Genomic DNA, 58660 nt, shown 5'->3' on the forward strand with positions numbered 1-58660 from the left:
TAGCCTGCCCAGCTGTGCTCTGCAGTGGGGCAAGCGTGTGCCTGGTGGGGGAAACGGGCATCAAATGCTCACCCAGCTCCTGGCTCCTGGGCTGCAAGCAGTGGGGGCCAGGCTTGCTTCTGCCCGTGGGGGCTGCCACTGAGGCCCACCGGGCTCCTGCTGAGCCCAGGCCCAGATCCAGACCGAGTCGGGCAGCTGTGAGGATGCTCCTCGTGGGCCCCGCCTGCAGCCATGGAGAGGAGGGGCCCCCAGGCCTGGGAGCTGGAGCCTTCTTGATGGGTGACAGGCTGAAGAACCCCGAGGACATTCCCACCAACCTCCCTTCCTTCCCTCCTCCTCTCTTTCACGGGGGTCTGACAGCCTCCTGGCTTCTCCAGCGTGTACCCCGGTATATTTCTTGTAGTTTAATCCAGTTTTGGCATCTGCTTTGGAGAAGCCCAACCAATACCCCAAACCATACCCCTGGCTTCACACAGACTAGTGCCCTCGGCCTGAGCCTCCCCTGCCCTGGGAAGGACCTACGAGGAGACCCCAATCCCTTCCTGCTGAGCCCCGACCCCATTGGTTCGGCATGCGTAGGCCCAAAGCACAGCTTCTCAGCTCAGGGTGAAACCTGCCTGATCTCCCGCCCACCCCGGAGCTGACCCAAACTCCTGGCTACATGCTGTCTTCCTTGTAATCTTAGCCCGAGTCCGATCTCGGAGCAGGCCCAGCGCATCAGAACCCAGCCTTGGCCCAGACCCAGGCCCCAGACCCAGACGCTGAACCCCTAGGATCTGTGTGTTTATTTTAAACGCTTTCCACAGGGACGGGCAGGACTCCAGCCTCCAAGAGTCTGTGTGAGTTGAGGCCTCCTCTGAGGAGGCAGCTTTGGGGGGCCCTGAAAGGGCAAGAGAACACCTCAAGGCGGGCACTCCAGGTGGAGGAAGCCGCCCGTCCAGGGTCTGGATGGATTGGGTCACGGCGTCGGCGCCATCCTGAGGGGCCTCTTCCCCACACGTCCAGTCACGCCTCCATTCAGCCCTGAGCAGGATGCTGGGGTACCAGCACGACAGCTCAGCCTGGTGGGGTGCGAATGCTGGCAGCCCACACCTGAGCCCGCAGGTGTCATCTCAGGCCTGTGGTGTCCAGTGGGGAGGTCGGGGACAGCTTCCGGAGAAGGCCCAGGTGGGGTCTGACACGGTAAGTGGGGGGGGAGGGGCAGGAATGGGGCCAGGCTGTGGGGCAGCGGCTGTGGACAGGAGGACAGATCAGTGCTTCTTGGCCAGAAACCTCAGAACCTCAGGCCAGGACATGGCCAGCGAGGAGTGGAGCATGTGACGAGGGGTGATGGGCTGCTGGGGTGGCCGGGAGGGCCCAGGCAGAGGGCAGCCTATCACGGCACCGGCTCCCAGGGCTGTGCCAGCTTCACAGTGTCCCCCACCAGGCCTTGGCCCGGGAGGTCAGGTGTCATCCAGGCAGGGGGCTGAGGGGGGACAGATGGACCCAGGGGTGTACAAGGCGAGAGGCTGAGGGTGAAATGATGCTCCGTCAGAAGGTGCGTGCCCCCTCTAGGTCGCAGGGCTGTCTGGGGGGTGAGCTCCCGGAGAGGGGTCTTTGTGTGCAACAGGCCTTGCGTGGCTCCGGGGGGCAGGCATTGGTGCCAGCACCGAGCCCAGGGCGCCCCTCAAGGGGGGGCCTCTTCTGCAGATCTGCCGCTGCCAAGACTGGCCACAGAGCGGGGGGGTGCCAGACTCAGCACCCTGGTTCCCACCCGGAGGGTGGGCCATTCGGGCTCAGCCTGGTCCCGAGCAGCCCCAGGGGCCAGCGGGGCTCCGGTGGTGCTGGAACGGGCTGTCTCTGTAGACTGGTGGGGGCCGGGCAGGGTGGGCGTGGCGCCGGCCCAGGCAGGGAAGGCACAGGAGGCGCCCACGGCAGGGAGGGTGCTGCGCCTGAGCCAGGAGCACCACCTGCTGGGTGGACACTTGTGCCGCTGCCACCACAGTGGGCTCAGGGTCACCCTGCAGCTGCCCCAGGTCTGTGGGGACAGGGCAGGTCATGGGGCGGGAGGGCCCCAGGGTCCCAGCCCTCCATCCATCCATTCCCATCCACTCCGCCCTAGCGCCCACCACCTTTCCGGAACTCCATGCCCCAGTGAGTCGGGTCCTCACCCTGGAACAGATTGTTTAGCAGGTCCTGGTTGATGCGGCTGGGGCTTGAGTGATGGACCAGGAAGCCTGGACCAAAGCAAACCCTGAGTGCTGGCCCCATGCCCACAGCAGGGAGGGGCTGGCCTGGCTCCCAGAGCCCTAGGTGCAAGGGACAGTGTGACACCAGGACTGCCTTACCCATGAGCACAACAGCTGCCCAGCGCAGGGAGTCCTGTGGGCTCCGCAGGTAGCCCTGGGTCTGGCTCAGGAAGCGGGGCACGTGACTTGGGTACCACTGAACCTGGGGACAGAAGGGCTCGTGGCAGGACAGGAGGGCCAATTCTGCATGGAAGGGAGGCCGCAGAGGTGAGTCCAGGGGCTGAGGGCCCTGGGGACCCCCCCAGGACACGGCATCAGGACCTGAGGCTTTAGACCTGCCACCAGCTTGACTGGAAGGGTGGGAAGACTCAGTCTGGGGGGAGTGGCCGTGGTGTATATTAGACCAAGTGGGCAGCTGACCATACCCCATCATTGTCACTGTCCTCCCCCAACTGACCAGGCGGTGGCAGATGCGGCTTAGGGCCTCAGGGCTGTCGCAGTGGGCCACGGTGACCATCTCCTCCAGTAGGCCCCAGCGCAGGGCCTGGTCACAGAGTGCCAGGGTCCACTCTGAGCTCTGGAACAGGGGAAGGGAGCAAGGTTAGGAGTCCAGAAAGTGGCAAGAAATGGCCTGGGAGGGGGGAGGTGGCCAGGATGAGGGGTGGAGGAGCAGGCGGTCCAGGAAAGACCAGGAACCTGGCTGCGCATGTCACCTGCACCTGAGGTCCCGGGGGAAGTCCCCGACCTGTCATCTTTGGAGAGGCAGCTGTCGTGGGGATGGGTGGGCCGGATGGAGACAGCCATGGCACGGTCTTGGGGGGGCTGACCTCATTGGTGTCCCGGCTGGGGTCGTACAGTCGCAACAGCAGCGGCACGAGACTCTGCAGCACCAGCTTCCGCAGGGGGCCGCGGAGCCCCACCCGGAGCCCGCCCCGGCCGCGCCGCACCAGCGTCCCGAGGAGCCCGACCGCCGATGCACGGACCGAGTCCCGGGCCTGCACAGGAGGGCGCGGTCAGGGCGGAGCCAGCAGGGAGAGGGTGTCCGGAGGGCTGCCGTCTGGGGGCGTGATCTGGGGGCCAGGAGCGGGGCCTGGTTGGGGAACCCTGGGAGAGCCTGGGGAGGGGGTGGGGACGGCGGGCGGGGCGGGGCCGGAGGGGCGGGCTGGGCCGGGCTCACGTCGTCCAGAAGCGGTGGGAGGAGCGGTCCCAGCTCCGTGCCCAGGAGCCGCACCGGCGCCCGCTGCCGCATCAGGACCCTCCGCAGCGCCCCCAGTGCAGCGCCCACGAGCCGCGCGTCACCCTCGCCCAGCGCGCCCAGGAGCGCGGGCAGCAGCGTGCTCACGTGACGCACCTGCAGGGACGGGGACTCGTGGGCGACCCCGCCCAGACCCCGCCCAGACCCCGCCCAGTCCTGCCCCTCACCTTCCCGCGGTTCAGCGCCAGGTGGTCGAGGCCCAGCAGGCCCAGCCAGCGCACGGTGGGCTCGGGGTCGCCCTGCCAAGCGCAGAGCCGCTCCAGGATGACCTCCTCCCGCAGAAGCCGTCTGGTGGGCCGGCTCTGCAACAACTGGGCGGGGGGACACAGGGTCAGCACGCCCGCGTTCCCGTGCCGGCTCGGCCGCTTAGGGTCCAAGTCCATGGTCACCCCTCACCACCCATCCTGGAAGCGGGCTCACTCCGGTGAAGAAGGCCATAGCCGTGAGGCGCTGTGCGTCTTCCGCGCTGCGCAGCTGGGGCAGCAAGTCCGCGAACAGGCCTCGCAGGTGGTGGTCGGCGTGTGCCACCATGGCACTGTGATGGGGCGGAAATGGGAGCTCTCCCTCTGCTTCCGGCCTCGGCCCTCACAAAGCCTCTACCCGACAACCCCCATGCCCCTGCCTCTTATCCCACACCCCTGCCCTGCACCTGGCCAGCAGCAGGACACCCTCCAGGTGGGTGTGGGCTCCCACCAGTGTTCTCCAGCCTCCAGCCTGCTCCATGCACGTGACCACCATGCGGCAGCCATCCCCAGTGAGCAGGGCCTTCAAGGCCTCCACCGTGCAGCTGGAGGAGGGGGGGGGGCAGCAGACGAATGGGCAGTGAGGGCCAGGAGGGCACTGGCCCAGCCCTCACTCCCCCCGGTGTGCACCCCTCACCTGGCGTGGCTGTACGCTAGCCCTTGGTGGGATGGGGCCCAAACCTTGGGGATGTCAGGGGGGCATGGGTCCCGGGCCAGCTCATGTAGCTGTGTGACCAGCACAAGGAGAAGGTGCGGGTAGAAGCCCCGTGTGGCACCCACGCAGCCGGACACAGCTAGCATCTCCCCAAGGGCGCGAGTGGCCTGTGGAACAAGGGGCTCATTCAGGCTCAGACACCGCAGACAGGGCGAGGACAAAGCCTCTATGCTTGAGAGACGTTATGGATGGGTGTGACCCGGGTGACAGCCTGCTGCCCCCAACCCCCTGAGGCCAGACTCTCCTGTCCCCTTGGGCCAGGGCCAGGGGAGTCTCCTGGCAATGCCACCTACCGCCAGTGCCTCCAGCTTGGATCTGGCCGAGCCCTTTAGCACCCACAGCAGCTGCACCAGCACCTGCCCATTCACGCGCTGGTTCTGGCTCAGGCTGCGCCAAAGCTCGGCTGCCGCCCTGGGGGCACAGGGCATGTGAGCCAGGGCCTGGCGCTGGGATGAGGGGAGTCTCCAGGTCGGGGAGGCGACCGCTAGGACTCCAGCAGGAGGAGGGGCAGGTAATCAACCCCGCAATCCCAAAGAAACAAAATAAGTGGCATCTGTGCAGACCGCAACAGAGCCAAGTCTGCAGGATCAGCTGCCCGGCAGGGACCACTCAGAACCCTGTTCGGCCAGTAACGGTGAAACAATCCTGGCATTATGAACAATCACCATAGAGAATAAAGCCACAGATAACTTCTCCTGGGGCAGACTAACCAAAGAGCCAGGGGCGTTGGGATGCAGCAGCCACCTGGCTTGCTCAGAAGCACACCCCGCCAGGCTGGGCTCCAGGAGAGACCTGGAGAGAGAAGGCAGGCCCCAAGCCGGGAACCCAGCACTGAGGACCCTCAGTGGATGAGAGGCAGGAGCGGAAGACAGGGAAGGCCCTGCCCCGCCGTGACCCACCCCACCCTGGGCCAGTCTCCACCACAAGCCGGAAAGGGGAAGGAAGCTGCGTTGGGGCCACGGGGGATGCGGCGTCTGGCGGGGTGGGGCGGGGCGGGGCGGGTTACCGGTCCGGGGGCAGTGAGCACGGCAGCAGTGCACACACCACGTCCCGAGAGTGCTCCAGGGCCAGTGTGCTCAGCACCCGCAGGGCCGCCCGCTGGGGCCTCCACTCCGCCAGGCTGGGCACCTGTGCCAGCAACCCTCGCACAAGGCCATGCACCTGGCATGGAGGGGCAGACGTCAGTGGTCCAGTCTCCGTGACCCCTGCACGTTACCCTCGGTGCCCCGACGAAGCAGCTGCGGCCTGAAGGGGGCTGATCCCTCCAGCCCCCCACCCTGAAGGGGACCAGGCGGGAGACTCCGAGGGCAGGACGGCGACGGGGGCTAACCTGGTCCTCCAGCCGCTCCCCCCGGGCCTCCAGGGCTGAGAACAGGGTGAGTGCTGTTGCCTGCGTTCCCGCAAAGCCAGCCTCGTCCAGACAGGCAGCCGTGGACGACACCAGGTCTGCGAGGGCCCCTTCTTCCAAGGAACTCTGGGGCGTCTGGGAGTGGGGGCGAGGGAAGCCTATGAGACCCCCTTGCCTCTCCCACTCTCTTCCTCCCCACCCCGTCCCAGCTCTCGACAAAGCCCCCGTGCCTTTCTGTTGTTTCCCAGCTCTGTCCCCCTTTACCCCCCAGGCATCCCTCCTGCTCACCAGACGATGACCGGGTCCCTCAGGGGTTGGCTCCTGGGCAGGAGGCTGGGAGAAGGGCTCACTGCCAGCTGGGGGAATGGCGGCTGCCCACCCAGGCTCTACCCCGCGTTCAAGCTCGGGTTCGGGCTGAGGGCCGGTGGAGGGGGGTCCCGGGGGCTGCCCCTGGCTGGCCCGGATCCCTTCAGCCAGAGCCGTCAGGGTTAGGGCTCCCATGGGGGCCCCCCGGGCCCAGCCCCACGCGCCCCCAGCCATGGCCGCCGCACACACTGAGCTGCTCAGCCGGGCCCAGCCTACAGTGCCTGGCACTGGTCCTCCCAGAAGCCGTGCCCAGGCCTGACCTAGAAGCAGGCCCCAGGCAGGCAGGCCCAGGGACAGGCGTGGCAGCGTGTGGGTACGTGTGCGTGTGCATGCTCTGTGGGGGGGGGAGGTCGGGGAGCCATACAGGGGTGTCCCCAGGTGTGGTGCCCGCGGGGGCTTTTGAAGGGTCTTCCCGCCTACTGTTGTTGGTGAGTGGCCAGCCTAGGCTGTGCCCACCGGGCCCTGGGAAAGGGGCAAGCAAGGCCCCTGGGAGACAGTGGATCTGCAAGGGGAGGCGGGGAAGGGTCCCTGACCCTGACTTCCGACCCGTCTGGGCAGAGAACCCTGGGCAGGTGTAGACAGCTCTGAGGAGGCCCCAGCAGGTTTTAGAAGTCTGGGCCCAGCCCTGAGCTGAGGCCTCGCCTGATTCAGCCCTAAAGAAGCAGTCGGGTCCAGGCTGCGCTTGCGGCCCGGGGCTGGGCTCTCCTCTCTGCATCCTGACTCGGCCGGACATCCCGGGCATGGGGATGATTCCGAGCAGCCCTGGGGTGGAGCCGGAAGCAAGAGGAGCTGCCCTGTGCCTCCCAGGTGCCCTTGCAGGTGACTGACATCACTGTGGATCACGGTGGGGGCAGGGGGAGTGTCTGGGTCCTGGCACTGAGGAAGTGCCAAGCTCAGAAGTGGTGACCTGTGGGTACCTGGGGCCTGGTGCGTGTTCTGTCGTGTGTGTGTGTGGCGGCAGGCGGCGTCTGTATCTCTCTCCAAGCCTCCTGCTCCCCAAGGCTGGCCTGACCGGGCCTCTGCCCCAAATCCCCACTGTCACCCTCACCCAGCAGCGCAGCGGCCACTGCCCAGCCTGGGTCAGGGGAGCCAGAAGAGCTGGTCTGGCCAAATACCTGGGCAGGCAGAAGTGTTCCGGGAAGCACCCTGGACAGTCAGCATTCCCCCACGCCCTCGCCTGCTTGTGTCCCCCACTCAGGCGGGAGAGGCCCAGGCCCCACCCTCTGTCCTGCAGAGCCTCAAACCTCTCTCCTGTGTGGCTCCTCCGGAGCCAAAGCCGGTGGAGACCTGACGAGCCTGCCCACACAGAGGCAGGGCCAGCCCAGGACCCTGGCCAGGTGCCCAGAGCTGAGCCAGTCCCTGCTCCCTCACCTTCACCAGCTCTAGTGCAGGCAGGCCCCCAGCCCTCCTCTCCTTTCCCAGGACTGCAGGGGCAGTAGCTGGGTCCCCAAGGCCCAGGCCTAGTCCATGCCGTGACAGATGCCAGGGCCGACAGGGAGCCAGATGGGTGGAGCCCAGGGGTACAGGGTCCCGCAGAGCTGGCGGCAACAGTGGCAGGGGACACCCAGGCCTCGCCTTGGCGGGGGAAGTTTGAGGTGTCCCACCGAGCCTGCCCCGCCCGGGGGGAATCCCGGAGCCCCTCCATCTGGCACTTTATCCCCAGCCCGCCTCGAGCCCCTAGCATGGAGAGGTCTTCCAGTAACCCCCCCAGCTCCTAGTTGGGCACCAAAGCCCCCTCCCTTTCCCCACAGCCCTGCCCTGTCCTGCCCCGGATCTGCTCCTACAGTCCAGCTCTCCAGGCCTCAGATACCGACCCCCACCCCCGGCCTTAGCCGACCTCAGGCCTCAGCACGGGGCTGCCTACCTGCCCTGGCCGGGCCGGGGTCTTCCCTGGGAGGATGAACCCTCATGCTGATTCCTGACTCCAGCTCACCCTGGGAAGCCCTGGGGGTCCAGTGAGTGGCAGGCTCGGCGAAGAAATGACACATGACAAGCTGTGGGGATAGTGAGTGACTCGTGTTAATTTCAGGCAGCTCCCAGCAGGGGATTCTCAGAGGGCACCTCTGGCACTCAGTCTATCCACCAGGGCCCGGAGCTTCTCAGACAGCGCCACCTGCAGGGAGGAGAGGGGGGGACGATGGGTGGCCGTGCGGGGAGAGAGGGCACAGGGCGGGTTGATGATGTGGGCCCTATACCCACCTGGTACACTGCCGGCTGCTCAAGCCGCCTGTGGGCAGGACTCAGACGGCTCAGGGACTGCTGGGCAAAGGCTCTAGATTCGGCCAGAGATGGGAGGGGCTCACACAGCTGGGGGGAAGAGGGGGGAAGGGGCTGGCTCGAGGTCAGGTGTCCGAGCTCGATTTGAGTTGAAGGTGCAGGCTAAGGGGGTGGGTGGCTAGGGGCGGTCACCTGTCCCCGCTGGACCCAGGGTCGCAGCAGCGGCTCCACGTGCGCCGGCCTCACGGTACAGGACTCCTGGGTCCCTCGAGGCCAGACTCTGAGCTCCTGGCCAGCCTGGGGAGGTGGCTCCTCTGCTAACTGCAGCACGTCTAACAGCAGAGCCCCTGTGTGTGTGCGCATGTGAGGGCGCCAGGCATGCACGGGGCCTGGGGCCTTGAGCTGAACTGCGGAGGGTGGGAGGGGCCTCACCATCGGAGCCCAGGAGCCGGAAGGCAGCCTTGCTTCCAGGCAATGTCTGCTTCTCGGGGTCCTCGGTCAGCTTCATTCGCGGCTGGCCTCCCACGGACACCAGCTACAGGGACAGGGTGCTGAGCTAGCTGGACCCTTCTCCCCGGACCCATGGTCCATCCCCAGCCCACCCCCACTGGGCCCCGGCCCCTGTCTCTACCTTGTAGACACAGCCCAGGGAAGGCTGGCGAGGGCAGGTGACCACGCTAGTACCGATGCCGATGACATTCACCTCACTGCCCTGGAGGTGGGGGGCGGGGCACTGAGCTCGGCCAGCACCTGCAGGCCCAGGGCCCCCAGCCGCCCCCGCCCCGCCCACCGAGCCGCCCCCTGGGCCGCCCCTGCCCCGCCCACCTCCTGGGCCAGCCTGGCCAGCTCCTCCTCATCGACGTTGTTGCTGACAGCAATGGGGATGGACTCCAGCCAGGGCACCCGGAACCTGTGACGGGGGGCGGCCCTCAGACGTTCCTGACTCACCCGGCCCCCTCCCCACCCAGTCATGCCGTCTCCCCGCCACCTGATAATCTGCCCTCAGCCACACTGGCTCTGGCCTTTGTGCCTATGGGCCCCTGAGCGAGCCCACCCCAGCTTCCTCGCCAAGGCTGCAGTACCTCTACTGCGGTAGCAGCACGTCAGAGACCCTCATGGTGGGAGAGGCACGGTCCCTCCCTCCCGCTGTCCCATCCCAATATCCCTGAACCGGAGGGGGTCTCTCAGAAGGCAAAGCCCCTCCCTGGGGGACTCACTGGGCCGCCGCCGTTCGGAAGACGCCCCGGGTCTCCTGAGCCTGCTGGAGCAGGTCGCCACTGTCCAGTCTCACTCCCACTGCCTGGTAGCCCAGCTCCTCCAGTGCCAGGGCTACAGCCAGGAAGTTGGGGAGACCACTCCTGCAGGTGGGGACATGGGGGTAGGGGGTCTGCTGCTGCTCTGCCGAGCCCACCCTGGGGGATGCCCGGGCCTCACCTCCGCACACTGTAGGTGTCCAGCAGGCCCTGGAAGGCCCGGGGAAAGGCCAGGGCATAGGCCACAAAGGCCGCCCGCTCACCCCGGTGTGGCTCCTGCACCCCCAGCCCCAGGTGGCCACACACACGCTCCAGCCACGTCTCCACGCAGGCGGCCAGGTCCACCCTGGGGCCCTGACCAGCCGCTGGAGCCAACATCTATGGAGAAGGGTTGGTGAAGGGTGGAGGAACCAGCGCTCAGGGTGGGCACTGGTTCAACCCCAGCAGAGAGTCTGAGCCACCTGCCTGCCAGCTTCGCAGTGCCGCACTGAGACCACCTGCCCGGGGTGGCTTGGGTGGGCCAGGCGTGGTATCTGCCTGTGCGCAGAGCAGGGACTGGCCTCTCCTGCTCCCCGGGAAGGGCTCGGCTTGGGGGTCTGCCCTCTGGAGTCCAGCTGGGGGGACAGGGGTACTGACCGGGTCAGGGGGCACCTCGGTGCCTGAAAAGGAAGTGATGAAGGAGTGCGCCAGGGTCCCGGCCACCGGCACGCCCCGCAGCTGTCCTGCGAGCATGTTGCTGCTGCCATCGAAGCCTGGGTCGGGGCATCAGGCAACATTGGGGGACTCAGGCACTGAAGGGGGTCTCAGGGCTGGCCTCCTCCTCCCCCAAACCAGGCCTCCGTCTCCTGGCCCTCACCGCCCAGGTAGCTGTAGGTAGAGGCGGTAAGACCCCCGTCGGGGCCCTGAGCCCGCCGAAGCCCCAGCTCCAGCAACCGCTTCTCCGGCCCTGCGATCAGGCGAAGCCGCGCGGCGTTCGTGGCAATGAGGCTGCGGGAGCAAGGGGTCAGGGGACCCGCAGTGAGGGCCGGGAAGCCACGCAGAGCGCGGCCTCTCCCGAGAACCCGAGCAGCGGGACCCGAAGGCCCCTGCCATAACCCCGTCCCAGCGCTCCGCCCCCAGGGGCCACGCCCCACGGGTCCGGGCCCGGAAGTCAGTGCTCCTTCCCGGAGAGCCCAGGCTTCCGGCCTCCGGTGGGAGGCGGGTGTCCCGCCCCAGGCCCCACCTGGCGCCCCGGGCCCCACCTGGCGTAGCTGACCAGGCAGAGGAGCGGCGTCTCCAGCAGCTGCACCACCAGGAGCGGCCCGGACACCTGCAGCAGCGGCACCTGCGGGGCGGGCTGTCGGCTCGGCGCCACCCGGCCCTGCTCTGGCCCACACCCCGTGCCCCGCGGCCCCCGCGCCCCGCTGCCCCCGCGCCCCGCTTCCCCCGCACTCACGCCGGGGAAGGCGAGGGAGCCCTCGGGCAGGGCCCGCACCGTCACCCCAGAGCAGTCGAGGGCACGAAGATGCTGGAAGAACGCGGGGTCTGTGTCTGGGGGCAGCACCGAGGCCAGGAACTGCACGTCTGGGGGCGACAGAGGCCGTGGTGGGCGAGGGCTCGCGGGGCGGCCGGGCCCGGGGGCTGCCCGGGGCGGGGGGGAGCTACCTGCGTCCCTCAGGCGGAAGGCGCGCACGAAACGCACGCAGTCGCGCAGCCCCGCGGCCAAGGCGAAGGCTCCGCCGAACGGGCAGCGGCGGAAGAAGAGCTCGAACTCGGCCGCCTCCTGCGCCCGGCCGGCGCGCCAGTAGCCCAGCGCCATGGTGGCCTGGTACAGGTCGGTGAGCAGCGGCCGCGCCGCCGCGCGCCCCTCGGGGTCCTGCTCCGCCGCCATCGTACTCTGGCCGCGGCCCTGGCGCCCCGGACTTTGGCCGCCCCGCCCGCGTGACGCCGCTCTGGCCAGGGCCCGCCCCGCTAGCGGGTTGGGACACCGTGGAGCCACTCACTGCCTTTCCTGGCAACCAGAACCGTCAGGGCAGGCCGCTGGCCTCCGGACGCGCTCTGAGCGGTCCCAGCAGCCGGACCGTGGCTCGAGGTGGGGACTTGCGCTCTCGCTGGTCAGCCCAGCTCCCCCTGGCCCCTTGGAGCGTGGTCTGTCCTGCCCCCGGCCGCGCAGCCAAGTCCGGGCAGCGTGGGGAGAGGGTGGAAGAGGGCAATTCGAACTCCACGTCCAGCTGGACTCCATCCTCGCCCGCCCAGAAGGCACCCAAGGCCTGGGCAGGGCAGCTCGCAGCCGGCACCGCACCAAGGCAAGGCCCACGCCACGCTGTTCGGGTAGCAGGGTGGTGCCGACACGAGGGGGCCGCTCATCCACCACCAGCTGGCACCGAAGGCTCTCGGGTCCTGCACAGTAAGCCCCACATGACTCCTGAGGGCCCTTGGAGGCCACCAGCTCTGACCAGAGTAACCACAACCCACTCTCTCACCAGCCACGCTGGGTCCAGCGTGACACAAGTCCTGCCCAGACTGGGGAGGGGGGTGGGGGCCCAGGCAGGACAGTGGGCACAATTCCACAGGGCAGTGTGTCATGGGACCTGTCAAGGGCCCAGGTCTCCAGCAGGCAGCAGGGGCCTCAGGGCTAAGGGAAGAAGCCCAGACTCCTTCCTAGAAACGGTCGGATACCCGGCAGGGTTTTAAACAGGTCAGACCGATGGGGCACGTGACTGTAGTCACAACAGCAGGGCCAGGATGGCCGCTGGGACCTCTTCCCTGGATAGTTCCGGGCTGGCACTTTTGTACCCATGGGGACAGCTCAGCTAAAGGAAGCAGAATGGAGATGGTGGAAGACTGGGACGCCTCCCACAGTGAAGGAAACAATGTACACTGTTAGAGGTAGACCTGGACGTCCCACTTGCAACTGAGAGGTCAGTGAGTCAGGGGAACAGGAGGGGCAGGCACAGGGGTGGGTCACACAGCCGTAGGAGGGCTGTGGAGAGGCCCAGAATGGGGAGAAGGGCACTGGCCACTGGTGCAGGAGCAGCACCATGAGATGCCGGCCAAGTCTGAGGCTGGGGGCCTGGCAGAGTGCTGCTCACTGAATGCGCCCACCCGCAGGGCCCAAAGCAGGACAGGAGCCAGAGGGCTGGAATCTCAGTCTTTATTGGCTGCAAAGCTTGACACGCTCAGGCCAGTGCCAGGGCTCAGATCTTGTTGAAAGCAGCAATGTCAACGCTCTGCACCTGTGGAGAGGGAGGCTGGTAGTCACACGGGGCCCTGCGTCCCAAGGGCCCAAGCGCCAGAGGCTCACTTGGGACACCCACGCCCCGCCCTGTGTGGGCCCCTCACTCACGTGCTCCTCAAACTTGGTGATCTCCTCTTCCAGCAGGTCCGTGCCCACCTTGTCGTCCTCCACTACACACTGGATCTGCAGCTTGTGGATGCCGTAGCCCACGGGCACCAGCTTGGAGCACCCCCAGGTCAGCCCATCCAGCTGGATGGAGCGCACGCAGGCCTCCAGCTGGGCCATGTCCGTCTCGTCATCCCACTGGGGAGGAGAGGGGAGGAGGGCTGGGTCAGAGCCCGCTCCCACCGAGAACACAGTGTGAGTTTCCTCCTGCCCTGCCCGGCGCCGATCCCTCCAGGACCCCAGGGCACCGGGAGGGGAGGGTCAGAGGCGAGCCACTCACAGGCTTGACGTCCAGGAGGATGGAGGACTTGGCCACCAGGGCGGGCTTGGCGGCCTTCTTCTCGGCGTACTGCCGCAGCCGCTCCTCCCGCAGCCGGGCCGCCTCCTCGTCCGCCTCCTCGTCGCTGCCGAAGAGGTCAATGTCGTCGTCCTCGTCGTCCTCTGTGGCGGTGGCCACCTTCCTGGTGGGGGGCTCCACTTGGCGCATGGGAGACACGTGCTGCCACACGAGAGGGGAGACTGGGGCCCATGCTGCCAGGACCCCAGGCCTCTAGCCCTCCACTGCTGCCTGGGCCACGGCCCACGTGGGGGCCATGAGGGCCTCCTGCTCCTCAGTGCCAGGTGTGGGTCCCAGGAGGGGGAAGGGCCCTCACCTGGGTCTGCGGAGCTGTGGCCCGGTGGGCGGGCGAGCTCTTCTCTAGCGTGCTCAGCCGGGCCTCCAGCTGGGAGACTGCCTGCTGCAGATCCTGCACCACTGCAGGGGGCAAAGGGGATGCTGGTCAGGCAGCAAGGGCTGGGGTGGGGCCCCCCGCCCATCAGGCCCAGGGCCTCACCCCCTCGCAGGCTCTGGTTCTCCACTTCCAGGCTGGCAATCCGGATGACCAGCTCACTGTGGTCTCCACTGGGCCCGCTGGACGCCCCAGGGCCTGAGCTCTGCAAGGCAGGGGGAGAGGAAGGGCTCATACGCTAGCCCGCTCCTTGGGGTCCTCCCCGTTCACAGCCATTCTGAAGCAGAGCCCTAAGCTGGATGAGAAGCCCACCAAGCCCCACGGGGTCCGCCGGCCATGCTCCACCCAGGCAAGGGGAGAGGAAGCGCTGCAAGCCTGAGGCCACAGTGGCATCCTCAGCCAAGCACCTGACAGGAGCCCAGGGCGGCCCTAACGTGGAGGCGGCGCAGAGCTGAGCCATGGCTGCCACTGCCTGGTGGGCGGGAGGCAGCAAAGGACTCACAGCTCCAGAGGCAGCCAGACCCAGGGCCTCAGGAAGACCGGGCAACACAGCCTTGAGCTGGAAACAGGAGGGGACAGCAGTGGAGGAGCCCACTGGGGGCAGGAGGAAGGAGCACGCCAGTGCAGGGGGCAGCCACCCCACAGCAGCCAGGGCCACACACCTGCCTGCCTTTGAAAGTTCTGGGTGACCCAGGGACCCTGGCCTGGCCACCAGCCTCCTCTGGTTCCTCCCTGACCGGGAGCCCCCATCATCTGACCCAGGCAGCACTGCCCAGGGAGCTCACCCACAGGACGCCACAGCTCAGGCCCAAGTTACACCCCAGGGGCCCCCATGCAGGCCATTCAGTACCCCCTACACCCCAATGCAGTGGCTCCAAGGAGGGTACACAGTGCACCTGGCCCTTTCCAGATGGCTGCTGCCCTCCTCCAATGTCCAGTCAAGATAAAGACCTGGGGCCTGGGGCCCACCCACCAAGCAGCCATAGGGAAGCCATAGGGGTGGCCTCCTCCCCTGGTCTGCACACCCCCAGGGCACTACCAAGGGGAAGGTCTCCAGAGAGGACAGGCTGACACACATGCCTGGCTCCCTGCCCGGGGACCAATGGGCAGTGCTAAGCTGACACCGTCCTTCTAGACCCACCAACTCCCACTACACAGAACTCCCAGCCGAGCTGGCCAAGTGGCACTGCATGGCTGGGGAAGGAGTACTGACCAGCCCACAGGACCAGAGTGGGCTCTGCTCATGCCACCGCCCTCCTCAGATCAACCCAAGCGTCCACCCCCAACCTCCTACCCTGGTTAGTAAATGGCAGCCCTGTCCACCCACAGCTGACCACCCCTGCCGAGTCTCAGCCACCACCACCTGGCACGTGACCTCCTCTCCAACCTACTTCCCACGGCTCAGCTCCCAGGACCATTCCCACTACAAAGGTCCATCGGCTTCCGTGGCACAGGGATGAAATCCAGGACCAGCTGTTCCCCACGAAGCCCTGCCAGCCCCCGCCAAACTGCACTCTCAGGCCCCACCCCCTCTCAGCAGGCTTCCCCAAGGTCTCTCCCGGTGGATCTGTGCCCGCTAAGCAAATGAACCAGGTCCCGGTGCCTCAAGGCAGGCTGGAGCCTCAAGCCTTTGCCCTGCTGTGCCTGCTGCCTGGCCCCGGGGACCTCCCGACACAGCCCCGGCAACACCACCAAGTGAGGACCAACTGTGGATGGGTCCCGAGGATGCAGCCTCTGGGCGGATGAGGCCCCACCTGCTGCAAGGCCAAGAGGAAGTGGCAGGGGAGAGACCAGGCTGTTGGGGGCCATGGGGTCACCACCGCTCAGCCCAGAAAGCACCAGGCCACTCCATGGTGTCTAGGCCCTGGGCCCACCCTGCCCATCCGGACTGAGAAGGAAGCCAGGGCGCTCAGCGAGGCAGGCCCAGGCCACCCAGTCCAGTCCGAGCTCACAACAGCAGGCCGCAGGCAGCCACCTGGTGGCCTCGGGGGCAGTGCCATACCAAGGTTCCGAATCCAGAACCCTCCATCCCGGCCCCCAGCCCCGTGCCTGGCACCACGTGCAGTCCCCAGGAACCTCTGGAATCCCAGCGTCTGCTGAGCCCCACTCTACCCAAATCCAAGCATGGGGCTGGGCCACAGCACCCTCCCCGGGTCCGCTGGCAGCTGAATGATGTTCCTCTGAAGTTCACATGTAAGACCCTGCCGCCAGGGCCTCAAAGTGGGAGATTATTTGAAGATGGGGTCTTCACAGTGGTAATCAGTCACAGTGACGTCATTAGGGTGGTCCTAATCCAATGACCGGTGTCCTCATGTGAAAACATTTGGACACAGTAAACACAGGAAGAAAATGGCCATCTACCAAAGAGGAACCGACGCCACCCACACCCTGATCCTGGACTTTGAACCTCCTGATCATCAAAAGATAAATTTCTGTTGTTTCCGTCACCTGGTCTGTGCTGCTTCATTATTACAGCAGCCTAAGCAGACCAGTCCCCGAGCCCTAACAGCTGCCCAGGTGAATGCCCTGAAGACCAGGACCCTGAAGCTGACCCCAACAGCCACGGCCCTGAGGCCCAGTGGGGTAAGAGTTCTAACAGCCTAAGAATCTCCAGGGCCACAGCCCCAGAGCTGCTGAGCCCCTGGCTGCAGCCTTCTGAGCACTGGAGCCCGACATGCCTGGCCTGAGTACAAAGACCTTGCACCACCTCGATCCTGTGGCTGCCTGGCCTGAACTTGCTCAGGCAAGCAGAGGGTGGCGGGTGGGATTGGGGGCTAATGGGCAGAAGGCAAGGCAGGAGCATGTGGGGGCCAAGTATAAAGCAGGGCCTGCTGGGCAGACAGTGGTGGCACCGCTTCCTGAGGGACATCCACCCAGGGCTGCCCAGCTGATGGCCAGGAGCCAGTATATCCGAGCCAGCTGTGGCAGGCAGAAAGTTCCCAAATACGTCCCCAAACCCTGTAAAGAGATGACCTCACGTGGCAAAAGGGACTTTGCAGATGTGATGAGATTGAGGATCTGGATGTGGGGAGGTTACCCTGGATTATCCAGGTGGGCCCAGTGTCATCGCAAAGGTCCACATAAGAGAGAAGCAGGAGAGAAAGAAATGTGACAGGAAGAGATGTCAAAGCTCATGACGCTGCTGGCTAGAAGCCATAGGCCGAGGAATGGGGGCAGCTTTCTGAAAGGTGGAAAAGGCAAGAACATGGATTCTCTCCTGGAGTCACACAGCTCTGCTGACACGTGGCCCTCAAGGCTGCGACACCACTCTGTAGCCCAGACAATCTGAGAAGGAAGGTGGAGCAGCAGGGCTGCCGCCCCGAGGGACACACTCCCCGGCCAGGCCGGGGACACACTGGACATGACCATTTCCATCTCCTGATCTCATGTGGGACCTGGAGCCCGAGCTGGGCTGCAGGGCCCCTCTCTGGGCCTCAAATTCAAGATGGTGGTGACTCTATGACTTGGACTCAGCACACCCTGTGAACCCATCTTTCCGAGGAGGGCCACGCCTAAGAGGGAAGGCAGGAAGCACGGCACGCGCCAGCCCCTCGCACACCCGGAGCAGGGAGCGAGCAAGAGCGAAGAGGCCTCAGGCCTGGTACCACAGGAGCAGCCGTGCCAAGGCGGGGAGTCCCGGGTGACCGCCAGCAAGCTCAGCAAGGACGCGAGAGGAAGGATGTCTCCTCTGGCTGTGTGGGAACACAGCGCTGCACGCCGCACCCTGACTTTGCTCCAAAGGGGCAACGTCATCAGCAGTACCGGGGGAAATGCCAGGCATGCCGTTTGGCATGAGGGCGGTACTCACTCCGGCCAGGGACTTCTGGATGTTTTCTCTGGCTCTCGCGATGTCACGGAGGATCACGCTGGCGCCATTCTCCTGTAGATGGTGCAGAAAGAACAACTCTTTAATCAAAAAAATAAATAAATAAATAAAAAGGCAGCCTCGTGTGGAGAGAGCAGGAAAGCCCTGCACAAAACAAAAGCTCACGGGGCTGAGGACGGAAGAGGATGGAGTCCTGAGGCCCTGACGACAGGGCCTGAGGTGCACGCGGCCTGCAAGCCCAGCCGGGCCACATGTCACAGGTCCTGATGGGCACTTAGAGATGCTGGGAGTGCCCTGCCCACATGAGACACAAGAGCAGCTCCAGCTCCTCGGGAGCCAGCCAGCCGCCCTCTGGAGAACCAACCCCAGCACCTGCAGCAGGGCCACCCGGGCCCAATGTGCCGTGTCCCACTGTGCTGGCACAGACACCCCGAGACCCCAAGCGCAGCAGCCCCTACCTGGCGTGAGCCACCGGCCACAGGCCCGTTCATCTGCTCGTAGAATTTCCTTTCTGCGTCGTCATACTTGAACTTGTCAAACCAGATCTTCTCGTGCACTAGAAAGTTTGTGGCCATTTTTCTGTTGAGGCGGGAGAAGAGACTAAGACAGCCTGGCCAGGAGGAGGGGCACCTCTTCGCAGACCCCAGAGCTGGCTTGCACAGGCGCCCCTTCCGACAGCCCGGACCCAAGGGTGCAGGGCAGGCCGTCCCGGTCCTTGGGTCACAGGGCTCCAGGCCCCCGGGCGGAGCACCAGAGGCGCTCAGCACGGACCACGAGCCTGCGAGCCCCTCCCCCGCCCCACGCGGGCTTCCTTCAGCGCTAAGGCGGGTGGTCCCCAGGCCGGTCCCCAAGACCAGCGGCTCTCAAAGCATGGCCAGGAACCTCTGGGGGTCCCCAAGGTCCTCCCTTTTCCAATCACACAACTGTTCAAGGCTGGATGTGTCGGACAATATACACCAACAGGTAACGCACAAGGAGGCTTAAGAATCCGCTGCCTCCTGTTAAGCCAGACACAAGATTTGCAAAAATGTAAAACAAGGCCACTTAGTTCACTGAACTTTTTTGTTACAGGAAAGTTATTTCTTGCATAAATGTCATTAACGTGTAACCACCTTGTTATTATTTTTCAACAAATAAGTGCTTCTGCAGTTAATTACTAATATAGGAAAAACTAACGGACTAGACAAAAGCTCTTTTAGCATCACAAGACCAGCAAGTTTGAGAACTGCTGCTCTAGACCGGGGCGTCTAGGCCAACTCCGGCCTGTGAACCACATCCTGCCACTGTGTGTTTTTTGCAAATTGCTGAATTGGCACATCTGCAGTCTGCTGCTTTCCCACCGCTCGGCAAGGCGGGGGAGCTGCCACGGACCTGGGCCCAGAGCCCGAACTCTCACAGATGACAAAGTCTGCTGACTCAGGACCGCCCTGTCCCTCACCAAGTGCAACAGAAAAGGACTCACAACCTCACCACCTCTCTTTGCTGAGGATCCCAGGCCATCACTGGACCTTGCCAAGTGTCCCCCCGTGACAAGGGAGATTGAGCCCCGTGACCCTCCTCCACCCCACCTCGAAGAGGCATCACTGAACAGTTTCAGTTCCACACCACCCCGCACGCACACGTACTGCCTGACGGGGAACACCCCCACCCCCGGCGGTGGGCCCCACGCCCCGCCCCTCGCACCAAGGCCAGGATCCCGTCAGAGGAGCACATCCAACCCCACCGAGGAGCCAAGGGGCTCCTGCCGGGAGTCTGGGGTCCAGGGAGGCCCCTCCACGTCCCCTCTGGCCCCGCGCCTCTCCCCACTGGGGGGCCCCCAGTCTGCCCTGAGTCCAACCGTCTCTGCCCGCCTGCCTGAGCCCAGTGGGCTAAGGGATCCCTTCAATGGCCAGGCTCTGGCCTCCAGCGACCAGTTGGCACCGCATAAAACCGCTCTGGGGGCCGAACCCCTGGGTCCACAGGCTGAAGGCAAGTTGGCCTCATCCAGTGGGTGTCTTCCAGACTCAGGCCGCTGGACCGGCCGCGTGCTAGAGCACCTGAGACGCTCACCTCACCTCAGGTGGTTCTGGACAAGGAGATGGGGGAGACAGCGGGACGGGTAGGCAAGCGGCCCAGCGGGGCAGCGGGGCTTGGGGGCCGGGAGCCTTCATCGCTCCCGTCCCATGAGGGTCAGGGGAGAAGCTAGAAGTTGCCTGGCCAAAGGGGAAACCCTGCGCAAGACAGATTCAGGCCCACGTGGACCCATTCCCTCCCCCACCTTGGTGGGGGTGACCCCCGAGGCTGCGATGCCCCCGGGGCAGATAGCTATCCCTGCCCGACCGGCTCCAGCATCCAACTCAGCCGGTCCAGGAGTCTTGGGGGGGGGGGGCAGGGAGGGGAGCGCGCCGGCCACCCAGCCCGGCCCCGGGAAGCCCAGGCACCCGCCCGGCACGTTTTCCCTACTTGGGTCTCAGGCTGGACATGGAAGGGCCAGACCGGGCGCTGGGTCGGTGAACCAGGGACGGAGCTTCGAGGCGCCAGGCCATGCGCAGGGCCTCGGCGGCGTGGTGGCGGCACTCTGCGCTGTCGTAGGCCGGCTTGCTGAGCCAGGGGGCCTCGGCGTCCTTGTGCAGGAAGTACCGGTAGGGCAGGGCAGAGGGGGCCTCCCCGTCCACCCGCCGCGGCCCGAGCCGCCGGCTTCCCATGGTGCTGCGGCCCCGCCGGTCTCTGCGGCCGCGCCGGGCGCCCTCAGCCTGACCGGCTCGCTCCTGAAGGCGCCCTTTCCCAGCGGGGTGGCCGTCAAACAGGGCCTCATAGAAGACCCTCTCGGCCGCGTCGTAGCGGGGCTTCTCCAGCCACACCTCCCGCACCAGCGCCTGCAGGCTGCCCAGTGGGGGCTGGCCGTTGGCTGTTGGGCTGGGCTGGCGGATGAGGCGCAAGTCGGGGGCGGCCGCCCACTGGCCCGTGTCAGGAGCCCCCTGCCCGCCGCTCCCCTCCGCGGCCAGCAGCAAGGCCTGAGACCACTCCACGAACACCCGCTCAGCCTGGTCAAAGGAAGACTTGTTGACCCAGACGCCCCAGGTCACGTGGTGGCAGGCCACCTGGCTTCCGTGGGCGCAGAGGGCCCCAGGGGCCAGGGCGGGGGGCCGGGCTGCCTGGGCGGCTACATCTGCCAGCCTCTGGCGGTATGAGCTCTCCGCCTGGTCGAAAAGCGGCTTGTCCAGCCAAACGTGGTCGGCTGAGAGGCCCACGAGGGCCAGGTCCGCCTGGCTGAGCCAGCCCTTCGGGGAGCGCTTCCTCGGCTTCTGCAACGGCTTCTTCCCGTTGTGGCTCTTCCCCGGCTCGCTGCTGCCGTTGCCGTTGGGGGCGTCCGCCTCCTCGGCCTCATCCTCCCGGCCCGGCCCGTTTACTGCCAGTGCCTCGGCCGGAGGCTGCTGGGCGGCGGCTCTCATGGCCTCGTGCTCGTAGAAGCGCCGCTCGGCTTCCCCATACTTCTGCTTGTCCTCCCAGACCGTCTCCAGGGCACAGGAGGCCTTCCCGCTCCTCATCTTCCACGCAGCGTTAAAAAGCAAGCACAAAGGGCAGTTGCAACACCGCGGGCGGTGGGCAGACGGCACCCCCGCCCCTCCCTGCTCGGCCGCCGGATGGGGTGCCCCGGGGCAGCATGCACGGGGAGCTGGGGAAGCAATAAACACACACGAGCACATAACGCATGGTGTGCCTGCGCGTGTGTATCCTCCTAACTGCAAAACTTGTCTTTTCTCATGCAACATGCACCCAGGCTCTCCAAGGGGGCCCAGAGAACACTTTCCAAACCTCTTTGGCTACAGAAACCTCTTCGGTGAACCCCAAGAACAGCTGCCAAATAAACACAGGACGCACTCAACTAATTCAACTTTTACGTCAACAGCAAATGAGTTTTAGGACAAGTATGTCCCGTCAAACATTAGAGACTCACTTACTCTGAAAAGTTAGTCGCTGTTCATCTGAAACTTTAACTGGATGTCCGGTGTTTTTGCTAAGCCTGGCCGCCTCCCTGAGGCACTCGGGCTTCTGTTTTATAGAAATGCACTTGGTGGTCTCAGAGGATGGCCCTGCTCCTGGCACACTCTGCCTGATCTGAGTCCCCCACCTGCACGGCCACACCGCCATCCTGAGCAGTGCACGTTCCAAGGGAAGCTGGAAGATCTTAGCCAAGGGGCACCTGGGAGCAGAGGGTGGAGCACCCATGCCTGCGAGGCCACATCAGGGGAGATGCCAGGGAGTGTCTAAAAGGGAACGAACCCAGTGGCTCTGGCAGTTAAGAATCAGGTTCCTTGGTCAGCGGCCGATGCCTCCTGACCAGGAGACAATCAACTCACACCCGTGGATGCACCTAAAGGGACCACGTGGGCACCTCCGAGTCCTGTCCTAGGACGCGGGATCCTCCCCGGATTCCAGCGCCTTTTGGTTGTAAAGGGCTCCGCACACCTGCCACCGTGGCTACTGGATAAGCCTCTGTCCAGAAGCCTGAGCTCAGAGTAGCCCTCGTCACCTGCTGCCCCCGTGCAAGACTGAGGGCTGCTGGGCCACAAGGCGTGCGCAAACAGCCACGAGGCGATGGCCTCGGCCCTGCCGCTGGCACAGGGCCCCCCATTCTGCTCCCGGGCATGGTGCTCTGTAAAGGCTAGCCCCCTTGCTGGGCAGCCCAGAATTCTACAGCGGACCCTATTCAGCAGAGCCAAGGGGCCAGGGCCACCGCAGCCTCCGGCTAGAAGCAGCTCAAGCCCAGAAAGCCCTGGAGGCCAGCCTGCTCTTAGGTGCACCTAGGGGTCCCCGAGCTCAACCTGGCTGGCCTGTTCTAGAGGACAGCCTTAACTGGCACTGGGACTCCTCCCCTCAGACCCTACTCTGGACCCTGTGCCCGCCCAGAAGCAGAAGCACCAGGCCGACTGGCCTGGGGCTGAACAGCTTGCCCTCAGGATGGCCCCAGTGTCTCCTGCTGCTGCGAGGTCACCTGCTGGGCCCTCACCCCAGGACAGGAGGCCCCCAGAGGGGACAGACTTTCACCCCGGGACAGCAAACCCTTCCTGTCACTCACCGCAGGGTCTACAGCCCCCCGACCAAAACCAAAACCCAATTCTAATCGCCCCGGGACGTGTGGGCCAAGTCCCGACCGACCTGGGACTTCAGGGAGACTCTCCTTGGTGCTCTGAGGGGCTCGCCGGGGTCTCTCACGGCACCCGATGCAGGGGCGGAGGCCCAGGCTCAGAGAGGTCCCTGGCCGCCCCCTCGAGCCTCCCTCCCCGGGCCAGTAGCACTTATCAAGACCAGACTGACTGCAGAGGCACTGCTCGGGGGCGGGAGCCCATGCCCAGGAGGCGGGACATTGTAACATCACCCACCGTAATAACCGAGGGCTGCAGGCCTACCAGGCTGGGCTTGTCTGCCCTCTGACCTCTCCGGCGGACCCTCACCAAAGCAGCGCAGCGCGGGTTAGGGCTGCTCTGGCCCCTTCAGCCCTGCCCACCAGGCTGACCCCCCCCCCCCACCCCGGTGCAGAAGCCCTACATGAACCTAGTGGCCTAAACGCTGTCCTCGGCTCCTGACATCAGACCAGGCTCTGCTCAGAGCTCTAAGGGTCACAGTTCGGGGGAAGGGAGGCCCCTTCTCAAGATGCCCGTGAGCAAGGGACAGGGCCTGAGACCAGGGGCTGGCCGGGGCGGCGGCACCCTGCCCTGCCCACAGGTGTGGAAGGTGCACGCCAGTCCTGACCTGCTCACGGGGTGCCCACCCTACTGCCGAGGCCGGCAGCCTGGCCCCAGAGGTGTCAGGACTCGCCGGGCGTGGTGAGGGCTGGGCGGGGCGTCCCCTGGCTCGGGTGAAGGGGACACAGGAGCCTGGGACGGGCAGGTACTTACTTGCGCTTTGATCTCCTAGGACAGCGTGAAGAAAAAGCAGCAAAGTTAGAGGCAGGCAGACAGGGTGGCCCGAGCAGGCTGGGGGGCCTTCTCAGAGGCTGCTCGGTGAGGCGGCGTGGAGGCGAGTTTGGTGGGGAACAAAGGCGAGCACCGGAGCAAAGACCCACCACCAAAACCCCAGGGGGCGGCCGAGTCCGCGCTCAGGGCGGCGCTGCTCCTTCATCACTCGAAATGGGCAGACCCTGGGGTCCCTGTTAGCTGGAGCCAGGCAGCCCTGGGAGGCCCCACCTGAGCTCCTCGCTGAGCTGAGCCAACTCGGGGAGGTGAGCCAGCACCTCGAGTGCCGGGCTGCCCACGGGGATCAGGGCTGGGTGGGCTCCCCCTAGCCCTGCACTGCCACTGGGTCCAGACCGCTGGACCAGGTGTAAGACGACAAGGACCTGGCTGAAGGTCTTGGCGGCCACCCAGCCCCAGTGCCCACGCCGGACAGGGCCTCTCCCTCAGCAGGGCCACTATGGGGGCGAGAGGCCAGGTGGGCAGGATGCGCCGTCCCCGCAACCGGCACCAAAGGGTGCACAAGAGGACAGACGGGGTGCCTGGCCCTGAATCCACAAGAGGTGGCAACCAGGAGCTGAGGGCCCAGTGAGCCCTGCCACCTGCGCCCCTGGCCTCCCCCGTCTACCCCACACCGCAGCCAGCGTGCCAGCATCAAGCCCCCCCGGACGGGGCGCACGAGGTGTCCTGCGGGGCAGACGGAGAGGCCAGCAGGCAGGAGGCAGGCGTGCACGGAGGCCCCAGGCAGGCTCTCCGCAGACACCCACCGTAGGGGCTTCTTAGCAGGTGAGGTTCCCAGAGGGGACGTGTGGCAAGGCTCTGGCGGGAAGAGGGCTCCCCAGAGACACCGCACAGGAGCGCTGTCACCTGGGGAGGCGACCACAGACAGCTGAGGGCTGCCTGGTAAAGCCAGTGCCAGGATGGGGCCAAGAGCACCCACAGGGCTGCTGGAGGCTGAGGCCCCAGGACAGCCGGCACAGCCCCCAACGTCACAGGCGGGGGCCCACCTCTGTTTCTGTGCGTTCCGCCAGCCCTGAACGCGGCGCCGAATGCTCCCGGGCTCCTCGGGGCCCATCTCTCCCAGTAGAAGAACCACTCTGAGTCTGAACACTTGCCTGCGAGGACGCCACCAGGGCAGCTCAGAGCTCTCGGCTAGGGCCGGGCGTCCTCTCCCGCGCCTCCTCCCGCCGGCAACAGTGGGGCACGGGGAGCAAGCCAGGACGCAGAGGACGCGGTCCCACCCTGGACTCCTCACCTGCAGGGCCAGCCGCCTGCCACTAAGGACCAGCCCTGGGGCATAAAGCATGTCAAGACCGCTCCCATAAGAGGGGGCACTGAGGCGTGGGAGGCCCTGGAGGGATCAGGGCCCACCCAGCCACCAGGATCTGGGGCGAAGGCAGCGAGCGGCTCTTCCTCTGCAACTCCCCCAGCCCAGCGCCCTGCGAATCAGCACTCCTGGCCATGCTGAGGGACTCTGGGGGCTGCGGAGTCCTTCTCAGCCTCTGCCCAGCTGGGAGGGCAGTTCCTGCAGTGCCAGTACAGGGAACCCGGCAGCAGTCCTTGACCAGGATACTCCTGGCTGGAGGGTCCTGAAGGTGAGGACATGGCCTGGCAGAGCCGTGCCCACCCATCTGCCAAGAGGTCCCCTTGAGGCTGGGTGAATGGGGAAGGTTTCTGGGAGGGGTGAGGGTTGCCCCCTCCCCCGGCTCCGTCCTCCACACCTCGTTCTCATCCTCCCAACAGTCTCAGGTAACCAGGTGCCCACATGACCCCATCGCAGTCACACACACGCAGGGGCTCCCAGGTCATCCACCCAGAGGTCAAAGCTCTCTGCCTTCCTTCCACAGGAAGTGGGAATCGGTGTGCGGTGTGGGGACACAGGGCCCCTGGCTGGCGTGGCCTGGACTGGTGCTGCACAACAGAGCGTCCATGCGTGCAGCGTCCCAGAGAACGGGGCAAGCACTCACCCTGCTTCAGCCGACGCGAACGAGCCGGGAGTGGGGCAACTGCACGGCAGTGCTGCCCTCTGCTCTCCTTTAGAGGCGAACTCCACAGCCCCGAATGCCGACTCAGAAGCTTTCCCACCTGACTCCTGGACAGTCCGGCCCCACTCAAAAATGCCAACCTGTCCTGCTGGCATGGAGGGGGGCCCCTGCACCCCAAGACTCAGGACTCACACTGCGGCTGCCCAAGTCACCCCACCTGAGGCCCAGCCAGCTGCATGACATTTGTGCTACAATGCCATGGCCGTTGGTTCTATTTCTATCCCAGTCTGTGGTGCCCTGGTCTATCTACCCTGACCGCCAGATGCCTGTGCCCCCTTCCCGAGGGCGGCTCCAGCACTGCATGTGCCTCAACCATTCTGAGTACACTTGACACCTCACACAGCTGGGAGACAGGAGTGCGGTAAACTGAGGCTCCGGGTCGGTGAGGTGAGAATCTGGGACTCCCTGTCTTATTCTGATGCCTGTACTTCACACAAATGTCACACTGCCCCCCACTTCGAATTCACACATGCCATCGTAAAACAGGGACACGGGGCCAGGGCTCATGCCAGCATTTCCTGCCTGCAGCTCTTGAAAAGCTGACACCAGAGCACGATGCACTAGAGACGTTCTTTGGGTCCGCCTATTTAGGATCACCTTCAAGAAACCTTCATTCACAAAAACACTGGTCAAGCATGTTTGCCCCCCAGGCTCCTCTAGGGGAAGGCACAGCAGCCGCGCTCCAAGGTGAGGAGATGAAGAGCTGCAGGGCACCCCGGCACTGGCACAGGGCCCAGGCCTGACTGCCCCGCAGAGATGGCACAGGGCACCTGCTCCTCGGAGTCTGTGTGCCAAGCTTTCTCAGGGAACACCTTCGTCTGGAGCTGAGCATGGGGGGTGAGGCTCAACCCACTTATGGTTGAGGGTTCCCTAGGAGCTAGGGGTGTCAGAGCTGCTTCTGAGGCAAGACCGGGTGCTTCCCCGACCCCGGCCAGGCCTACTCCCTCACCAGTTACTTGCCAGGGTCAATCCGCTCTCATGACAAGCAGGGACACCCCAAAGTTCAGCCACACAAACAGCTCTCTTGCTCCAGGGTGGCCCTTCACTCTGCAAACCCTGCCGTGCTGGTCCCCGCCCCATTCCACCCCCTTGGCTCCAGGACAAGCCTTTCCCTTCTTCGTTCCACTGAAAGTGCCCACTTTTCAGGAAAGTATCCTGCTCCCCTTCAGAGACTGGCTTCGACATCACCTCCTGCCCGGATCACCTTATCCAAATCCAGACCCTCCATCCCTCTCAGAGAACGCTGTATTTCAGTCACCCATCAATCACATCCTTATTCTTCCCCGAGTTCATGAGCTCTCTAGGTTCCACGAAGACTGGGTCCGTGCCTGTCCCCCAAGCCCAGAGCCGACGTAAAGTAGGTGCTCCAAAAATGTCGACAACGAAAGGGGGGGACTACAGGCCCGGGTCACAGGTGGGCAGACATCCTTGTCACCCACCGGGGCGGGGGCCAGCGCGGCCCCGAAATTCCCGCAGCCGCCCTCCCGCCGGGGCAGCCGCAGGGGTCCGGCCGGCACGTGGCCCGCGGGCTCCGCCCCTCTGCGCGGCCGCGAGCCTGCACCCAGCCCTGCGCCCCGGAGCCGGCCTGCCGGCGGCTCTCCGACCAAATCCCCGCCGGCGCAGCGCGGGCCGTCCCTTCCCCGGGCCCCGGGGCCTGGCGGCGCAACTCTCGGTACTCACACGCCAGCCAAGGACGCGGCGACCAACGAGGAGGGGTCGGCGGCGCGCGACGGCAAAGAAAAGGGAGGGCTGCGCTGGCCGCGCACGGGAAATGAAGCAGCGGGCTCTACCACGCGCCGGGACGCGGGGGACGCGGTCCGCACTCACGGCCCGCTGCGCTGCCTGGGCCCTCCGCGCGACGCTCCCCGCGGGTGCGAAGACAGAAGACAGTGGGAGACCCCCGCGGGGCTCGCCCTTTCCCGGAAGAGCTGGAGCAACCCGCCGGGCACAGCGCCGCCGGCTCCCGCCCCCCTCCGCTGCAGCTCAGGTGGACTCGGCGGGCCCGGGCGGGGCAGACCGGCCGGCACGTGCCGGGTGACGTGAGGCGCGGGGTGGGGCCGCGCGGGGCCAAGGCGCCTGCGCGCGCCGAGCGGGCGAGACAAAGGGGAGGGCCCGGCCGGTCCCGCCCCCAGCGCCCGCCCAGCGCGGCCGGCCGGGCGGGCGTATGGCCCCGGTTCCCGCGCCCCCCGCTGCCGCCGCAGCCGCAGCAGCAACCATGTACCCCGCGGGACTCCCGGCCGGCTCGGCCCCGCGCCGTGGCCGCCGCCCGCCGCCCGGGCGCCTCGCGCAGTCGCCGCGGCCCCCTGCGCCCGCCCCGGTCCCCGCTGCGCGGCCGCCGCCCCCCGCGCCCGGGCCGGGGCCCCGCGTGGCTGTGAAGATGGCCTTCCGCAAGGCCTACTCCATCAAGGACAAACTGCAGGCCATCGAGCGCGTCAAGGGCGGCGAGCGGCAGGCCAGCGTGTGCCGCGACTTCGGCGTGCCCGGCGGCACGCTGCGCGGCTGGCTCAAGGACGAGCCCAAGCTGCGCTGGTTCCTGGAGCAGCTGGGCGGCGAGGTGGGTACGCAGCGCAAGAAGATGCGGCTAGCCAACGAGGAGGAGATCGACCGCGCCGTCTACTCGTGGTTCCTGGCGTTGCGCCAGCACGGCGTGCCGCTGTCGGGGCCGCTCATCCAAGCGCAGGCCGAGGCCTTCGCGCGCCAGATCTACGGGCCCGAGTGCACCTTCAAGGCCAGCCACGGCTGGTTCTGGCGCTGGCAGAAGCGCCACGGCATCTCCAGCCAGCGCATCTACGGCGAGGCCGAGCCCCCGGCCGCCGGCCCAGCGCCTGGCCTGCCGGTCAAGCAGGAGCCCGCGCAGCTCACCCGCACCGGCCCCCTGCCCGACCGCGCCCTGAATTCCCCTGTCCCCGCCGAGGGCGGCTACGGCGACGAGCAGATCTACAACGCCAACGTCACCGGCCTCTACTGGAAGCTGCTTCCGGAGCAGGCCGCGCCCCTGGGCGCGGGGGGCTGCGGCCGTCGCTGGCGGGGCGACCGGGTGACGGTGCTGCTGGCCGCCAACCTGACCGGCAGCCACAAGCTGAAACCGCTGGTCATCGGGCAGTTACCGGACCCACCCAGCCTGCGCCACCACAACCAGGACAAGTTCCCCGCCTCCTACCGCTACAGCCCCGACGCCTGGCTCAGCCGCCCGCTGCTGCGCGGCTGGTTCTTCGAGGAGTTCGTCCCGGGCGTCAGGCGCTACCTGCGCCGCAGTTGCCTGCAGCAGAAGGCTGTGCTGCTGGTGGCCCACCCGCCCTGCCCCAGCCCTGCGGCCAGGATGCCCACCCTGGAGGAGAGCGAGGAGACCCCCAGGAGGTGCCGGCCTGAGCCCCTGGGCCCTCCGGAGGAGCTGCAGACCCCCGACGGGGCGGTGCGGGTGCTGTTCCTGTCCAAGGGCAGCAGCCGGGCGCACATCCCGGCCCCACTGGAGCAGGGAGTGGTGGCCGCCTTCAAGCAGCTGTACAAGCGGGAGCTGCTGCGGCTGGCCGTGTCCTGCGCCGGGGGGTCCCCGCTGGACTTCATGCGCAGCTTCATGCTCAAGGACATGCTCTACCTGGCCGGCCTCTCCTGGGACCTGGTGCAGGCAGGCAGCATCGAGCGCTGCTGGCTGCTGGGCTTGCGGGCTGCCTTTGAGCCCCGGCCGGCGGAGGAGTGCGCTGGGCAGCCAGCTGGCCAGGCCGAGGAGGCCGCGGAGCGCAGCAGGGTGCTTAGCGACCTCACGCACCTGGCAGCCCTGGCCTACAAGCGGCTGGCGCCCGAGGAGGTGGCCGAGTGGCTGCACCTGGACGATGATGGGGGGCTGCCCGACGGCTGCAGAGAGGACCCAGGCCCCAGCCGGCCTCCCGTGCTGGTCCCTGGGGCCCCTCCACCCCCAGCCTGCCTGCCCTCTGTCGCGGCGGGAGGAGAGGAGGAGGAGGAGGCCGCCGTGCCCTCCGCTGGGGAGGCCGTGCGGGGCCTGGAGACAGCTCTGCGATGGCTGGAGAGCCGGGACCCCCGGGAGGTAGGGCCGCTGAAGCTGGTGCAGCTTCGCTCACTGATCAGCATGGCCCGGAGGCTGGGGGGCATCGGGCCCTCTCCTGCAGTCCCTGATGATGGGGTGTGACCAGGCCAGCCCGAGCAGCCCCCAGTGGCCTTTCTCCTGCAGCACTGGAGGGCATACACACAGCCTCCCCATCTCTCCTCCCCTCCCCTGGGGTGGCCTCACCCCCGGCTCGGGGTTGCAGGGATCCCAGCCCAGCCTGGCTCAGAGGAGCTCTGTTGGTGAAGGGCCGTCCCCTCCACTGGTGCCCGCGTTTCATGCGGGGACAGAACAGAGGTCGCGGGCGCCTGCTCCCTCTTCCTGGGCAGGCGCACACGTGGGGTCTGCGGTCTTCGCCAGGTGCCCTCCCATGCAGGCCTGGCACACACACCACAGCACGTATCAGAGAGCAGGTAGGTGGCTGTGCTCCCACCCTGGCCCCTGTGGGGCTGAGGCCTCCAGCCATGTTCCTGTCCACACCGCCCAGCACTTGTACCGGACGAGGGCCCGGCGCTCCCATCCCTCCCGACCACAGCCACGCTGTTGGTCGTATCAGTGGGAAGCACACCACTCGTTTTGTTTTTAGTGCATTAAGTCTGTTTTCAACAGATACTCTTCAGGGACCCGGGGTGGAGGGCTCCGTGGGCTGGGAAGGGAGGATGGTGCCCGGCACTCAGGGGCTTCCCAAGGTTCTGGATGCCGCGAGGGCTGTAGGTTTGTGTTCCACTCGGATTTTTAACTTTCCTTAAGAAAACACTCCGAACAGCTCTCTTGTTCTGTGGGGTTGGCGAGCACTAGACCTGGGCCCTGGTGACAGACCAATGGCCGGGCCAGCGCCCTGTGCCCCCGCCAGCCACAGTCCACTTTGTCCAGCCCCAGGGCCCAGAGCCATGCCGTTTCCCCGGAGCAGCCCTGTGGCACTGACGGCCATGCCAGGACAACCCTCAGTGCCTTAGCTCCCCTCCAAGGCTCCCCTGTCCAGCCTGCCCTCAGGCTTTTCCCCCCGCTCCTGGCACTGCCCAGGGCGTGGCTGAGGAGCTGCTTCCCATGGCCCCATCAATTAGGCTCCTAGATGGCACATTTTGTAAGGAGAAGGCAAGGGCTCTGTAACCGTCCAGCTCTAGATTCAGGATCCTGCTGGTGGCCTGAGGCCGAGAGATACCTGCCCAGGCCTCCCAGAGGCTGCCCTGCAGAGATACCCAGAACCCTTGTGAGGGGCAGTGGGGCCGGATCTGAGGTGCTGCCTTTCTCAGCGCTCTGCCCTCATCCTCACCTGCCCCATCCTCCTGGTGGTCTGAGACTGCAGAGGCCACAGACAGGTGCTGTGTTTGCGGGACGGGAGGGCTGTGCACGGCGGTAGGACGGCTGGGCGCCCCCAGAGCAAGGACATAAACTGTTCCTTGGAACCACCCCCAGTCAAAAAAAAGAACAAAAAAACCCTCAAAACAACATATGTATGTGTATGTCAAATCTGAAAGCTGAGGGACAGTATGTAGGATTTGGGAACAAGAGAAGGGAGGCTTGGCTAGCCAGGCCCGGGCAGCAGCCTCCAGCCGCACCTGCTGGGGCCTACCTGGCACCCCCACTTCCATCTGTGTCAAGCCTGCACACCTGCAGGAGCCTCTGGCGGTCTACGCTGGCCCTGGGTCTAACCAAGCAGCTGCACGGGGCTTCAGGCTGTCTTGTATGTTACACCACCTGCCTCTCCAGCTGGTGGCGACCCAGGGACCCAGGCCGGGAGCTTCTGGTCACGATGCTGCCTGCCCGGCCTGCCTATAGGGGCTTGTGGAGAGACAGACCTCAGAGCCCAGGTGGGCACTGGGCGAGGGTGGCCTCTGGTAGCATCATCAGCGCTGCCCCTTTTGCCAAGTTTCCTGTCTCAGCCTTTAATCCTCTTGTACCCCGGAGCCTGGGCAGGGGGACTGCAGTTGGTATTGAGAACCGGCTATCAGGACAGGACCTCCCACTTACTCTCATGTGGCGCCAGCCTCGTCCCCTCTGGGGAATCAAGGCTGCACCCCAGGAGGTGGCTCTGGCCGGTCCCCACGGCCCTGGATGGGCAGCACGGGAACGAGGCATAGCGCATGCTGGCCTGGGGCCTTGAAGAGTTAGGGGGCCCGTCAAGGGTGGGTCTGGGAGCCGCTTCGCTTTGCTGGGCTGGGGACTACCTCACCCAAGGGCCTCCGAAATTGTCCTCTCTAGAATGGGGGCACTGGTGCCACCAGGCCCTGCACATGAAGAGGGCGGCTCTGGCCCCAAATGCAGCCCCAGCAATGATCCTTGTGACCCCGGGCCCCATCGCAGCTCTGGCACGAGGTCACCCACCTCCCTGGGCTCACCTCAGTGTGAACCACAGGGCAGAGGCTTCCTGGGGGAGACTCCAGTTCGTCTCTGCAGGAGAATGGGTGAAGTGGCCTCACTGCCGCTGGGCCCGGGGCATCTAAGCAGCTCCCTGGTTTGTGCTAAGGAGAGTAAGGCTGTTGATGGCACCGAGGGAGGGGTCTTAGTTGCTGCTTGAATTCCTTCAGCAGCCACACCTGCAGAGCGCTGGGCACCACGCTGGAGACTGGGTTTCTTGCCCTCAAGGATTACACGTCTCTTGTGAGGGTGTGGGACCCCTGTGGCCTGGGAAGTGCTCAGGGACACAGCCACCACGCTCTCCCCATCCTGTTCATAGCCCTCTGACAAATCCCCAAGGCGGTAAAGGTCACTGATTCCAAAAACCAGCCCCAGGTCAGTCACTGTCAGGGCTGGCCCCGTGGGCTTGGTGGTAGGCACAGCAGGAAAGCACCGCAGGTGGAAAGGTGAGCTTGTGGCTTCTGCTGAAACCAGCCCACCTGGGGGGTTGGGAGGGCAAGACCAGGCTGCAGCATCAGAGGGAACCCGTGTGAGGCCAAACTTGCCCGAGGGGCCTCACGCTTGGGAATGAGCCCCCAGGTGACAGCTGGACCGAAGATGGAGCACTGGAGCGTGGGGTGAGAGGAAGGGGGTGCCCTCCAGCAGGGGCTCGGGCCTCCTGGGACCCCCAGCCTGCTGGCCCAAGAGCTGGTCAGGATCACCAGGGGAGCCCCGGGGGCAAGGGTGCTGAAGTGGGCTGTGGGTGCTTGTCCTGTCGAGGGACCCTTTCACAGCCAACCTCACTGACAGCAGCGGTCACCGGCCAGATGGGCCCAGTGCGCTTTATAATAAAGGCTGGATATGCCAACGTCACATGATCCCTGTTCTAGTCTTATTTTTGTAACTCTGTCTAGTGCTTGGATCCAGAACACCTGATTTAAAAAAGTGGGGAGGGTACAGAAAAGGGACAACATTGATGAAAAAAGCTCACATCCACCAGCTTCTGAGAAAAGTAATTTCAGCTTTGCAGTATAAGGTGAAAAGACTTGGCCAGCCAGTGCCAAGGGTACGGGCAGTGCCAATCTTGGGTCAGGTCCTCTTCAACCCTAACCCTAACCCTTACCCTAACCCTAACCCAAACGTAACCCGTACCCTAACCCTAACCCGTTGTCGTACCCTAAACCGTACCCATGCCCTAACCCATACGCTAACACTAACCCGTACCTCCACCCATCCTCCCTTTCCTGTCACGCGCCATCACCAGCTGGGTTCACCAGGCACCTCACATTCAGGAGGTGACCGCCTAAGGGCAGGGCTGGGCAGAGGTGCATCTTCCACTCCCCAAGCCGAGCCCAGCCTGGTCCTCAGGAATTCTGTTGGAAGATACATGGCGGGGACCCATGGACGTACAGCTGAGGGTGAGGTTAGAGTGCCGGGCGGGGGGAGGGGACCCTACCCTTGCAGAGCTCTCGGGTGATGGGAAACCCTGTCCCCAGACCACCTGCACCCACAGCTCCGAGTCTGAGCCCAGTATCCCGGGCCTTGGCTGAGATGTGCTTCCAGGGACTTGCAATTTGGTTTTACCAGCCTCCAATTAAATATTGGTTGCTCCATGTTATAGGACAGCATCTTTATTCCCAATTCAAAAGTGAAAAAAAAGGTGCTGAAATGGACTCGGGCTGAGCCTTCTAGCAGGTGGAAGGGCCAAGGTCGCTGGCTGAGGGCCAGCCGCCCATGAAGGCTGGAGTGGTGGGGGGCTCAGGGCTGTGCGGGAGTGAGGGGCAGGCTGCCATGTAAGCCCTGTTCACAGACGGGGATCACTTTGCCGCAAGCCTCACAGCTGGCGGGTGGACGGAAGGGGCTCCAGCACTAGGGCCCGTGTGGGGTGGGGAGGCCCCTGTGAGCCTTGGGCTGCAGGTAGCCTGCCCCGCACCCAGAGGCCCCTCATCCTTGCTTAGGGCCCCAAGTTGCTGGCTTTCGTGGCCTGTTGGTCCTTTCACAGACATGCTAAGAACCAAATCCTGCAGTCAGAGGCCAGGCCATGGGACTCTCCAGGACTCTTGACCCAGGGAAGGGTCATCAGGACCAGCTCCACCTGCCACTTGCCACAAGCTCAGGGTCTGGAGAGGGGCCCACACCCCGCTGTGTTCCCCGCTGGCCAGGAACTGTCCTCCACGCATCCTCCCAGAACTCAAGCAGCTCCTCCACTGGCCTGCAGGCTGGAGAGAACCTGAGTCCTTGGGAAGGGGCTGGGGGGGGTGGCCACGGCCTGCACCCAGTGCCTGTGCCCTACTTCCTGCTGAGTTCCCGGGCCCGGCAGGTGGCAGCCTCCACGGAGCTCATGGCCGCCGCCCGCAGCCCGCCCTGCTCCAGCGCGTGGAGCCCATAGATAGTGGTGCCGCCCGGCGTGCACACGTCAGTCCGCAGCTGAGCCGGGTGCTGCCCCTTCTGCAGAAGCATCTTGGCTGTGCCCTGGGGACAGTGGCACTGGGGTGACTCGGGGGAGGCCAGCAGCCCCTCCTCAGCTCAGCCCCACCCCCGTCCCCACCGCCCCGTCTCAGCCCAGGCTGCTCAGGCCTGCCGTCTCCCTTCCCACAGCCCCCTCCCCTTCCACACACTCCCCCAGGACCGGGCAGCAGGGTCTCACCAGCAGGGTCTGGGCGGCAATGCGGTGGGCCAGGCCACTGGGCATGCCCATCTTGATGGCTCCTTCAGCCAAGGCCTCCAAGAAGGCGCACACCTGTAGCAGCGGGGGGCGGGGACAAAACCAGCACTCCCCTGGACACAGAACCCAGCCTGGAAAAGGCTGGGTACCCTCAGGAACAAGGTCCGGCACACCAGCCACCAGAGCCGAGGCCAGAGCCCAGGCGTCTGCCAAGGGGCCAGCCTCAAAGGCCCAGGAAGGCACAGATATGGGGTGGGTGGCGCACACGGGGAGCTGGGGACCCAGCCGGGGAGCCGTGGGGTCAGGGGCTGTCGGGGGGGGCTCCACAAGGCCCCACTTTGCCGAGGGAGGGCCGGCCTGTGAGGGCAGGGGCTGGGGTGCGGGGACCAGACCACACTCACAAAGGCTACACCGCTGCCGCTGAGGCCAGTGTGGACGTCCACCTGGGCCTCGGGCACCTCCTCGCACTGCCCGCAGGCCTCCAGCAGGGTCCGCAGGAGCCCGGCCTCGCCGCTCCCAGCATGGCGGCCCCGCGCCATCACCATGGCCCCCTCCTGGACCACGCAGGGCAGGTTGGGCGAGACCCGCAGCACTCGTGCCACCGGGGGCAGCAGCTGGCGGGAGAGAGGCTGCGATCAGGGCAGCTGTGGGATCCGGCTGCCGGGCAGGCACATGCCGGGCCAGCACAGGCTCCCCGCTATTTCCCGGGCGTGGAGCCCTAACCCCAGGTGGGAGGAGCCCTAACCCCAGCCCCCTAGTTACCTGGCCGCCTGTGCAGGCCGGCTGAGAGGCTGTCTGCCCCCCAACCCACCCATCCTGGTTTCTGGAAGGGCTGGACCCAGGTTGCAGCCGGTCTGGGATGGCAGGGGTGGGAGGCCAGCAGAGCCCACCCTGGGGTCAGAGCCTCAGCCCCCACTGCACCTCGACAGGCCATTCACCTCCTCCAGGGTGCTCAGGGAGACCCCGGCAGCCACGGACACCAAGATGTGCTCAGCGGTGACCACAGGAGCCACCTCCACCAGGACAGCTGGCAAGATGTGGGGCTTGGTGGCAAAGAAGACGAGGGAGCAGCTCTGCAGCACCTCCAGGTTGGAGTGGGTGGTCTGGCAGCCCAGGGCCTGCGGCAGGGTTGCCGGGACCAGGCCCACGTCAGCGGGCATGCTCCCAGACCACGGCCCTCCCTGCCGGAGCCCACCCTGCAACCCCACGGGCCCCCCATTGCAAACGGCCCCAAACCTAATGCCCATCATGCGCCCAAACCACCCGTTCTCGCTCAGGATCCAACCTCAGATGGCCCTGATGTCAGCACCTCCTCGAGCCCTCTGATCCCAGTGAGTGCCCGTGATATTCCTGCCCGTCCAGCATGCACATGCACACGCACACGCACACGCACACACACACACCCCTTTACCCCACCCTGGCCCTCCACAACCTTGACTTTCCTTCTGGCCTTTGACCTCCCCTTCCCCAGCCCAGCCCAGCCCGTCTCAAAACTTTAGTTAAGTAAGCAGCACTTCCCTGGCCCCAAGGAGCCAAGAGCCATCTGAGCCCTGGGAAGCCTCCACTCAGAGGAGCTGCCCGGCTCACCCGGAAGCGGCAGAGGTTCCTGTCCGTCGGCGCGCTGGCCAGCACGTGCTGAGCTTCCACTTTTCCTGGAAGGAAAGGCAAAGGCGAGTAGGGGGTGTCAGTGAGGATGTGGCGCGGTTAGAAGCCAGCCTGGCGGCCCCTTACAGCACGTCTCTGAGGCTCAGCCACACCTGGGCCACGCTGAGCCTCTCCAAGAAGCCAGGTGCTTGGCGGGGCCGCTCCACTCGGCTGGGACCATGCGACCAGCTTCACTTGATTCTACTCAGCAGTCATCGCTGCCCACCTGCTGCTGCTGCTGAGTCCAGACGCCCTGCCGGACACAGGGGCCAGGAGCTTGCCTTGTCCCTTGAGGACACAGATCCCAGGGATCCCTGCCTCTGGGAACGGGAAGGCTGCGGAGGGGGTATGGTGGGTAGGGAGGCTGGGGTTGGGGATGAGCTTCCTCCGGAGGGGGGCGCATCTGTACGGGGACATCCAAGCAGAAGCTCAGTGCCCGTTTGGCAGAAATCCTCTACAGATCAGATTTCTGTAAGGTCTAACAGGAAGGCAGAAGTGCACCCCACGGCCTGAAGAGACGGTGGCAGCACTGTGAGACTCTGTGCAGCCGGGGAGGCAGGTGATACTCCAGGATTTACAGGTAAAACACCTGAGACTTGCAGTAAACTGTTTTCTGATGATTTTGACCTTTCTAGACCTTGACATGTGGCTGAAGCAGAAAACCAGTCCATATCTACATATAAAGGTTTCTAAATACTGTGGAGTATGATTAGGACAGCATCTCCGTCCCTGCTATAAGTGGTGCTCGACCGAGGATGATTTTGCCCCCCACCCCTCGCTGGGGACATTGACAGTGTCTGGAGACATTTTGGCTGTCAAAACTGGGGGTGTCACTGACATCTAGTGGGGAGAAGTCAGGCAATGGGCTAAACAGACTACAATGTTAAGAATGGAGAATGATGTGGCCCCAAATGTGCACAGTGCCGGACACCAGGGGTGCAGCCGGCGAACAAACAGAAAGAAGAGTCGGAGGCTCAGAGCGGTCAGGCAGCTCGACCGAGGCACGAGGTTAGGAAGTCGGCAGGAGATCCCGCGCTCTAAGCTAGGGCTGTCCAAGAGAAGTATCGCTCGAGCCACACACGTAACTTTACATTTTCTAGTAGTCTTATTAAACAAGTAGGAAGAAACGGGTGAATTGCAGTACATTTTACTTAACTCAGTGTAGCCAATATGTTACCCTTCCAACACCTAATCAATACTAAAAGTTACTAAGATACGTTATTTTTTGTTTGGATGCTAAATCTTCCAAATTCGGCGTATATTTTATTCTGTGCACTCACAGCTCATCTCAACTCGGACGTGGGGACGGCCGGCGCTGAGCCTCTCCACCACATCCCCTCCAGCCGCGCTCCCAGAGGAAGCAGAGACCGGAGGGACAGGGTCCGCGTGCCGCCCTGGCCCACGCCCGCCGGCCAGCTCCACCCTGGGGCCCCTGCGCGGAGGGCCCCGAGCTGCCCGGGGCTCCGCGGGGCAGGTGAGCTACGGAGAGGTAAGCCCGTCCCTCCCACACAGGCCGGTGTCGGACGCCCGCTAGCCCGCGGGACCGGGACCCCACGCGCCCCACCTGCTTGGATGAGGCCCTGCGCGATGGCCTCCGCCATGCGGCCCGCGCCCACGAAGCCCACGCGCCTCGCGTCAGACTCCGCCGCCATCGCCGCCGCCATATCGCCACCGCGCCACGCCCCGCCCCGCCCGCGCCCTCAGCGCCGCCAATGGGCTACACCGCCCAACACCTGCCCTCGTCCATTGGCTGCCGAGACCTCACGCTCCGGCCCCTCCCGCGGGCTCCACGCTCTATCGCTCGCTACCAATTGGTCCCGCCCCTTCGCAGCTCATTGGCCGGAGAGATCTAGGGCGAGGAGGGGCGGGCCACGGCGCGGGGCGCCGGGCGGGCGGCCAGAATACTGTATTGGGGTCTGTCCCGATGTGTGAAATTTCCCAAAGGGCAACTTGAGCTGGTCATTTAAAGGCGAAGGTTAGGAAAGGGTGGGGGCTCCTCTGGTCTTGTCCCAGAGGTGGGTGCCTCAGGCCTGTTTCTCTGGGTCGGAACAGAGTGCTCTTGGAGCCTGCAGTGGACTTGGGTGTGGAGGACAGGGTTGCCTGGTCAGGGCTTGTGGTCAGCTCTTCCCCAAGCCGCAGTGGGTCCGGGTGACAGCATAAACTTGGCACAGCCAGTGAAACGTGGGAGCCGGGGTCTGCTTTTCTGTTAAAGGAGATCCTCAGGCCAGCCTGGATTCTCGTTTCTGAGGGCCTCTCAGGGAGCTGCGGGGGAGACCTTCGTGAGGCCTAGGTCCCCAGCGGAGACCTGGCCCCTCTTGCTGGTCCTGTGGGAGATGGAGTGCTTGGCCAGGGCCAGGGCCCACCTTAGAGACTGAGAGGGGGAGGGTGGGTGTGGGTGTGGGCTGTGCTTGTAATTTTTGATTGACATGGGAAAAATAAGGCTGAAGAACTAAAATTGCAGTTTTTAAGACTGAATTTTAAAGATGTTATTTTCTTCAAACCCTACTTTGACACGTTCTAAGCTCCTCAACAATGAGATCCCTTCATGCCTTCAACGCTGCCCCTTCAGTGTGGGGGCCCTGCTCTGGGCTGGGAACAAAGGCCACACAGCAGTGGCCCCTACCCCGCAGACCTGCATTCTGGCTGGAGAGACAGCCTGTCTACGATAAACACACGCACCCCATAACCCAAGGGACAAGTCAGCACACACAACCACTACTTGTGTCCGGCCAGGCATGTCCAGGCCTCTCTGCCCTGCACTGGGCCTCCTTCCCCCCCGTTCTCACTTGGCTGATCCAAGCTCCAACTCAGGGACCACCTCCTCCCCCTCTCCCGGAACGCCCACGGGGGCAGACCCTTCACATTCACAAAGGGCTGGCACCCAGGGAATACAGCGTGAAGGGCTGACCAGGTCCTGGAGCTCCAAGCCCTGGGGGGTGCGGGGGGGGAGGTGTTTCCAGAGAAGCAAGCAGGTGGGGTGGGCCTCAGAGAGGAAGAACCCCGTCAGCAGAGACCTAAAAGGTGGGGAGGCACTGACGTGAGAGGGGCAGGACTGGCCCCTGGAGAGGCCCGTGGGCGGGGGTGGTGGTAACAAACGCAGTGAGGGATCAGCTGGACACGGGGACAGGGGTTGGGACTTGCGTGCCTGGCACAGGGAAGGCAGCCCACAGCACCTGAATGAACAAAGGAAGTAAGGAACGTGGCAGGCGCACCTGGGGCCAGAAGAAAGCTGGGAGTCACTGGTGTGAAGACAGCAAAGGGTACCCCAGGGAAGAGAGGACCCGAGAAGAGGTGGGCCCCGGAGCCAGGGAAGGTGCCTGGGTCCTGGGGGAAGCACACCCAGCACTGACTGGCTAGGCGGGGGCCGGTGGGTCAACCGGTCCAGACTTTCCTGTCGAGGATGGGAGGCCTGTGCCGCTCACCTCCGTGCCCACCAGGCCCACTCTTGCATGACACCTGCTGCTACCCACGGGAGAAGGGCAGGCCAAGCCCCAGCACCCAAGCTGCCACCTGAGGGCTAGGGAGATGAGGGGCCAGGTCTGAACTGGCCAATCGCCACTGCTCTCCTCAGATCCATCTGTGTGCCCGCTCAGCCTGTCCAAATCCAGACCCAGCCTCTTTCCCCAAAGTCCTGGGGATGAGGGGGGGTAAGCCTGGGGAGTGCAGGTTACCCAGGCCTGCACCTGGCTGTGCGTGGAGAGGCTCGGCTCTGGCCGCAGCCGGTGGGGACTGCCGCAGGTGCCTGCCCTCTGTCCCCGCCGGCTGACAGTCCAGCCTCTCCTGACACCTGCCCGCACACCACCTGTCCGTGCCTCTGGCCACCGCTGCCCTTCCACCCCAGGGACAGCTGGCCACCGTGGCCCAGCAGCTCTTGGGGGCTGGCCAGGCTCAGGAGGCAGTGCCGGGGGCGGGGGAGATGGGGGGGCTGGTACAGAGCTGCCGGGGCCAGGCCTGTGGCAATGCACTTTATTGGCTCCCAGGGATCATAAGTGTACATGCTCTGCGACTGGCGTCGGGGAGCAGGGTGCCGGGCCTGGCCAGGCCTTGGCTTCCCTGAGGACGGTGTGAACGGTGGCCTCCCCGGACAGTCAGCCAGGCCTGCCCCGGCAGAGGGCGTGGGGCAGGGGCCCGCCGCCACGAGGGCAGTTCTGAGTGGCCACTGCTGGGCTCTGCTGGCCGAGCGCCGGGGACAGGGTGGCACCCGCTCCCGCCGCGCCGCACGCTTCACTTCCGGGCCTGCTCGTAGTTGTCAGTGAACCAGGCGCAGGTCTCCTGCACGGCTGCAGAGGCGGCGGGTGAGGGCCAGGGCGTAAGGCAGTCACCCCCGTGTCCTGCCTCCACGGTGAGGCCATGGAGGCCAAAGCTGCAGGGTGTCCACCCCCAACTGGCAGTAGAGAAGCTGAGGCCTGGGGAGGGGCGGTGGTGGCCCAACGCCAAGGAGGGGCCGGGTGGTCCCGAGGGATGGGGTGGGAGGGCTCACCCTGCTTGAAGGGCGTGAACCGGAAGTCGGGCAGGTAGGCCCGCAGCTTGCCATTACTGGCCGTCTTCTTAAACTGCCCGTCCGACTTGGTTGTATCAAACTAGGCACCTGGTCAAGGGCACAGCAGAAGGGGCAGCCCACCCCCCCACCAGCCTGCCCTTGAACCTTGTCTAGCCTTCCCAGGGGGAGCCCCAGGAGAGAGCAGCAGACACCCTCACCCCCGGCTGCCAGGGTGAGTGCCATGGGTGCGTCAGACCCACAGCCTCCTGCAGGGAGGCCCACAGTCTCCTGCCTAGAACCAAAGGATACGGTGACCTCCCCATGGAAGTCCATGGCCTCCACCACGGCCTCGGCCACCTCCTGGATGGACACCTCATCCTCCTCGCCCACTGTGGGGACCGAAGGGCCAACGGCCAGGTCAGGCCTCTTCTGCCTGGACCCGCTGCCGCCCAGCCCCACGGATGTTCCCGCTGCCCTGCTCAGCGGCTCTCAGGACAGGCGGGTGTCCTGCCCCACTGCAATGGGGGTGGGGCTGCACGGCACCCACCTGACAGGATGATGGGCTCCACCTCATCGTACTCCCGCAGGACCCAGATAAAGAGCCGGGCCAGGTCCTGGAGGTCAGACAGCCAGGGTCAAAGGCCACAGATTATGGCCAAATGGGCCCAGGTCACCTCTCCCAAGTGCTCCTGCTCGGCAGGGTGCAGCCCAGGCTTGGCTGGGGCCCGGGTTACCCCCCTTTGTGTAGTGCCTGGCCAGCTCAGCCCCAAGTCCTCTCTCCTGATGAGCTCAGAGCTGTACCCAGCAACTTCCCTAGGGACAGGAACGTACACGGACCTAGCGAGGGCCAGGAACTGCTCCCCTGGGGGCTCAGCCTGGACACCCGGCCCTTCCTAGGCTCCCTCCTGCCTCCCCACAGCCAGCACGGCGGCTCCGGGAGACGTTCTGGGGAACAGCTGTGCCCCTCGCGGCACCAACCAGTGAGTAGATGAACTGCCTCCGAGGCTTCCCTGTGCCCCACACTGTGAAGGCTGAGCCGCGACCTGCAGGTTGGGAAGGGCAGGTGTCAGAGGGGAGGTGCCAGCGCCGCCCCTCCTCCCCGCTGTGCCCCAGGGGCCCCGTCAGGCAGGCAGCCAGCTGGGCAATGGGTGGCGATCACTCACTCTTGGCCAGGTGAGCCTTGTGGATGAGGCCAGGCAGCACGTGGCCGTCCTCGATGCTGAAGTTGTCATGGGGCCCAAAGACGTTGGTGGGGATGACAGCGGTGAAGGTGCAGCCGTGCTGCTGGAAGTAGGCCCTGCGGGGGCACAGCATCCCCTCTGGCCCTCATCCTCGGATCCTGGGCGAGCCCACCCCGGCCGAGGCTAGCGAGGAAGGGGGCCGAGATCTGGGAGCCCTGCCGGGGCGGCCCCCTGGGCCCACCCACCCCAGGGCATCTGGGCCCCTTCCCCATTCTCGGCTGGTTTCGGCCTGGCACGCGCGGGAAGAGGACCTGTTCTGCACATCGATCATCCTCTTGGCGTAAGAGTAGCCGAAATTGCTGCTGTGCGGGGGTCCGTTGTGAATCTGGGGGAGCACAGGAGCCGCTGCTTCTCAGCCCTGCCCCCAGGCCAGGCCCCGCCCCAGCCCCGCCCCTCACCATGGTCTCATCGATAGGGTAGCTGGTCTTGTCGGGGAAGATGCAGGTAGACAGGCAGGAGACCACCTTTCGCGCCCCCACCTCGAAGGCCGAGTGCAGCACGTTGTCGTTGATGTGTATGTTTTTCCTCTGAGGGGGCAGGGGCAGGGCGGGGTCAGGCCCCAGGCAGGATCCCAGCCCTCGCCTGCCCCTCCAGGGACAGAAGTGTGGACACACCCTGGCAGGCAGTACCCGAGCCAGCTGTTCCAGCTCCCAGGACCCAGGTCCAGAAGCCACGCCCCCTCCCAGCCCGTCAGTCCCACCCCAGGGCTGTAGGAGGCCCTAGGCCTGCCTACCCTGAGGCTGGGGGAGGGCCCTGAGGAGAGGGTCACAGCCCTAAGCTCAGGGCCAGCCTGCCCACAGGGGCTGCTGAGGGCTAGGCAGGTGACATATGAGCCAGGAGCCCAGGCGGCCCAACCTGGCCCCGCAGCAGGGCAGGAAGAAGCGGCCCCTCCCACTCCCGCACCCCCAGGAGCTCACCCTTCTCTACTGCTCAGTAGCAGTGAAGCCTTGGCTGGCCCCCACCCCTCCTCCGGCCCCTTCCGGGGACTTGGGCTGGCCAGGGCATTTGGGTGGTCTGGGGAAAGGGGGTGGCCAAGCAGCCTGCTGGGAAGGCTGTCACTGAGACGAGGAGGGCCCTGTGGCGACAGGGGCCCCCAGGGAAAATCTGGTCTGAGCTTCTGCCATCCCAGGCCCGATGCAGGGCCAAACCAGGCCAAGGCCAATTTTAGAGATGATGGGGCCAGCCCTCAGAGGCCCAGCCAGGCAGGGGCAGGGCTGTGGGCGAGCCCAGCTCTCCTCCTGCCCCTACCCAACATGTGAAATCCCTCAGGGCACATGCTGCAGGCCCAGAGCCCAGCTCACACACCTCTGCACCCCTGAGCGCACCGTGGGCCTGGCTCAGTGCAGCTGGACCTCCTGGGAACAGGAGGGTCTGAAGGCCCAGTGGGGCAGGAACCAGCGGGGGTCACACGGCAAACACTGGCTTGTCTCAGCTCCTCCAACCCCCAGGTTAGCTCTGAGGCTTTTCCTATTGGGCCAAACACCCCCAGGCCCACCTGCGTGCGCCTCTACCTACAAATCAAGTGTGGGTCACTGGAGGCCCCTCAGGGACTTCCTGGGGCCGGAACATGAGCTTGAGAAGTTGGCCAGGAAGTTCCCAGAATCTGGGGTCCTGGCTCCCACTGCTCACTGGGGCCCCCTCACTTACCCAGAAGTCCAAATTGTATTTGATATTCCGGAACAGGCCCCCCACCATTGCAGCAAGATGGATGACATGTGTGGGCCGGACTTTTTCAAACAGCGCTCGGGTCTGTGCAGCATCCCTGAGGGGGAGCCGGGCCATCAGGGGCTGCTTGGAGGCCCAAGGGAACCAGCACCCTGGCTCAAAGCACTGGGGGCAGGAGCCAGGCAGGGCCGAAGGCGGGAGGGTCAGGCCCTGGCTGGTATGAGGGTGCGGGCTTACAGGAAGAGATGGGAGGAAGTTTGCCCACGAGCAAAACTGCACACACCCAGGCCAGGCCAGCCACCTGGCAGGGACGGGCCAGACATGAGGCTGCCAGGTCCAGGAACAGGCCTGGCCCAGAGCTCTTGGTCTGGAGAGGGCATGGTGGGGCTGCTCCAGGGATGAGCCCACTCACGTAAGATCAGCATCCTTGGAAGAAACAAACACCCAGTCCTCTCCAGGCAGCCTGGCCCCATCTGCTACCACCTTCTGGATGGCTCTGCCCACCAGCCCAGAGCCCCCAGTCACTAGGATCCGCATGGACCCCTGGGGCTCACCCATGTTGGCTGCACCTGCAGGGCCAAACGGTGTGAGGCTGAGGCCATGACGCTCCCACGCAACAGAACCCCACTCCCCTGAGATGCCCCAGCCTAGGGTCACTGCCCTTAGCTCTGGGCCCCACTGTGATTTCCAAGGGCTGGCCTAGGGCAACGGGCACAGTATAAGGTCAGCAGGGCAGGGAGACTGCCCACTGGGGACCAGACAGACCCATCTAGCCTGAGTCATCCCCTCCTCTCAGCCCTGTTCCCCAGGAAGCGCTCTGTCTAGAGTTGCACAGGGGCCCTAGGGCTACCATCCAGCTGGGAGAGCCAGGCTCTGCCCTGCAGGCCCAACCCTGACCCCCACTGGGCCAAGAAAGGGAACATTCGGCTCCCCTCTGTCTGACAAGAGGGGAGCAGCCAACCTTGGGGCTGGCGGCTCCTGGCCCAGGTCGTTTGGGCTGCTGCCAGCCAAAGTCCATATGCTACAGACGGGGAAGGGGCGGCGCCTCTGTATGCAGCCCGGTGCCCACCAGCGGCCAGCTGGTCCCAGCTAGCCTTCGAGAGCCTGGTTCCTTCTGGGCAGGTTGCGCTTCTAGCTAAGAAATGGACACGCCTCGGGGCGCCACCACCTCTGAGGACCCTTCCTGGGGGCTGGAAATCTGCTCGGGCCGCTACAGGACGGCTCTGACCCCGCTGCAGGGCCCCACGGGCAGCCCGGACCGGAGGGGACGCTGCCCACAAATCCCGCTGCTCTCGAGAGCGCGCGCAGCGCGGCAGCAGGCCTTGGGGTAGACCCCACCACGGCCGGGCCCCTCCACGTCCCCCAGGCGCTTCCCACGCCCCCAGGTCCCCTTCCTGGCCCCACCTCCGAAGCCACCGCATCTTGCAGTTGGGCCCCCTCCCACGCTTCCGGGCCCCTCCTACGCCCCCAGTTCCTGGCACCCTTCAGGCCCCTCTGGCTGTCACGGGGCACCCAAGGCCCAGGCCCCGGCTCGCCACACCACGCCCCCCCCCCACCCCGGGTCCCCTCGAGCCCCGCGCTGTCTCACCTGCGCCTTACGCGACCTGCCCGGAGAGCGGCTTCACGTGCCGGCTGAGAGTCATGCCACGCGCTGGAGCTACGTGGAGGAAGCGGGACCAGGTCGGGCCCTCCCGCGGAACTCTGGGAAATGGAGTCCTGGAGGGGCGCCCCGGGCGTTGCTGGGAAGTGGAGTCCGGCACCGCGCAGCAGCCTGGGAAATGTAGTTCTTTCCGGCTCCGCCTCCCCTGGGCGGACCCCGACCCGCCCTTAACCCAGCCTGGCGCTGGGCGCGAGCCCCCTCTGGACAGCGTGGGGGCGTGGGAGGGGAGGAGAGGCGGCGCGTCTCCGAAAGCCCGCAAGCTGTGGACCGAGGAGAGGCGGCAGAACCAAACACCATTCTAAAAATGGAGGAGCTGCAACTCCTCAGTGCTTTCCTAGGGCAAACACTGCGTTTGTGAGAAACAACTGCAACTCTGTTACTATATTCGGGACACTGAGGGGGCAGTATATAAAATATACTTTAATAAATACATTAAAAAGACAAACACGGTTCAGGAGATTATTAAAAGCAGGAGACCACTTAGGGGCCACTGCTGTAGTTCAGGTAATGAGGACTCAAAAGCAGTTTACTGACTTAAGCAACATCGAGGTGGTAGAATTAACGGGACTCATGCTTCACTAGCTACGCAAGTTATGGGGAGGAAGTTAGGAATGATGCCTGGTGTGATGGTTGGTGTTAGGTGTCAACTTGGCCAGGCTGTAGCACCCAGTGATTCAATCAAACACAAATCTAGGTGTTGCCAGTGAAGAGATTTTGTAGATGGTAACGTCTTCAATCAGGTGACTTTAAGAAAACGAGACTTTCTCCATAATGAGGGTGTCATCCATTCAGCTGAAAAGCCTTAAGGGCAAAACTGAGGTTTCACTGAAGGAGAGGAAATTCTACCTCCAGACAGACTAGAGCATCAGCTCCTGTCTGTGAGTACGAGCCTGCCAGCCTGTCCTACAGATTTCAGACTTGCTAGCCCCACAATCACGTAAATCAATTCCTTGAGATAAATCTATATCTACATCTATATCTATATCTATATGTCTGGGTTTCTAACTAGGTCACTGTAAGTACGGTGAGTGGATTTTTCACCAAGGGAGGTAAAGAGCTGGAATAAAAACAATTGTAAACTGAATCCAGCAGCATAGTAAAAGGATTATACACCATGGCTAAGTGGGATTTATTTCTGCAATGCAAGGGATGGTTCAATATTCAAATAAAAAATCAACGTAATGGGCTTCCCTGGTTGCGCAGTGGTTGAGAGTCCGCCTTCTGATACAGGGGACACGGGTTCGTGCCCCGGTCAGGGAAGATCCCACATGCCGCGGAGTGGCTAGGCCCGTGAGCCATGGCCGCTGGGCCTGCGCGTCCGGAGCCTGTGCTCCACAATGGGAGAGGCCACAACAGTGAGAGGCCCGCGTACCGCAAAAAAAAAAAAAAAAAAAAAAATCAACATAATATACCACATTAAAAGGACAAAGACGGCTTCCCTGGTGGCGCAGTGGTGAAGAATCTGTCTGCCACTTCAGGGGACACGGGTTCGAGCCCTGGTCCAGGAAGATCCTACATGTCACGGAGCAACTAATCCCATGCGCCACAACTACTGAGCCTGCACTCTAGAGCCTGTAAGCCACAACTACTGAGCCCGCGTGCCACAACTACTGAAGCCCGTGCGCCTAGAGCCTGTGCTCTGCAACAGGAGAAGCCACCGCAATGAGAAGCCTGCGCACCACAATGAAGAGTAGCCCCCACTCGCCGCAACCAGAGAAAAGCCCGCGTGCAGCATCAAAGGCCCAACACAGCCAAAAAATTTTTAAATAAATAATAAAAAAATAAAATAAAACAATGCCTTGTAATTGTTTTAAAAAAAGTCAAAAAGAAAAAAGTATATGATCATCTCAGCTGATGCAGGTAAAGCATTTGACAAAATCTAACACCCTTTCATGATAAGAACACTCAACAAACTAGGAATAGAAGAGAACTTCCTCAACTTAATAAAGGGCATTTATGAAAAACCCACAGCTAACATCATACTCAATGAATGAAAGACTGAAAGCTTTCCCCCTAAGGTAAGAAATTAGACAAGAATATCCATTTTTGCCACTTCTGTTCAACATTGTACTGGAATTTCTAGCCAGAGTAACTGGGCAAGAAAAAGAAAAGGCATCCAAATTGGAAAGAAGTAAATCCATCACTATTCACAGATGACATGAGATATATACACACCTTTCCCTTCAGTGATGGACTGGACGGGAGGGTCTGATTGCCTTAGCTTCCTCCTGGGTTGACCAGTGGCCACGGGAGGGGGTGCACCCAGACTGAGACCACCACTGTGACTTCCTACAACAGATCCTAGGAAGTGCTGCAAACCAAAGGTGAGGTGCTCTTACAAAAAGAAAGGAGGAGGGGATGGATGTGGGATGGGCTGAACCAAGAGATGTTCATTACAATCCACCCCTTGAAAACCTGATATCCACATAAGCACATTTCCTCAAAAAGCAATTTCAAAACTTCCTCTCAAACCATTCCAACATAATGCAATTATTACATAGCTCTGAAACCACTCCCTCCCCCTCCCCAAAGGAAGATAATCCAGTGTCTGGTTCATTAATTGCATCCTGTTTCACGTCGTAGTGTTTCGGAGCCATGTCATCTCCTTTATTTCTGGCAAGATTCCATCATATTTTTTGCATCTTATGAACTTAATTTGAATTTAACTATTGTGATCACACACTAGTAGGAAAGAGGTAAAGGGAAGAGAAAGGAAATAAGCTTTAAAACATGACCGTAGGACTTCCCTGGCGGTCCAGTGGTTACGACTCAAAGTTCCCACTGCAGGGGGCACCAGGAACTAAGATCCTGCATGCCCCACACGCGGCCAAAATAAATAAATAAATTAATTAAATAAATAAAATATGACTACGACACATCAAGGAAATAAATACGGAAAGAGCTACAGTCTTTGTTCATTAAAGTCTGACTTTTTTCCTCTGTTGGTGACCTACTTTTTCCTGGATGTTTGTACAGTATTTTATCTTTGTGGTTCAGTCATTTCATTAGACTTTGTGTTCTCTATTTTTTTCTTAGTGCACAATCGGGTCTTTCAGTACTGAAATCAGATATTCCTTTAGTTCAGGAAAAGTTTTCTTCTGTTACAGCTTTGAATCTACATAGTTTGGGTGAAACACTGTGGGCAACACCCAAATCCCCCCTTTTCATTGTCAGTTTACCGGGTTCCTACAGCACCAATATGAGTCAAAATAAAACTTCCTGTTATATTTTACTTAATTAAATTTATTTATTTATTTATTTATTTAGGCCACACTGCATGGCATGTGGGATCTTGGTTCCCCAACCAGGGATTGGAGATTCCCCTACAGTGGAAGCACAGAGTCTTAACCACTGAACCGCCAGGGAAGTCCCATATTTTATTTTATCTTATATCTATATATTTGTATGTTTCCTCAAATGATCACGTATTGCTTCTGTAAATAAGTTATTGAATATGTCTGTAGGAAAATGGCTGGAGTTTCATTAGACATGGTGACACTCAGCCTGTAAGTGGTGGTATGATGTATCCGGGAATGATAAGAATTCAGTGGGTGGTCACAGGACACAAAGGCACAGCCTCCTCCCTGGCCCCCATGTGTGGGCAGCATTTGCAAACTAACTTTCCTATGGACCTTCTGTGTTTCATGACCAGTGGCTTCTTTTATATCTGTTGTCTCATATTTCCTCCATGTGTTTTAATAGTTTTTAATGTTATTATTGTATAGAAAGCATTCATACTATGCAAACCTATTCTGTATGGAAGAACTGGCTGGAAAAAAAGAACAGTTCAAATGACATGCACACTTAGTGTTTCATATGGCCTGACACAAGCAAAGAGTGAGCATACAGGAAAGTGAAGCTGAGTGAGTAAAGCCAGTGCCAACAGCGCAAGGGCTAAACGGCCCTAAGTGGACCAATCACATCCTCCTGCAACAAATCAGCATCCAAAAATAACAAGCCAGAACCAAATGATGACTAGAGTTATGTGACCTACCCATGCCCTTCGCCAGGTGCTCAGGGCTGCTGTGTGATGAAAGATTGATTATCCAAAAGCTCTGTAGCCCATCTGGATTTCAAAGGCATTTAGAACCCACCTATGATGCAAATAGAGACAAAGACCTACGTTTTAAGTTTCAAAAGTAAAATCTGGATGCACTTGAAAATAGTGACTTTCAAACCATCAATTTGTCCAAGAAGTGCCACAGCCACGCGGAACCCAGCAGGCTATCGGGCGGTGCCCGCCGGGGCAGGCAGGCCTGGGCCACCCCCCTGTCATGGGAAGGACCCGAAATGTACAAGTTGATCGCGGGTGAAGAAACAACCCGGTCCCTCGTGCTGGTCTCGCTCTGGCACTGCTCCACGTGCCCGGGGACATCCTTCCGGGGCGCTCCTTGGAGTAGCAGCGAGTCCCAAGCTCTCCCCTCCAGCGGCTGCTTCCAGAGCTTAGCTTCCAGAGGTCCACGCTGCCTCGCTGCACAGGTGTGATTTCTGGTGGTTCCGAAAGCTGGACTTCCAGATGAAGCTCTTCCCGCACCTCGCGCACCGGAACGGCCTCTCTCGGGTGTGGATCCGCTGGTGCTGGGCGAGGAGGGTGCTGTAACTGAAGGGCTTCCCGCACCACTGGCACCCGAAGGGCTTCTCGCCGCTGTGGACGCGCTGGTGGCGGTGCAGCGTGGAGAGCCGCGTGAACGCGCGGCCGCACTGTCCGCAGGTGTGCGGCTTCTGGCCCGCGTGCGCGCTGCGGTGCTGCGCCAGGTGCGAGCGCTGGCTGAACGCGCGGCCGCACTCCCCGCACGCGTGCGGCTTCTCGCCGCTGTGCGTGGCCCGGTGTCTCACCAGGCGCGAGAGGTACCGGAAGCTCTTGGCGCACGTTTCGCACGTCTGGGCTCGCTGCCGTTTCGTGTTTCTCTCACGGGCCCCGGGGCGCGGGCTGCGGAGAAGTTTGGGTCTCCACTTACCGCCCTTCTGGGCACCTTCTGCTTTGGAGATGGTCCAGTAGGTTCTGTGTGGTTGTCTCTCCTGGAAAAGGAAGTTCTCAAGGCTCCCTAGCCGGCCCTCGTGCCCGGTGGCTTCTCTGCAGACCAGTGTTGGAGGCCCACCCCCTGAGAACCTTCCAGATGCTCCTGGAGGCTCTGAGGCTTGAGTCATTTTCACCCTCGCCATCACCTGCTTACGCAAAGACCCCCGGCTGGAATCTGAAACGAAGAGAAAGGGCCTATGTGTTACTCTGTTTGAGAAGGCCCACCTGGGACCCCCTCCGTGCCCAGGAGCACGGGCTCCACGTGCCAGCCCTCTCCGTGGGGTGTCTCACAGGTGACCCCAGGTTCACTGGCGGTGCTCATGTGCTCACCTCCTCCACAGACCTTCCCTCCTGTGTCCCGTTTCCTCCCCACCTGTTTTTAGTGGAAGCTTGTAGCTGAGGCTGCCAGCACACTATGCCAGGCCGCCTGCCTCTCTCGGATTTCGGCCTCCTCGCTGCAGCAGACAGTTCTGCAGAGCTCTGACTGCCAGCATCCTCTGGGGCACAGGTGCACCTCAATCCTTCTCCAGAGCTCTGTGCTGCCAGCCCACGCTGCGTGACAGCTACCGCCCCGGGGGTGGGAACAGAGGACAAGTGTCCCATCTCCCTCGCTCTGATGGACAATCCCAGACGCCTCCTGCAGCCTGTCAGCGGTCACGGTCCTGGAGCTGTCGTGCTCCGCACACTTGCAGTGGCAACTCTATACTGACGTCGCTCTCCTGTCTCCCTGCTCCCTCTCGCCTGCTTCCAAAATTGCTGCCTTCCAAATACACCGTCTATACCCCAAACTCTCAGGCTCTGTGCTCAGGGGGACCCAAACTGCGATGACTGGTACTGTGGCGGGGGGGGGGACTGCAACCAGGCGCCGCTGCTCAGAGGCCCACAGGCCTCTAGTGCAGGGCTGGGGTGAGAAAGCTGGCGCAGCATCAGGAGGCCAGGGCCTTGGCGGCGGTAGTTGGAGGCAGGGCAGAGGGGGGCGCGGGGTTACATGGTCATTCTTGCCCTCTAGCCACGTGGGGCAGTGGTCTTCGGGAGGCCCATGGGGTCGCCTGTCCTTTGTAAATGTCCTGGACGGTATTGAGGAGACTGACAGGCTCAGGGCAGCCACCCCCAGGGGAGGCCGAGAGCCAGAGGCTAAAGCCTCAGCTCCCACCGTGGCTGTGCTGACTGTGGGGCACACGCTTAGCCATAAGGCCGAACACCAAGGCTTCTGAAGACACAGGCTGGCCCATCGCCTTGGTGGAGATTAAGGCCCGGAGAGGGGAGGAGCGGGACCCTGGGGCGCGGGGTGGAGATACTTGGCGATGGGTAATCGATCTCGGTGTGCCAGACAGTGAGCAGCTGGCCAGGCTGCTGCTTGACTTGTAGAACCAGGAAAGGCCAAGAGATGGGGAGGGGAAGGCTAAGATCAGCCGCCATGCTGGAGAGCCCAATCCCTCAACCAGATCTGGGCAGTTCTCAGACCTGGGGCCCGCTGACAAAGGGGAGGCTGGGTGCCCTTGAGACAAACCTCCTGCAAGTTAGCACAACAGATACTCTCCTTCCCAAAGAGCTGAACGCTGGGAAAAGAGGGATGCCCACACCCGGAAGGCTGCTGGATACAGGATTTGAGCCGACACTGAAAACAGGGCCCCAGAATGCCATTAGAGTTGGGCATATGGAAGCTGGGTGACAAAAGGGGTGGGGAACCAAGTCACGGACCCACTTGCAGGGCCTCATCGGGACGGATGCACTTAGCAGCGGGGAGAACCCTCTCATCAGTCTCCTGACCTGAGGGGTAAGAGCCATTACATTGGAAAGGGCCAAGTGGAAGCCCCAGAAACTGCCCCCAGCCCCGGCCAAGGTCCTCAACCAGCAGCTGTGCTGTGCGCACACGGCCACCTCAGAGCAGAGGGATGCAGGGACGGTGGCTCCCCCACAGCCCCATTCGGTCCACCTGTGTGGCCCATGAACCAGCCGATGGCTCACGCCTGCTGCTGGGAACCACTGGGAGCTTGCCCAAGTGTAGGCTTGGCTTCAGCTGCTGGGCCAGACGCGGCGCCTGTGATGGGCAGAGCAGCAGCCCCTTGCCCTCGGGAAGGGACGCTCAATTTGGCAAATGTGTTCATCCCCAGCGGGCCGGCAGTCACTGTGTTGATGACCTCATGCCAACTGGATGCAGTGAACGCACTGAAGTGTTATGTGCTCCAGATACCCTAGAAAGATGCCTGCATGGCAGAGGGTGGGGCAGAACCTACAAAGGGCCAGGGCCACGCTGAGTCTATGGCGAGAGGCCCAGGTGACCTCGCCCTCCTTCCTCCGGGAGACACGTCACACCGGGGAGACTGTCGGTGGGTGACCCAGAGGCTGCTCGTGTCGAGCAGGGCCTGGAAAAAAGCCAGGGCTGTGCCTCAGGTCCTGGCTGCGAGGGGACAGGAGCCACGGGACCCTGCGTGGAGTCCCTGGCCAGCTGTGCCACGCTTAGATTCCAGGCAAGGACACACTTGCCATTTCAAAAGTGGCGTGTGATGTGCCGCTGGGCTCTGCAGAGACCGGACAAGGGACAGAAAATGACCATGTGGTCAGAGCGGCCACCAGCAGACAGGTTACAGGCAGATGCATCTAAACAGGCCTGGCAGGTCCAGAAGACACAATTAGTCATCGGAGTGAGGGCCCGGGTCCTCACGTCACTTATCTCTTTGACACCAGCAGCTGTCTCAGCTTGTCCCCGGGGCCTCCCTGGGACCCCAACAACCAGGTGATCCAGGGCCCACTACCAGCCTGGGTGGGCTCCAAACCTGGCCAGGGACGGGGCAATCTCCCAGGGGCAGAGCTCAGGGTAGGGTGCCTGCTTGCCAGCTCCAAGGTGAGGATGCAGGTGAATCCCAGGGCAAGGTCACACCTGGGGAGAGGCGTGCAATGGACAGTGTACAGATCCACTGTGGGGAAGGCACTCAGGGACCAGGGGACAGGACGGCCTGTCCTGTGGATATCAGCTAGCCTCTGTCCTCGGTCACCAGAGTTTGAACACGTGAGCCCATGGGAAGAGGAACCCCAGTGCAGGGAGGGGACATACATAGCTCCCTCTTGTGGAAGCCCCTCTAGCTGCTGTCCCCACTGAACAGGTGACCTGTCAGCAGCCAAGGCTGAATCCTCAATGTGAAACCTGCAGGAGACTGACCAGTGCTTGTGGGCAAGTTAATCACACAGGACCTTCCATCCTGGAGGGGACAGTGGCTGGTCCTGACCAACACTGATACGTACTCCAGACACAGGTCTGCCTGAAGCACCTTTGTCAGCACCCTGCTTCTAGGGCCCACCCCGGGTTTCTGGACGTCGGAGCCACAGGTCACAGCTTTAGATCAAGGGATCCATTTTGTGGCAAAGGAGATAAAACAGGAGGTACAGGGCCTCCAAAAATACTGGTCCTCCCATATATGCATCACTAGAGGCAGCAGCCTGATGCAACCTGCCAAGGTTCTGCTGAGGAACCAGCTGTGGCCGTCCGTGGGGTGCACAGGCACTCACCCAACAGCAGGTGTACGAGGAGTCAGGGCCATCCGCCCCGGGACCCACATGCAGCATTTTTGCTTCCGCTTACTAGAACCTTTGGCTCTGCGACAGAGACTGCATGGCCTGCAAAACCTGAAACACTTTCTTTCCTAGCCCCAGACCTCCAAGGAGGGGAGAAGGGCTAGTGACCGGGTTCAATCCCCAGTGGCCAATGATTTGATCAATCACACACATGCGGTGGAGCCTCCATAACAACCCTATGCAAAGGGGTTCGGAGAGCTTCTGGGTTGGTGACCACGTGGAGGTGCTGGGGAGTGAGCACGCCTCGAGAGGGTGTGGGAGCTCTGCACCGCTTCCCCAGACCTTGCCCTGTGCCTCTCTTCCACTGGGCTGTTCCTGAGTTGTGTCCTTTATAATAAACCGGTAACTCCCCAGTAACTGTTAAGTACAGTGTTTCCTTGAGTTCTGAGCTGTTCTAGAGTATTAATCAAGCCCAAGGATGGGGTCGTGGGAACCTCCAATCTACAGCTGGTCGATCAGAAGCACAGGTGCCAGCCTGGCTTGTGATTGGCACCTGAAGTGGGGGTGGTCTCGTGGGACTGAGCCCTTCACGGGCAGGGTCTGCACTAACTCCGGGTGGTCAGTGTCAGAACTAAATTGTAGGACACCCAGCTGATGTGCAGAGAGGTGGAGACTGGTTGGTGTGAGGAACCCCCCTACATTTGGTGTTGGAAGTGCTGCTGTGAGAAATAGAGAACAGAAGTTTCTGTTTAACGGCAGGTGGACAGACGTGTCCTGATGGTGCGATGGTCACCAGCGGGCCACTACCACACATGGCCAGCAGCTGTTCTTGGAGGCTGGATGTCTGACCCAACCAACGTTAAATATTCTGGCTTTCACCCCTGTGCCAACGGCATCATTTGGAGCCTGAGACCCACAGCGCAGAGAACCAACCCCACCCCCAACTTTCAGGACTTGAGCCAAGGGTCTCCCCGCAACTTTGGCCCGTTGGGTTGGGTTTTCGATTCCTTGCAGTTGAGGGTTCTGACTGATAGCTCGTCCCACGGGGACAACCGTGTGACTCTCCTTCTGTCTGACCGTTCACGACACTGGCTGTGTGTACTGAGCATATATACTGAACAACCTGAGGCCCGCAGCACCCCTCATTCACCTGTGCTGGGGTCTCCCGTGGTCTCTCCTTCCTGGGCCCCCAGCAGGTCCGAGCCCCAGGGCTCCTTTCCTTGCTCCAGCTGGGAGATCAGATCTGGTTTGGATCCTGGAACTCCTGCCCAAGAGGAAATGGGTGAACTGAAGCGCTACGGCACCCTTGGCTTCCTGCCCCAGGGGTAGCCTGGGACTGGGGTTTAGCTGGACCCAGGATGCAGGCTTGGAAACAGGGGGTCTCCCCAGGAGGCTGAGGGGGACAGGGAGCAGGGCAGGGATGTGGGCTCAGCCGAGGTCCACAGCTGTGAGAGAAGTGGACACTCTAGTCACCCAGCAGCAAAGTGCTGGGAAAGGCCCTGCCCCGGGGATGGGTCCAGAAACCCCACCTGTCCCCTGGGCCTGGGAGCAGAATGTCCTGGCTCTGGTCCTGGAGTCACAGCCAGCCTGGCCCCTCTGGGATCCCACCTGAGCTCTGAGTGTGGGCTGGGGTGGGGAAGAGGGAAGGCGTGGGGCTGAGACACCTCACCCAGGGAGGCCAGGTTCCTGTAAGTGTCCAGCATCACGGCTCTATACAGGGCCCTCTGCCCCGGGTCCAGACGTGCCCCTTCTTCCTGGGTGAAGTGCACAGCCACGTCCCCAAAGGTCAGCAGGCCCTGAAACAACACTGGTGCTGCCCGTGGGGTCACCACCTCAGGACGGGGTGGGGGAATTCAAGGTGGGGGAGGCAGAAGGCTCACTAGCAGGCGTGTGGGACCCCTGGATCCCGTCCCAGGTACCCTGCCTGCCAGGGACCCCCTAATAACAGCCCTCAACCCAACCTGTCCAGCTGGCCCTATTTCTCTCCACCCTCCATCCCCCAACCTGCTCCCTACCGTCTTCCTTGGTGAGGGTCCCTCCCCAGCCTCAGGGAGGCCCCGGAGGAAAAAAGGGGAGGGGCGAGGGACGCCCCAGTGAGTCCCCTCGTCCTGGAGAGGACCTGGGACTCAGGTTCCCAGGTGCGGCGGGCTCCGCGGAAAGACCTTCCGGGGGGGCAAGGAGCCCAGGTCCGGGGGGCAGGCGCGCTCACCTGGGGCCCGGCGGCCGGGGAGCTGCCCTCCATGCCGGCTCCCGGTCCCTCCGAGGCGAGGGCAGAGGGCTGCAGAGAGGAGAGCCGGCCGGGGAGGGCGGCGGGCCGGGGGGTCCGGACCCAGCCCCGGCCCTTCAGCGGCGTCAGCTACGAGGCTGGCCGGGACAGGTGCTTCTCGGGGACGCCGACGCTCTGCGTTGACGTGAGGACCCGGGCGCGCGGGTCAATCCATAATAAAGCAGAGGAGCTGGGTGGGCGCCGCGCGGGCAAGCGGGATAAGCCCACCCACCACCACTCCGCCCGGCCTGCCTGGGGCGAGGTTACAGCTCCCGGGCTCCGCGGTTCAGCGGGGTCGGAGCGGCGCCGCGCCGGACTCACCGCCGTAGCCCAAACCCCGAACTGGGCCGCCCCAGCACGCGCACGATGAGCGGGGCGGCTCCCGCTCGGCTCCTCCCCCTCTTTGTCTCTGCAGGCCCGCCCCGCCCCGCCCCGCCCCGCCCTCGGACAGGTACTCAGGCCCCGCCTCCTTCAGGCCCCTTTCCTCCTGGGTTGCTCCACAGGCACCATCCCCTGCAGCCCCTCCGCGCGTGCGCGCCCAGGCCCCGCCTCCTTCGGTTACTTGCGCTGGATCACCTGGGACGCTTGCTGAAGGCACGGGTTTCGGGCCTTTGCTGAGGCAGTTCTGGTTCCGTGGATCTGAATGAACTTGGGAATCAACTTGAGACTCTTTCTAAGGCAGACTTAGGAACCTGTTCCGGACCCTGCTGTTCCTAGGACAGTCTGTATCCCCTCCACCGCCTGGCGGGTGCCGCCCTGGGCTGCGACCTCGGAGGGCCTGATAGTCACACACAGGCACCTCTGTCTCCCAGGATCTGCGCTTGGCACTGACACAGCTCTGTCTTTTTTTTTTTTTTTTAATTAATTAATTTTTTTATTTTTGGCTGCATTGGGTCTTCGTTGCTGCACACGGGCTTTCTCTAGTTGTGGAGAGCAGGGGGCTACTCTTCGTTGCGATGTGTGGGCTTCTTATTGCAGTGGCTTCTCTTGTTGCAGAGCATGGGCTCTAGTAGGCACGTGGGCTTCAGAGGTTGTGGCGCACAGGCGCAGTAGTTGTGGCGCATGGGCTTAGTTGCTCCATGGCATGTGGGATCTTCGTGGACCAGGGATCGAACCTGTGTTCCCTGCATTGGCAGGTGGATACTTAACCACTGCGCCACCAGGGAAGCCCTATATAATTTTTTATCATACATCTTTATATTCACTAACTATAACTTATGTTTTTTTGTTTTGTTTTGTTTTGTTTTTGCAGTATGCGAGCCTCTCACTGCTATGGCCTCTCCTGTTGCGGAGCACAGGCTCTGGACACGCAGGTTCAGCGGCCATGGCTCACGGGCCCAGCCGCTCCACGGCATGTGGGATCTTCCTGGACCGGGACACGAACCCGTGTCCCCTGCATCGGCAGGCGGACTCTCAACCACTGTGCCACCAGGGAAGCCCTATGTTTTGTTTTTTTAACTTCAACTTTTTATTTTGAAATAATTTTAGACTCACAAGAATTTGCAAAGTACTACAGAGAGGTCCCATGTTCTTTTCATTCAGCTTTTCCCAATAAAAACATCTTACATTGTCAAAACCAGGAAATTGAGGATGGTATTAACTCATGTACAGACCTTAACCGATTTCATCAGTTTTGCACGCACTCTTTATTTTGGGAGGGGGTGTGTAGTTTTTTGAAATTTTGTCACATGTATGGATTCTTGTAACCACCACCATAATCAGGACACAGCCCTGCTCCATCACCACAGAGAAACGCCCTTACGGTACTTCTGTATAGTCACACCTCCCCACAACTCCAACTCCTGGGAACCACCCTGGGTCTCCATCACTATGATGTCATCACTGCAAGAGTGTCGTATAACTGGAACCATACAGTATGCAGCGTTTTGAGACTGGCTTTTTCACTCAGTATAATGCCCTGTAATCCGCCCACGTAGCATCAAAAGTTTGTTCCTTTTGGTTGCAGAGTTGTTTCCCACGGTGTGGATGGACCTGGGTTTGTTTGTTCATTCACCTGTTGAAGGACAGTTGGCCGTTGTGAATAAAGCTGCTATGAACATTCAGGTGCAGGCTTTTGTGTGAACATACCTTTTTTATTTTTGTAGGATAAATACCCAATAAATGCAATTGCTGGGTCATGTGACAAGTATATGATTAACTTTACAATAAACTGCTGAACTCTTTTCTAGAATTCTTTTTTATGTTCGCACCAGCAACGTAGGAGTGGTCCACTCCCTTACCACCATTTAGTGTTGTCACTATTTGTATTTAATTTTAGCCATTCTGAGAGATGTGTTCTGATAGATATTTCATTATGGGTTTAACTTGCATTTTCCTTTATGGCTAATGATGTTGAATATCTTTTAATGTGCTTATTTGCCATCTGTATATATATATTTTGGTGAACTGTGTGTTCAAATCTTTTATCCATTTTCTAATTGAATTATTTGTTTTCTTACTGTTTAAAGAATTCTTCATATATTCCAGATACAAATACTTTGTCAGATATGTGATTTACAAATATTTTCTCCCAGTCTGCAGCTTGCCTTTTCATCCCCTTAAGAGAATTTT

At 62.7% G+C, this 58660-nt stretch overlaps 7 protein-coding genes across 16 annotated transcripts; 1 reads left to right on the forward strand and 6 right to left on the reverse strand.

Moving 5' to 3' along the window:
- Window positions 1–368: 368 nt before the first annotated feature.
- MROH6 (maestro heat like repeat family member 6) lies at window positions 369–8021 on the reverse strand. 6 transcript variants are annotated; one of them, XM_081258198.1, is made up of 14 exons: window positions 6077–8021; window positions 5771–5923; window positions 5447–5601; window positions 4734–4851; window positions 4363–4547; window positions 4133–4270; window positions 3904–4018; window positions 3651–3794; window positions 3406–3579; window positions 3056–3223; window positions 2686–2805; window positions 2328–2430; window positions 2151–2216; window positions 369–2017 (listed from the first exon to the last, which is right to left on the reverse strand). In XM_081258198.1, exons 1-14 carry the CDS (start codon window positions 6326–6328, stop codon window positions 1776–1778), a joined length of 2133 nt encoding a protein of 710 aa, XP_081114324.1. In that variant the 5' UTR covers window positions 6329–8021; the 3' UTR covers window positions 369–1775. The 6 variants fall into 6 exon arrangements, 5 of the variants coding, with proteins under 5 accessions (XP_081114324.1, XP_081114323.1, XP_081114322.1 ...); XM_081258197.1 differs by having other exon boundaries at window positions 2151–2430; XM_081258196.1 differs by having other exon boundaries at window positions 5771–8021.
- Window positions 8022–8151: 130 nt separating this feature from the next.
- On the reverse strand, window positions 8152–12024 carry NAPRT (nicotinate phosphoribosyltransferase). Of its 2 annotated transcripts, XM_081258202.1 has the most exons (13): window positions 11269–12019; window positions 11060–11187; window positions 10866–10948; window positions 10481–10611; window positions 10261–10376; window positions 9806–10002; window positions 9589–9729; window positions 9197–9281; window positions 9003–9083; window positions 8804–8906; window positions 8564–8718; window positions 8354–8461; window positions 8152–8267 (listed from the first exon to the last, which is right to left on the reverse strand). In XM_081258202.1, the coding sequence occupies exons 1-13, from the start codon at window positions 11492–11494 to the stop codon at window positions 8205–8207; spliced, it is 1617 nt and encodes a 538-aa protein (XP_081114328.1). In that variant the 5' UTR covers window positions 11495–12019; the 3' UTR covers window positions 8152–8204. The 2 variants fall into 2 exon arrangements, with proteins under 2 accessions (XP_081114328.1, XP_081114329.1); XM_081258203.1 differs by lacking the exon at window positions 9003–9083 and having other exon boundaries at window positions 11269–12024.
- Window positions 12025–12743: 719 nt separating this feature from the next.
- Window positions 12744–27502, reverse strand: EEF1D (eukaryotic translation elongation factor 1 delta; the record flags this gene model as incomplete). Of its 2 annotated transcripts, none has more annotated exons than XM_081258269.1 (8): window positions 12744–12839; window positions 12950–13144; window positions 13287–13505; window positions 13660–13760; window positions 13840–13939; window positions 17543–17614; window positions 18019–18139; window positions 27219–27502. In XM_081258269.1, the coding sequence occupies 7 exons, from the start codon at window positions 18133–18135 to the stop codon at window positions 12801–12803; spliced, it is 843 nt and encodes a 280-aa protein (XP_081114395.1). In that variant the 3' UTR covers window positions 12744–12800. The 2 variants fall into 2 exon arrangements, with proteins under 2 accessions (XP_081114395.1, XP_081114394.1); XM_081258268.1 differs by lacking the exon at window positions 27219–27502 and adding an exon at window positions 20003–21087.
- Window positions 27503–27702: 200 nt separating this feature from the next.
- Window positions 27703–29682, forward strand: TIGD5 (tigger transposable element derived 5; the record flags this gene model as incomplete). Its single annotated transcript, XM_081258428.1, has 1 exon — window positions 27703–29682. The coding sequence occupies one exon, from the start codon at window positions 27703–27705 to the stop codon at window positions 29680–29682; it is 1980 nt and encodes a 659-aa protein (XP_081114554.1).
- A 3401-nt stretch (window positions 29683–33083) lies between these two features.
- PYCR3 (pyrroline-5-carboxylate reductase 3) lies at window positions 33084–38188 on the reverse strand. The gene is made up of 6 exons (XM_081258602.1): window positions 37809–38188; window positions 36188–36252; window positions 35539–35718; window positions 35002–35214; window positions 34583–34675; window positions 33084–34407 (listed from the first exon to the last, which is right to left on the reverse strand). The coding sequence occupies exons 1-6, from the start codon at window positions 37906–37908 to the stop codon at window positions 34225–34227; spliced, it is 834 nt and encodes a 277-aa protein (XP_081114728.1). The 5' UTR covers window positions 37909–38188; the 3' UTR covers window positions 33084–34224.
- A 244-nt stretch (window positions 38189–38432) lies between these two features.
- Window positions 38433–45325, reverse strand: GFUS (GDP-L-fucose synthase). 3 transcript variants are annotated; one of them, XM_081258600.1, is made up of 11 exons: window positions 45219–45307; window positions 44043–44199; window positions 43613–43727; window positions 42364–42492; window positions 42217–42290; window positions 41888–42021; window positions 41703–41767; window positions 41272–41338; window positions 41034–41113; window positions 40725–40824; window positions 38433–38506 (listed from the first exon to the last, which is right to left on the reverse strand). In XM_081258600.1, the coding sequence occupies exons 2-11, from the start codon at window positions 44186–44188 to the stop codon at window positions 38499–38501; spliced, it is 918 nt and encodes a 305-aa protein (XP_081114726.1). In that variant the 5' UTR covers window positions 44189–44199; window positions 45219–45307; the 3' UTR covers window positions 38433–38498. The 3 variants fall into 3 exon arrangements, with proteins under 3 accessions (XP_081114726.1, XP_081114725.1, XP_081114727.1); XM_081258599.1 differs by lacking the exon at window positions 38433–38506 and adding an exon at window positions 40352–40524; XM_081258601.1 differs by lacking the exons at window positions 38433–38506; window positions 44043–44199 and adding an exon at window positions 40352–40524 and having other exon boundaries at window positions 45219–45325.
- Window positions 45326–45690: 365 nt separating this feature from the next.
- Window positions 45691–55540, reverse strand: LOC308604794 (zinc finger protein 34-like). Its single transcript, XM_081214287.1, has 3 exons — window positions 55493–55540; window positions 54974–55087; window positions 45691–50485 (listed from the first exon to the last, which is right to left on the reverse strand). Exons 1-3 carry the CDS (start codon window positions 55524–55526, stop codon window positions 49734–49736), a joined length of 900 nt encoding a protein of 299 aa, XP_081070413.1. The 5' UTR covers window positions 55527–55540; the 3' UTR covers window positions 45691–49733.
- Between the last annotated feature and the right edge of the window lie 3120 nt (window positions 55541–58660).

Source organism: Mesoplodon bidens, assembly GCF_964165515.1.
Source record: "Mesoplodon bidens genome assembly, chromosome: 16".
Lineage (NCBI taxonomy): Eukaryota > Metazoa > Chordata > Mammalia > Artiodactyla > Ziphiidae > Mesoplodon > Mesoplodon bidens.

What these genes read in the sequence shown, in the direction of transcription:
- MROH6 (XM_081258195.1), bottom strand. Translation starts at nt 6,328, where the DNA reads ATGGCTGGGGGCGCGTGGGGCTGGGCCCGGGGGGCCCCCATGGGAGCC. An exon ending in CTAGCGTACAGCCACGCCAG is followed by an intron (nt 4,271 to 4,362) that starts GTGAGGGGTGCA and finishes CCCCTCCTCCAG; the next exon opens with CTGCACGGTGGAGGCCTTGA. An exon ending in TGGCGCTGAACCGCGGGAAG is followed by an intron (nt 3,580 to 3,650) that starts GTGAGGGGCAGG and finishes CCGTCCCTGCAG; the next exon opens with GTGCGTCACGTGAGCACGCT.
- NAPRT (XM_081258202.1), bottom strand. Translation starts at nt 11,494, where the DNA reads ATGGCGGCGGAGCAGGACCCCGAGGGGCGCGCGGCGGCGCGGCCGCTG. An exon ending in GCTCCCTCGCCTTCCCCGGC is followed by an intron (nt 10,949 to 11,059) that starts GTGAGTGCGGGG and finishes CCCGCCCCGCAG; the next exon opens with GTGCCGCTGCTGCAGGTGTC. An exon ending in AGCAGCCGGCAGTGTACCAG is followed by an intron (nt 8,268 to 8,353) that starts GTGGGTATAGGG and finishes TCCTCCCTGCAG; the next exon opens with GTGGCGCTGTCTGAGAAGCT.
- PYCR3 (XM_081258602.1), bottom strand. Translation starts at nt 37,908, where the DNA reads ATGGCGGCGGCGATGGCGGCGGAGTCTGACGCGAGGCGCGTGGGCTTC. An exon ending in GCAGGGCCTCATCCAAGCAG is followed by an intron (nt 36,253 to 37,808) that starts GTGGGGCGCGTG and finishes CTTTCCTTCCAG; the next exon opens with GAAAAGTGGAAGCTCAGCAC. An exon ending in GGAACCTCTGCCGCTTCCGG is followed by an intron (nt 35,719 to 36,187) that starts GTGAGCCGGGCA and finishes ACCCTGCCGCAG; the next exon opens with GCCCTGGGCTGCCAGACCAC.
- GFUS (XM_081258599.1), bottom strand. Translation starts at nt 44,188, where the DNA reads ATGGGTGAGCCCCAGGGGTCCATGCGGATCCTAGTGACTGGGGGCTCT. An exon ending in GGCAGTTCATCTACTCACTG is followed by an intron (nt 41,339 to 41,702) that starts GTTGGTGCCGCG and finishes TCTGACCTCCAG; the next exon opens with GACCTGGCCCGGCTCTTTAT. An exon ending in GTTCACGCCCTTCAAGCAGG is followed by an intron (nt 40,525 to 40,724) that starts GTGAGCCCTCCC and finishes CCGCCTCTGCAG; the next exon opens with CCGTGCAGGAGACCTGCGCC.
- LOC308604794 (XM_081214287.1), bottom strand. Translation starts at nt 55,526, where the DNA reads ATGCTGGACACTTACAGGAACCTGGCCTCCCTGG. An exon ending in CAGGAACCTGGCCTCCCTGG is followed by an intron (nt 55,088 to 55,492) that starts GTGAGGTGTCTC and finishes CCTCTTGGGCAG; the next exon opens with GAGTTCCAGGATCCAAACCA. An exon ending in CACGGGAGACCCCAGCACAG is followed by an intron (nt 50,486 to 54,973) that starts GTGAATGAGGGG and finishes TCTTCGTTTCAG; the next exon opens with ATTCCAGCCGGGGGTCTTTG.